The following is a 72,089-nucleotide window of genomic DNA, read 5'->3' as shown; positions in this document are numbered from 1 at the left end:
TCGTTTGGTACGTGCAGATGCTTAATTGTGGGAGTTGTTCTTTTATCATTTAAAAATAAATGTCTTTTACGTTTGAGCATGGTTGGGACTGTTATAGTTGATACCTACATCACAAATAGAAATAACGAAATCATAAATATATGAATACTTATCACAATCATAAAAAAATATAAATGTTCAACAGAGGAAGGGATATTCCAGTTCGCGAAGGACATCTGAAGAGTTCTTCGTCCATTGTAATGCTGTAAATAATATGAAACGTCTGTGTTATAATAAGTCCATGGCCCGATCTGAAAGTCGTCAAGTCGGGAGAAGTTGTGGCCGAAAACATAGGATATGAGCTGAATTTTAAGCATTAAAATACATAAGATTTGCAAAACATTGCGTTTATGTACATAGTTGGCAGTGGGAGGAAAAAGATGTTTATAATGGATGGTTTTAGTGGCTTAATCGAGCGCATGATATTGACAGACTACGGAAGGAACTAATCTAACACAACATGCTATTTGGAGACAAGCATAGCCAAAATCAAGTTGCTTATACATAATGAAGTATATTAAGTGGGAAAAAAAATCTAAAACTATCGCAAGCAATGGAACATAAAAACACAAGCGTAACCAAAATCAAGTTGACTATACATAGGCATGTAATTTGAAAATAGTGCTGTAAATCAGGGTTGTGGTGCAATCATGTCCTAAGTTTTTTTTTGATTGATTGTTTTTTTATCTTTATTCATTGTTGTTTCACTAAAAGAAGGCATATTCAGCAGAGTTTTTGATATATGTGTGCCTCTCAAACTTTTAAAAAATTCCGAATTTATTCCTGTAAAAAAATTAATCCCAATTTTGTGCCTGGGCTCACAAAATTGGGACGCTCCGCTATATCTTATTGCGGAACACAGGTGTTCCGCAATAAAGTAATGCGGATCACCTTAATTATGCCCTTAATTATGCCTTAATGGCATAATTAAGGTGTTCCGCATTACTCTATTGCGGAACACCTGCGTTCCGCAATAGGGCATTGCGGAATGCGTCTTAATTTTATGGTCCAGGTACAAAATTAGGATTAATTTTTTTTTTTTCAGACACAAATTCGGAATTTTTAAAATTTGAGAGGCACACATATATCAAAAAGAGGAATTTGCACAAAACATTTCTTTTTTAAATTTATTTGTTCTCAATACCTCAATTTCAAAAATTTACTTTTTTACTCTATTTTTCTATTGTTTTTAGTTGTACTCTCAGTTAGCAAAATAACATATTTGTATATTTACTCTTCTTTTTTTAAACACATGCATATTTCATTTTTTTTTCTCTCCTCTTTCTTTCTCTTTCTTCTTCTTCTTCTTCGTTTTTTTCTCTCTCCTCTTTTTTTTCTTTCTCTTCTTTTTATCTTTCCTCCTCCTTCTTCTTCATCTTTTTTTGTTTTTCTCTGCAACTTTTTTCTTTTTCTTCTATCTTTTCTCTTTCCCACATTATATAAACGAACTCCAATACAAAGAAGAAAGTTTGTAATTGTGAAAGAATTGAAGATATAATATGATGGGTAGTAGATGATAAACGTCTTTTTTTTTCTTCTTCTTTTTCTTTTTATGTTGTTTTAAATTATTATAGTATCGTTTTCTGGAATTTTTTTCAATTTTTTTTTGAAACAATCGTCATTTATGATATTTTGACCTAGTTTTCAAACGTTTTTTAATTAGTTTTAGAAATCGTTTTTTCGAAACTGTTTTATACCGTTTGAAACCTTTATAAACGGTCTAAAACTGTTTTATTCTGTTTGAAACTGTTATTTTTTAGACTATTTAAATGTTTTCTAAAAACTATTTTAGATTATTTGAGACCTTTGTAAACGGTTTGAAACTGTTTTATACAGTTCGAAAATTTTGTAAACCATTTGAAACTGTTATATACTGTTTGAAATTGTTATTTTTAGAATGTTTGAAAGTGTTTTTTAGAAACTGTTTTAGAGTGGTTGAGAACTTTGTAAACGGTTTGAAACTGTTGTATACTGTTCGAAATCTTTATAAACAATTTAAAACTGTTATTTTTTAGACTGTTTGAAAGTGTTTTTCAGAAACTGTTATAGACTGTTTGAGACCTTTGTAAACGGTTTGAAACTGTTTATTTGAAACTGTTATTTTTGAAACCGTTTGAAACTGCATTTGAAACTGTGTTTGAAACTGTTTGAAACTGTTTTTAATAGATTTTTAATGAGAACAAATAAATTAAAAAAAAAGTTTTCTTTATTTTGAAGAAAGGTATGATCGTTGGATTTGAATTTCAAGTGAAATTTGAAGCGACTCGACTAGGAATTAAAAATTCGAGCGGATTCAAAACTATCAATAAAATTTTAAAAAATTATAATAAAATCGCAAGAATTAATTTCTTGAAATGTTATGAGCTGTAATTAGAATTAGTTTGTTGATTTGTTAATTTTTTTTTTGAAAATAAATTGAAAAAGATGAAGCAAAGAAGAAGAAGAAGAAAAAGAAGAAGAAGAAGAAGAAGAAGAAAACGAAAAGAAGATGAAGAAAAAAAATATACTAGATGTAGAGTAAATATGGAGTATAAAAACAAAATAAAAGAGTAAAAAAGTAAATATAAAACACTATAAGGTAGACAAATAAAGGTGGAGAATCTGTATTAACAAATGCTAATATTTTTATTTTTTAAGTATTTTGCTAATTCTCCCTATCAAAAACCCTGTTCAGCAATGCCAATGTGCTTTTACAAACTAAATTTGCAGATGGTGTTTCAATGCCGCAAAAGCTGGGTTAAATAGCATGAAGGGCAGAACGACGCACGCGAAAGCTGTTACAATTTTTTGAATTTTTAAACTAAATTATTAAAAGGCTTTAGTTGTTAAGGGCATCTCCAATAGTGGGAGCCAAAATTGTGTAAATTTTACACTAAAATCCCACTGTTACAATATTTTATCTCCAATAGTGACTCTATTTTTTTACACTAAAAGAATATTCTCAGCATATTCCTATCTAATATATTAGTTAAACATTTTACACTTACACCCAAGAATTATTTAAAACTTACAATATACATTTATATATATACATTTTTTTGATTATGTTCATTTATTTATTTATAGTAAAATATATTATTTATTTTAATAATTTATTTTCTAAATATGTTTATATATTTTTAAATATATAAAATTACTATATTTATTTTAAAAAATATTTTTAAAATAATTAAAGACATTTAGTATACTCTATTTATTAAAAAACACCAATAATTTATTCAACACTAAAAAACATTAAAACATATTTATTATAAAACATAATATTAAAACATTAAAATTCTATTTGCGGATCTTAATTCCATTGAAGATCCTTAGTTTTGTGCATTTACGGTAGCGGAAAAAAGAAGAATTATGGAAAAAGGAGGTCAACAACACCAACCGCCGCATCCTACACAGGAAAATTTCAGTAGCTATTTTAATAATTTTGGTGGATCAAACTCTGATTTACCAGATTATTAATTTATATGTATTTTTATTAATATTTTGTGTCTTTAGTTTCTATGTTGTTGTGTCTTTTTAATTGTTGAAATGCAAATCTATTTTAAGTTTATGTATCTAATATAAATATGTTTATATATATTTTTTAAATTTATATAATAACTATATTTATTAAAAAAATTAAAAATTTATTAAATAATAAAAAAATTAAAATATACTCCACTTGTAAATTGTTGAATTTATTAATACCGATTGTTTTTTCATATTATATATTTACATTTTTGACTAAATCGGAAAAACTTATTTGGACTATATTGTAGCAAAAACTAACAAATGTTTAATAATAAAATTTATAATAAAAAAAGAAATTAAAAGTAAAATAGAATTACTCTATTTTTATCTCTAATAGTACTCTATTTTAAGGCACACTATTATAGAGTGACTCTACATATAGAGTAAAAAAATGAGGTACACAATAATAGAATTGGATATAGAGTACTATTGGAGAGGATTTTTACTCTATATTGGCAAAATATTGGAATATTGGAGATGGCCTTAAGTTAGAAGTTATGGGGTTGAACTTTAAAAATTACACAACAGAATTATAGAGATACACTTGTCTATCACTACATCAAAAACTATAGCTGCAGAGTTATTTACACAAGCAGGCTTAGGTAAAAAATAAAGCCTCCAGATAATCATCCACATATGCTAAGCAAGGCCAGTGATCAGTTCTAATTCGAACTAAGGCTGAGACCTCAGACACTTCTATTTGGAAGAGAAGATGGAACCTTGGTGGAAGATATATCAATATACAGAACTCACCCAACTTTCTTCTATACCCATTTACCTCATTGTCTTCATCATTAAAATAGGTCAGATGAAGTGGACCTGTGTGTAAATCTGTACCAACACAGTCATCCTTCCATATTATGTGCTTTATGATTCCACCGTCCTTAACCATGTTCACAAGCTGTTCCCCACTCACACAAACAACAAACCGACCCAAATGCTGCTCCGTGGCACGAATCAGACACTCTGCACCAACTTCAACAAGCTTCACCGATCGCGTCCCATTGAGTGCTGCAACACCCTTGCCCCCTTTTAATGGGAATGTCTCCCGCCCGATGTTGGTCGACGCACCACAGGCATCCCAAAGAGCATCAAATAATTCTGAATAATAACCAGCTACTGCATCTTCTGGTATTTCAGATGGGACAATAGCCTTCAGAAACATGTCCTCTATACCTACTGTTATGCTTTGAAGCTGACCACGGATTATTTCACCACTTTCCACATTTGCTTCAATGAAAACATCAACCACACCGGGTGTAGGTTCCCTTGGTTCCAAATCAACCGTCACAGCAGCTCTGTAGTCTTCTTCTTCAGAACCATTTTCCACAGGAACTATATCTGATGGGCCACCAACATGATTTTTCCTGGAGGGTTCACCAAGAAGAAATGGTATATGATATGCTGGAATGGACCCATAAGGTCCTGAGGATGAAAACTTAAGCACAGTCGCGTACAAGGCTGGAAGGGCATCTAGTCCTGATTGATTACCAGAACTCGTTAAGTGATTGAATGCCTCTGATTCAAGCCTCAGACTGCAACATATGCTAACCTTAAGCCCCGGCATGTGCCTAAAATCAGGAATACATGAGAAGTGCTTCCTCAATACCCCTAATATCTCTGCATTCTTTGAATCCATTACACGTAATGGCTCCTGCAATTGATTACTTCTTTCAGTTTCAGAGATAGCCAAATTATCTGGACTAGTGTCTACCTCCTGTAAATCAATCTGAGGTTTGCAATCCGTTATGCTCTCCAAATAAATTGATTTGCTACACCCAGTATCTGAAGGAGACAAAGACAGCGACCATGATTGCTTAACAAGTAATGGTATCATGCGGTCCAGATGAATGCAGGATGAGATGCTCCTTGATTTCTTCAAGTTCTGATAACGTTGAGGAGAATTAACATTGAAGAAAGAGCTGGAATAAGTAGAAGGCAAAATGCCAAGTAGTTGCTCTCCTAAACTCAGAATGCTTTTGAACTTCATCCCTGGCACACAGATCAGCATCCGCAAGTAGATCCTACACAAAGCACAATTATTAAGGAATGTCATAGGCAACGCTTCAGTTCAAGTGATATCTTCTTGCTCAACGTCTGCTTTTGGCAGCTAGCATTCCATAAGGAATTTAACAAATGCATGCACATAGAAGAATATGTAAGAGTTTCTTGTCATCACCTTGCATTGTCTCGAACCTCCAAATCGGGAAAGTATAGACACGTGAAGGCAAAAAGGCGAGATAACTCAAGGAACAATCTAGAGCTATGGTGGTGCATCATCATAGTTCGACAAATGCAAAGAACTTTACTTCCCCGAGACCATGATTTTAGTCCTGTGTCTGGGCCATGTTTCTCAACAAGGAAAACCATAAACTTGGTAAGCAAGTCTAATAACCTCCGAGGAGGTATTGCATTGTTCTCAGCTATCCTGTCAAATATCGGGAAATAATAAACTAACTTATAATCAATTTTGACTTTTGGAAATATATACTGATCAGCCATCTGAAGTAGGCGCTCTCCCAACCAATGATGCTTTTGGCAATATAACATACGATCAATGAGAGAAACAACAACAGGAACCAATCTTAAAAATTCTAATGTCATCCCCACCAGCATTCCCTGCATAAATGAAATACTGAACGTCGGGACAATTGAAGTGAAATAAGAACATAGGGCCATACTGAACTTAAATATATATAAAAAAAATCAAATGTCGCTACAACTGTCGCACTTTAAAACGCCAAAGAACAGATCATGAAAATGATGCACCAATGATTCAGGCTGATATTCTCAGTTCAAAAGGGAAAACATATTCAGGCTGATATTATATTTTATGAGTAACAGCATGAACTAGAATTTGATGGTTCAACTTTGCAGTTTCTCTCTCCCTATTTCTTTGCCTAAGCAAACACTTCTGTTTTACTTTCTTACGGAACAAAAAATAGAACTCTTCTTCTCATGCTGCAGAAATGGTTAACCTCCTCCCTATCTCTCTCTTAGTGTGTTTGTTTGTATTATATAGAGCAAATGTGTTTGTGTATTATATAGAGCAAATGTGTTTGTGTATTATATAGAGCAAATGTGTTTGTGTATTATATAGAGCAAATGTGTTTGTGTATTATATAGAGCAAATTTGTCTGTGTATTATATAGAGCAAATGTGTTTATGTGTATCAGGATAGTTATTTGTCCTTTGACATTTCAATAAATATATAAAGATAGTACCATGAGCTGCAAAAGAATAAATTACACCCTCCAAATAGAGAACTTCAATCAAAGATCCCTGGGATAAAATGACAAATATTCAACTTCGTTATAAATATTCGGAAATGCAATTCTTTTTACAGAGGGACTATTAAGGAAGATAAAATGGAAGAAGGTCAAGGGCTCAGGACTAATATTTAGAAGTAATCTGTGTCTGCTTAAATTTTGAAAAAGATACACATGTCTAATCACCTCAATTAAAGTTTAGCGGCTTTAGCCTTAAAATTGCCAAGCGCATTCATTTTTTTAAAATTATATTTGCTCCTCAACTGCCATAGTTCTGTAGAAAGAAAACTGCTATAGGTCTGTTGGAAAAATAAACTGCTGTAGGTAGCAATAGTATCGTCTGCAAATATATGCTCTATTGTACTTCCCTTGATTACCCTTTCCTCAAAACATATACCTCATTTAACAGTAGAATGTATTAATTTGCATTTTAGACTGATGCTATTCTAGATTAGAGCCTAAGATGGTTGAAATAACTTTTTTTGTTCAAACTTCAAAATTACCACCCAACATATTTAAACTTGCATTCCTAACATCATCTCTATTTTCCAATTGCCTCTATTCATTGGGAGGCTACTATTCAACTCAAACAAGGTGGACTAAGAAGACTGCTATAGTTTTGGTTTAAATTTTAAATAAAGAATACACGTTCCATTGAATACTAATGCCACACATTTGTTGGATTAGATAGCAATTCTTTATGCAATTGAAGAATTCATATCCTTCATTTAATAATTTCTTGGATTCATTTATTAATTTTTGACTTTTTTTTAATTATATCTTATAAATTTATTATGAACTGAATTTCTTTGACTTTGGATTCCAATCCTAGTCCGGGACACGGACATCGGAACCCAAATTTGAATTTTCTTGACTCTAGATGTTCACCCTAACTCTCAACTCTAAATTCCATCTCTAGACATGCGTCCTTGAAATCCTGATTGGACCTAAAATCTCAAACTCCTAACACTCGACCCTAACTATGATTGTGTAAAAAGCAAAACAAACCAAACCAATAATTTTTATTCGATTTACTTTAAAAAAATTCAGTTAGTTTAGATTTTAAAGCAAAAAAAAAAATGGTTCATTTTTTTATATAAACAGAACTTAAAAAATGAATGAAATATTCACAATTTTTTATAGTTTTGGTTCACTTCGATTTTACAAAAAATAAAATTTTAGTTCAGTTTGAATCATATGCACACCATAATCCCTAAACTTTGATCAACTACCCCTAAATTTTAGTTCAGTTTGAATCTTATGGCAGAGGCGCTGGAGCCCCCCCGCCTCTTAGCTTGTTCCCACCTCTCTGCGGATGAGGAGACCTGGCCGGTGTCTCAGGTTCTTCAGGTCCCTCAAGCGCACCTTTCATCACGCTGGTGATACTGATCTCATTTGTTGAACCATCAGTGATTTATGGAATATCAACAAAACATGTGCATTTTTTTATTAGATATTCCACATTATGCATTAGAAAAACAAAGTACTTAAACAGTACCAATTACTATGTACAATGACAGGCCTGGAAATTTTAGATTTAGAAGTTTATAGCAAAAACACCAGTTGCAACACCATAAAAATGGATGTTACATAATTGGAAACATACAATGTGAATTGAACCCAACCATGTATTACAGAGTGTTAAAAAATTAGCATGCTCTTCTAACAGCATTGTTCTAGAATGATTATCTAAATTAGAGGACACATCTATATTTCTTTCCCTGTAAGCATTGCAAAGAAAATAACCTATTCCAAGAAAATAGCCAATCCCTAAATAGCTACAGGTATAATATCACTGCAGAGATGCCCTCTATAACGTACCTCCTGGACTCTCCTATGCTTAAAAAGCATATCTTATGTATAAGAAGCATCATTGGCTTTTAATTTAATTGAGGATGCTAAATAAATTGTACAATAGTTTCTAAAATCTTTCATTCTAAAACCCAATATTATCACCTAACGTGTTCAACGTTGCAGAATTTCATATAATCTCCGTTTCCCATAGTTTCTTCTCTGGACTACACACTTATAGTATATTCAACTCAAACAATGGAGCGACATCTTGCAATGAGTCTCACTATTTTCAGGTAATCTGAACTTCAGAAGAGGGCCAACTCTTTTACCACTACTTAAAGATACATACAAAAACCACAGATTTCCTGCTTTCTAAATAAGCTTTCAATTCCGCAGCACCCACCCTCACTGATATAAAGGAAAGAAAAGGAATGCGATATAACAGAGAAAAAAGTTAATAGTCCAGCTAAAGAAAGTACCTGTAAAGTTCGAAAGATGACAGAATTCATGAGGATTCTAGTGGTGGAAGGATCAGTATCTGAATGAGACGAAGCGCCTATCAAAAATTTATGGAAGGTGCGAAATGCCACAGATGTTTCAGTACTCGAGGGAGGCAACCATTTAAAAGCTGATACGGAAACTAGAGCATCTTCAAACAGCTTAACAATAGACCCAGCACCAGCTGCACCCCCTTCCATACTGGTATCACCACCTTCCACTTTTACAATATTCAGACATATTGAGCAAAAAGCAAGCAAATCAAGCTTCAATACTTTCAAGGCAAGCGGATCAAAAACAGCCAAATAGAATCTGAAACCCATCTCAATAATCGTCTTATATTTCTTACCCTCTTTACTCAACACCAATCTACTTAACAGGCCGAACAACCAATGAAGAGATAGCAATCGAAAAACCAAATAATGCTGCGTTTCCTTGGAAATAAGCATTAATCGCTTAGCGATCTCTCCCTCTTGTCCATCAAACGTGTCAAGAAAATTAGAATACATAACCAAAACAAGATGACAAAGCAAAGGATCAAAAGAGTAAATCAATCCAAAGAACTGAACTTTCAATAAAGACGCCTGCAATCCCATAGCTAAAGCCACTGGCATTATCATTTGCAAGAACTCAATCATCCCACATGGAGTCAAAACCTGAGGGGATTCCAGCAAAAATGCAATAGCCCTCCTCAACTCCTTATAATTAAAACCCGAACCAATCACAATATCGCGAGGCAAATTAAATGGAAGCAATGGCAAAGAAGCATTCAAAAGAGAGACATTCAACTTATACTTAACAATATTAAAAAGAACCATAGTAAACAACAAAAGATAAGACTGAGAAGCATGAGTTCTCTCACTTTGACATAAACTCCACAAATGGCCAGCAACATTTGAAAGCAAACAAGGGTAATCCTTCTCTAACTCACGCAAACACTCGCACCCAATTGCGCGAGTATGCCGATCAGCACCATGATTCGGCCTATGAATAACGGTAAGCAACAGCTCAACTAACCCCTCAGTATATCGTGCCGGAAAAGTGTTAGGAGCGTCGATAGATATGAAAATGGATGTGATTGAGATCATGAACTGCTCTTTGAGCTGCAAAGTGACAGAGATGCCATCGAGAGGGGATTGGATTAAGGATTTGAGGGTTTCTAGGAGGCGGGTTAAGTTAGATTCGGAGGTGAAAAATGACACTGAGAATTCTTCGAGGAAAATAAGGAGAGGGATTTTGAAAGTAAAGTCTTTTTTGAGAAGAAAATAAAGGGAGTGATCAACGAGTGTGCGAGGCGACGATATCCATTTCTGGAGACCGATTCCGCCGTTTTGGAAGTCCTCGATTAAATTCTCCCATTCTTGGGCGGTAGAAGGTGCCTTCAGCGGCGGTGGCTTATCGGTCATTCTTTAGATGACTACTCCTGCTGCTGCCACAAGCATTGGGCAAATAAATAGAGGCAAAAGGTTCAAATATACCCCTGATATTTGGATTATGGAGCAGATCGGTCCCTCGTTCCTTTGTTTTCCCCAATTTCGTCTTTTGTCAAATGCTTGCAAATACAGTCGACCCTCTAATAGTTAATGATGGAGTCTGCCTTCTGAACCGGTGAATGATACCTGCAAAACAGGGTAGAAGCTAACCGAACGGTGGTGGTCCAATTAACTCTCCGATGCTAAAGTCAGTTTAGAGCTTTGAGCAGCGTTTTGAGTGTATATATGTAGTTGTGATTTTAGGCATATCTCATGCTCCTTTTATAGTAGCTGAATATACCTTGTAGAGTCATAGTAGGTAAGTGAATCCTACTTTATAGGGATCGGGCTACTTTGTAGGGATTCACCCTGATTTGTCGTGATCTACCTTATTCAGACATGAGTCCTAATTAGGAACGTCTTCCTAAATAGTCTCGTCTTCCTAAGATAGAGCTTATCTTTCCATGTTTGGAGATTGTGTCCAAATAGGGAGATACAGATATGGCGATCTACCCGAATCCCAGATTAACGCGCTTTGGGCGGATCCTATGGGATTCGGTCTTCGTCGGTATATCGACGAATCTCAAGGGATTCGACGCCTTCTTCATATATTCAGGTCTTTATGGGGAGTCCGGTATCACCCGAGAATGGATCTCCTATGACTCGGCTCCACTGTATTTATTGCAGGATTCGGTATCCATCATTAGCCCCCCGCAAGTGAGCTGAAGTGATTGGTATTCATGCCTTAGTAGATTTTAGCTCTTTTGGAGCTGAGTCTTTTTATATTCTGGGCGAGTCGCTTTATATTATAGGCGAGTCGTTTCGTATATTGGTGAGTTGCATTTCTTCTCTGGTAAGATTCTCTCTATTGCCACGTGTCATCATTTAGTGATTTGATGAATGTTTGTCATTCTGAAACTCTTCGTATTTAAGCTTTTCATATTTCTTTTCCTCTTCTTACTTCTATTTCGAAATTACTCTCATTTCTGCAATTATCTTTTTCTTGTTCTTCGTTTGCTTATTCTATTCTTCATAACTCGTTTCTCCAGATTTTCAGGTATGTTTCTTCTTGTTAGTTGTGTTTTGGGGATGTTGAAGATGCTTTTCTGCTTTCTTTATTTTCTCACAATCGTTGTTCTGGAAAATGTTTTTCTGTCCTTGGTGTTCTTTAATATGTTCTTCAATATGTTCTTCAATATATTCTCTGTTTGATCTTTACTTTGTATTCATGTTTGTGATTTCCTGTTCTAGGATGCCTCTTAGTCGAGTGGAAGATGCATGCACTACTATGGCTATTACCAGATCAGGTCTTCGTAGGATCGAAGTCTTGGATATTTATTTTAAGTATAATTTTCCCTTTAATTATAGGGTAATATTACCTGGTGTCGATATGGCTGCTTCCGATTCTCCTGGTTCGTCTTGTAGGATGATTGTTTTTAAAGAGCAGTTCGCTGCTCGTCTTAGATTTCCCTTAGATCCGTTTTTGGTAGAAGTATGTAGGGATTTAAGAGTTGCCTTGGGGCAACTTTATCCTGATACGATTAAAGTAGTGCTCGCCTTTGCAGAGGCGTGTAGGCTTCGGGGCTATGCCCCTTCTCTTAATGTGTTGTATTACTTTGTAGATTTTAGGAAATGCGATGGTTGTTTCGTATTTGCTCTTGGTAGGAAAGGGCGGTCCCGTATTTATCTTCCTTGTTTGAACAGCCGCTGGCGAAGGCGTTTCTTTATTGTTTATCATAATTTTGCTTTTCTTCATTTTTCAGATGGTTTTTCTTCTCATCAAGTCCGGAGCTGTCCGTCTCCTTTAAGTTTGTCTGAGTCGACACTTGCTTCTGATTTATCATTCCATAGCGTCTTTCAACGTCCTGTCTTAGATGTTTTAGTTAATACTCATCTTCGGCATCGATGGTTTCCTTTGGAGGATCCTCCTCGAGGCCTGACGGATCTTTGCTACTCCTTTCTTCAAGGTATATTTATTTGTTTTTAAGTTTACTTGATGTTTCTTTTTGTAGGATGTCTTCTTCTTCTGACGATTTCCTTTCCGGATTTCAAGTAGATTTGGATGTTCCAATGGCCGGTCCCGAAGCTCACATTGCCGAGCCTATTCCTGGCAACGTCAAAGCTGTAATTCCTGCTGAGGCGGCTATAATTCCTGCCGAGACAGTATTGCCTGCTGGCGATGGAGTTATTGTCATAGACGATGATGATGCGGTTAACAAACCGACGGGTGATGAGGCCGTTACGTCTCCACTTCCCCCTCCAACACCATTAGCTGTTTCGGAAGAGGCCGAGGAGGTGAATTCGGGCGGGTTGTGTCACGACCCAAATTATTGAGCCGAGACCGGCGCTAGGGAATGGGAGTGGTAGCTCCAAAACCCGTAGCAAGCCTAAAACCACTAATAATTTTTCGCATTTAAAAGTATAATATTGTATATAAAACATTTTCAGAAAACTCCTTTAAATAATATATTTATAGATATTAAAATATCATATCAGAGTTTACATTAAAAATCAATCGTTTGAAGTCAACTCACAAATCTGCTACTGACTCCTATTGACTACTGCAGCTCTAGGACCTCATACTTGTGCAAGTCCAACGACTTCTGGCACAATGAATATGGTTTGTCTGATCCGACTTCTACTACCTGCAAACATCAGAGTGAGGGGTCAGTATTTGGGAAAATACTGAGTGAGTTTGCAAGTTACTAACGGTATTATTAAATTATAGCATCACATGCTTAATACGTATGTAAGTTCCATACATAATATCAGCACACAACAAACATTCCTAAGTAACAGGCTCTATCAGAATTCTAATCCTTGATTCGCTAAACTTATATAATCGAATCAACTTGATCCAAATGGTCCAACCCGGGAGTGTTTACACTCGACCACGTCAGTCGCGACCAATCTCTTAATTCCAAAGTGTGAGTCCAACTTACTGGTGGGTCCAACCCACTGGATACGGGGCTCAGGTTACTTAACCGAGTTCACTCTCGTGGGGCTCAGGTTACTTTTTAACCGAGTTCACTCTCGTATCGCACTCTTATCGTATGCGCATTTCGTAATCTCATAGATAATCTAGACACGCTAGACTGACTTACTGATAATCTCATAGCATATTGACACTCAATAGGTATTGACTTCTATTGATCTCATACTAGCTATTCAAATTCAAACAATGAATACAAGAACATGCATATAATCAAACTCATCAAGCAGAATACCTTATATGAACAAATCATATAGATACGATGTATATAATAGTAATATTCCTAAGAAAATGACTTTTATAATAATACGCGAAAGTAAATTGCCACTCACCGTGACCGCTATCCAAATAATAACATCATAAAGATCCCATGAACACGAGCCCCATGCATCGTTTGATCCATTAGTTATTGTAGCTCGTCCGTCTAGTAGCTCGTCAATAAGTCAGTTACTTATCCGAATAATCTGTACGTTTAATTCATAAACGTTGACTTAGTATCAAAATCCTAAGTTATAAACTTAGGTTAACATAATCGTATTTCAAATACGATTCTTAACTTTGATAATCTCTTAATCACACTTCTCTTTTAAATGTCCTAGTTTACGTCTTGATATTCAATCGAATCACGATTGATTACACGACTTGAAATTGTTTGAAATCGAGTTTCTGCGTCGCGTCAGGGCCCAGAAAGCCAAAATCAGGAATCCTCACTCGGCGAAGGACTGCACGTTCGTGCAGTAGAGTACTGCACGTTCGTGCTGTACGCTGCACGATCGTGTGCTGCACGTTCGTGCAGTACGCTGCACGAACGTGTGCTGCACGATCGTGTGCTGCACGTTCGTGCAGTGCGCTGCACGATCGTGTGCTGCACGTTCGTGCAGTGCGCTGCACGATCGTGTGCTGCACGTTCGTGCAGTGCGCTGCACGATCGTGTGCTGCACGTTCGTGCAGTGCGCTGCACGATCGTGTGCTGCACGTTCGTGCAGTGCGCTGCACGATCGTGTGCTGCACGTTCGTGCAGTGCGCTGCACGATCGTGTGCTGCACGTTCGTGCAGTGCGCTGCACGATCGTGTGCTGCACGTTCGTGCAGTGCGCTGCACGATCGTGTGCTGCACGTTCGTGCAGTGCGCTGCACGATCGTGTGCTGCACGTTCGTGCAGTGCGCTGCACGATCGTGTGCTGCACGTTCGTGCAGTGCGCTGCACGATCGTGTGCTGCACGTTCGTGCAGTGTGCTACACGAACGTGTCCTGCACGTTCGTGCAGCAAACGGCTGCCGATGTGCAGCCCCGGGGTTCATTCCCCGGGCCATTTCCGATGTGCTTAAGCGTCCAAAGTCGATTCTAACATGATTTCCATTAATAACCACTTCAAATTTCATCAAAAACACCAATAGAAACGCGATTACGATTCGTTAAAACGAAATAACCCTTATTTATCAATTCTCATAATAAAAACTTCAAGCTTACCTCGATTTGAAGCTTAGCGATGATAGATAATCGAATTCTGAACGAATCGATATAAAGAATGCTCGATTTGGACGAGAAACGGCGAAACGGCGGCGGAACGTATCAATCGTCGAAAGCTTCTATAACTTTCTCGCTTCCTCTGATCATCATCTCACCTTTCCTTATTCATAAGGAAAGTTACTTATATATCATGGTTAATTAACAGCTTTGATCCTTCGTTTCTTTAACTTAAACCAAATCTCTTTTAAACTTTCTAATTTAACCTAACGGTTAAATTATCCTTTTAACTTAATTACTTATGTATTATTTATATTCAAATAAATAATACTAACCTAAAATTATTATTTTCCGTCAATAATCCTTTAATTGCTATTCTCGAGGCTTAATTGGCTAATTTACACTTTAGCCCTTAAACTTCTCAAAAAGTTGCAATTTAGCCCAAAAGCATCCGCGTCCAAATTTCAAAAGGTCTCCGATTGACCCGAAACTTTTACCACATATACTATAAAATATTTCGCGGGCTTTGGCGAAATAATATCCCTTCGGGTCTTATATGGTTAAATTACCATTTTAGTCCCTGTACTTTATTTTGCGACTTTCTTGACATTTTTCTTTTCTAATTCCAATTCCAACTTTAGAATTGGAATATAATATTAAATTCCTCGCAATAATCTTTTTCAAAACCGTCCTGCTAAAATTTTATACTTATCTTAATTTCTCGGAAATCCTTCCGATATCGCTACTCCGGCGATGCAACACTGGACACGTGGTCCAATTAAATACTTAAATATTTTGGGGCATTACATTCTTCCCCCTTATAAAAATTCGTCCTCGAATTTTCATATACTCTTCTTACTTACTTTAATCCCTTTTTACATCTAGAATTGTATTCATAGTAGGAATATCGTGTTCGTCTTTTAATGCTGGTCAGCGTAAGGAATCGTCATTCCAATTTCTGTACTTCTTGCACTTTGATGTCAGTTATCACTGACAACTTCACTTTTGGTTTCATCTCTTTGAACTTTTAGTTCCTTACTACAATCCAATGGCAGTTCGTCTTAATGACGTCTTATTACTAAAGACGATAATCTTTGTCATTCAACATCTCCCTTTTATGACGACATTAGTCGCATTCATATGTATCTACGATTCACCGTTTTTAATTCTTTACTTTTGTAGTCTCCCTTTTATGACGACAAGAGGCAACCGACAAACAAAACCGAACAAATAACATAGACACCGAAGTAAGCCAAAACAATTATATCTCGGGAAGTCAGAGTCACAAGTCAGTATTAAACCGAAGCAAGCCAGATCACAAGAAGGAGAACGCCAAGGACTATATCGGACTCACCAAAGTGGTCATATTCGGATATACCGAAGATAACCACTCTAAGCACTCTGAACAAATCTGTCAGAACGTACTCTGACATTCCAAACAACCCCTGCACAGACAGAGAGAATGAGGTCAGAACCTGTCGGCCCAAATACTAAGAGACAGAGATATGGTATAAAAAGGAAAAGAAAGGTAGGTGAAAAGGTTAATTCTCTTTTTCTCTCAACCTTTAACTTACTTTCACTTCTTATTCTTTCTCTCACTAAACATCTGCTGATTAGACCGTCGGAGTGGTTTGCCGGAATCCCCTTCCGGTATCCTTCTCACGGTTGTGTTGTGCCCTACAGGTACGATCTTGAAGCTTCCACCGGATCTGAGCGTCGCCACCAAGTCACTAGTTATCACTTCATAAGGAGTTTTATCTTCTAAAACAAGAGATGGAATCCTATTTATCAAATAAACTGCATGTGTAACACAATCTGACCAAAAATTTGAAGGCATAAAAGACTGAAACTTAAGAGCTCTAGCAACATTGAGAATATGTTGATGTTTTCTTTCTACTGATAGGAGTATTTTACTCCTATATTTAGGGTCAATTTTACTCGGTTTTCATCATGTGTAGTATTGTTTTTATACATTATTTGGCGTTTTTACGTTTAATAGTGTTTGTTAGTGTTTCAGTGGAAATTAGGTGAAAACCGACTATTTGGGGCAAAATTATGGTGGATTGCGTGTACGAGTAAAAAGCGTAGCTTGCGGACGAAGGAATTGAAGTTCACGAACGAGATTGAGGAAAAAAGGGTTTGTTCCCGTTCGAAACAAAGGTTTCACGAACGGAAACCATGCAGAGTGAGCATGAGTCCCGAACGAAAAAGCCTTGTCCCGTTCGGGACTCAAGAAGGAATCAGATCTCAAAGCTTTCGGTCTACAGTTTTTTCGAATGTGAAAGAGACTTCCGTTCGGGAAAAAAGAAAATTGGGCATGTCACGAACGGAACTATGGCTTCCCGAACGGGAAAGAAGGAAAATACACGTGCAGCAGATTTTGAGTTGGACTGAAATTCCTCCTCCAATTACAATTATAATTCCTATTACAAATTGATTTGTAATACGAATTAGAAGACTCCGGAACTTCTCCTACTATATAAAGACCTTGTACTAGACTCAATTTAATATGTAGAATAATTTAGACTACATTAGTTTTATTTTCATTCTCTTAAAATAGCGTTTTAGCTTCTATTTCTCAGCAGTTTATAAGTAGTTTATTATTAGTTTCTGCAAAGAACGATTGTGAAGATTTCAAGTTTAATCTAGACGATTCTTCCGAAATTGACAACTCCGGTATTTATTGCTCTAATTATGTTTAATTCTTCATCTTCTCCTTTGTTTAATTTAAGCTTAAGCATGTGTAACTAAATCCTTTGTTCGGGGATTGATATGAACACTTAGATTAGTTTTCGAATTGGATTAGGATTTATTAAGTGAGTAAAATTGTGTTTTAATTACTAAGATTAATGCTTGAATTAATTTGATCACTTAATTCATGATTTTGTGTTTAATTAACTAATTGAGAGATTGTTAATTAAATAGACATAGGTAATTAAAAACTTAGAGGAAAACACCGTGAGAGCGGGTTGGAATTTAGGTAGTCGTTGAGTTTGCTTCATAATTACAATTTAGTTATTTAATTCAGTTTTAATATTGTGAGAGCAAGTTAATAATTGATTAGCTAATTAGGTTGTGATTTTATTTGAATCTTTGAGGCTTGAGAGAGCGGGATTCGGTGCATTAGAATAGCTCGATTCATAATAAAATCACTAGATAAATTTTGATCCATTCTTCTACTAGTTTATTTGGAATTATCAATCCTTGAGCTTTTTACCATTATTGTTTAAACTTCGATTTATTTGTTTAATTTCAGATTTTTAGTCTAATTACTTGAGTTAATTCACTTTAGATTATAATTAGTTCACACAAATCCATTTATTTTCCTACTAGCCAATTAAAGAATATTAGAAATTAGTTGTTTAGTTCATTGTTCCTTGTGGGATCGATACTTGGTCTTCCAAGTTATATTACTTGCGCGATATCGTACACTTGCGATTATTTGCCAACAAGTTTTTGGCGCCGTTGCCGGGGAGCAATTGCAATTAAATTAATTAAAATTATCTTATTCTTAGATTGAGTTAGTTCTATTTAATTTTAGTTATTTTTATACTTTGTGATTCTTGGATTTTACGTTGGTTTTCTTGTTTGTGTTTGCGCAGGAGTTTTGGTTAGTGTATGCCTAATACACGACGTGCCAGAAAACCGCTAGAACCGTTTCAGTCAGATTTAACATCCTTCGAAAGAAGTATCCGAAAAACAGCGCGGAAATCCAAAACAATGGAGGACGACCGTAACCCTCCGTTGAATCACGAGGGTATTGTTCCACCACCACTACATGATGGCCTAGCTCTTAATAGGCCAAACGAGAGGGTCGCCCCTCTTCCCGCAAGACGTACCTTGGGTGAATTCTTCTTACCCAACGTAGACAACGCCAACTATGGATGCTTTGCACCTCCTATACTCGCTAACAATTTTGAAATCAAGCCGGGAACGATTCAACTACTTGAGAGTCGTTGCCAATTTTATGGGTTGGAACGCGAGGATCCAAACGCCCATCTTTCAAAATTCACGGAGGTATGCAACACATTCAAAATCCATAATGTGACGGAGGATCAAATCAAGCTTCGTCTTTTTCCTTTCTCTTTGAGGGATAAGGTGAGGAATTGGATTCAATCACTTCCAAGCACCTCAATCACAACATGGAAGCAATTGGCACAAGCTTTTCTCAATAAGTATTTCTCTATGGGTAAGACCGCGAGGATGACCAAGGAAATTATAGATTTTCTCCAATTACATGGTGAATCTCTATACCAAGCTTGGGAACGCTTCAAAGAGCTTCAAAGAAATTGTCCGCATCATCATCTAGGGAGGGAGCATCTTGTCTCTATTTTCTACAATGGTACCAATGAGGCTACACGGGAAACGATTGATGCGGCATCGGGAGGATCACTTATGAAGAAAACTTATGATGAGGCCAATAACTTGCTAGAGGAACTCGCTACAAAGAGTTGTTCTTGGTCAACCGAGCGGTTGAGGCAACCACCTCAAAAGGGTATCATGACCCTCGAGCAAACCCAAGAATTTGAAGCAATGAAAGCGAAGAATGCGACACTTCTAGCACAACTCGAGATGTACAAACAACAAGCAAATCAAAGGAATGCTCAACTTGCGGTAGTTCAAATGGGTTGCGAGACTTGTGATGGGCACGATCATTCGGGAATGGATTGCCCCGTCCTACATCAAAACTCAAATGAGCAAGTCAACTATGTCAATGGGCAAAGGCAAGGCAATGACCCATATTCCAACACCTATAATCCGGGGTGGAGGAATCATCCTAATTTTTCATGGAGGGAAAATGCGGGTCAAGCCAATGCCAACCCAAATATGGGAGGAGCAAATTTTCAAGGAGGAAACCGTGGTCCACAAAACCAAGGCAACTTCAACAACTACCGACCACAACCCCCACCCGGTTTTCAAAATCGGAATACGGATGAGGGAAGCAAGATTGACAAGCTTATTGAGGAAGTTAGAACCGGTTTTAAGAACCAAGCTTCCGTCAATCACCATCTCGAGACTCAAATTTCTCAACTTGCCATCTCGCTTCAAAATAGAGCTCAAGGGGGTTTACCGTCTACGACGGAGTCAAATCCAAGGGAGCAAGTCAAAGCCATTGAACTCCGAAGCGGGAAAGAACTTGATGATCCACATGCAAGTAAAGAGAAAGCGATCGATTCAACAACGGTAACAAATGAGGAGGAAGTAACCGAACTTCCATATGTAAAACCGCCACCTCCTCCTCCATTTGTGCCGAAGGTCCCTTTCCCGGGACGATTGAAGAAGACGCCGGATAACCAAAAATTCCATAAATTTCTGGAAATTTTTAAGAAACTCCAAATCAATATAAGCTTTGCGGATGCTTTGCGTGAGATGCCTCAATACGCGAAGTTCCTCAAAAAAATCATAACGAAGAAAAGGAGTTGGGACGACAAAGGCACAATTTCCCTAACGGAAAATTGTAGCTCACTCATCCTTAGTGACTTGCCCACCAAGCTTAAGGACCCAGGGAGTTTTACAATTCCATGCAAAATAGGCGATTTAAATTCAATTAATTGTCTATGTGATTTAGGGGCAAGTATCAATCTAATGCCTTTGTTTCTTTTCAGGGATATTTTTGGTGATCAAACTTTGAAGCAAACATCAATGATGCTTCAATTGGCGGACCACTCCCTAAAAAAGCCATACGGAGTGGTAGAAGATGTTCTAGTCAAAGTAGACAAATTCATCTTTCCGGTGGATTTTGTCGTACTTGACTATGCGGCGGATAAAACATGCCCTATGATTCTTGGGCGTCCTTTCATGAACACGGGGAGGGCATTGATAGATGTGCACGCCGGACGACTCACTTTGCGTATCGATGATGACAAAGTAGAGTTCGATATGAAAAGGATTATGCGCAACACTTTTGAAGAGGTGGAATGCATGAAATTGGATATGATTGATGGATTCGTGGAAGAACTTTTCCCGGTTTCAAAAGTCATATTCCATTCCGAGGAGACACAAGCAACTTCCGGGGAAGAATATTCCAAAGAAGATGAGCCGAAAGCCGAAAATTTGATTAGAAGAGAGAGCGTGACACCACCTTCTTCTATCTCTCCACCAAAGGTTGAGCTTAAAACGTTACCATCTCACTTACGGTATGCGTTTTTGGGCGACAACATGACTCTTCCCATCATCATCTCAAACAACTTGTCGGAAACACAAGAAGCGAGAGTTGTCAAAGTGGTGAAGCAACATATATTGGCGATCGGTTGGCAAATTTCGGACATCCGAGGAATTAGTCCCTCGGTGGTCATGCACAAGATCCACCTAGAAAATGAGTCAAGAGCATCGGCTCAAAGACAACGGCGTTTGAATCCAAATATGAAGGAGGTCGTGCACAAGGAGATAGTAAAACTTCTCGACACCGGAATTATATACCCCATATCCGATAGTGCATGGGTTAGTCCCATTCAATGCGTTCCAAAGAAAGGGGGGATGACGGTGATTGAGAACGAGAAGGGTGAGCAAATTTCCACTAGGACGGTAACGGGATGGCGTGTTTGTATTGACTACCGCAAGTTGAATACGGAGACGAGGAAGGACCATTTTCCGTTACCATTTATCGATCAAATGTTGGAGCGGGTAGCGGGCCACGCTTATTATTGTTTTCTCGATGGATATTCCGGGTACAATCAAATTCTTATCTTCCCGGATGACCAAGAGAAAACAACTTTCACATGTCCTTATGGAACGTTTGCTTATCGGAGGATGCCTTTTGGTCTTTGTAATGCACCGGCAACATTTCAACGATGTATGACTTCCATCTTCGCCGATATGATTGAAGATATTATGGAAGTCTTCATGGATGATTTTTCGGTATTCGGGGACTCTTTTGAGATGTGCTTAAATAATCTTGAACGAGTGTTGGCCCGGTGTGAGAAGACCAATCTAGTCTTGAATTGGGAGAAGTGCCATTTCATGGTAGAAGAGGGAATTGTCTTGGGACATAAAATCTCCAAGGACGGCATTGAAGTAGATAGAGCAAAAACGGAAATCATCGAGAAATTACCACCACCAACTACCGTAAAGGGAGTTCGTGCCTTTTTAGGGCACGCCGGGTTTTATCGACGATTCATCAAAAATTTCTCTTCCATTGCTCGTCCTTTAACTAATTTGCTTGTTAAAGATATTCCTTATGAATTTACTAATGATTGCCTTGTTGCTTTTTCTAGGTTGAAGGAAGCCCTTATCTCGGCCCCAATTATTTCATCACCCGATTGGACTCTTCCTTTCGAACTCATGTGTGATGCAAGCGATATAGCACTTGGGTGCGTATTGGGGCAACGGAGGGAGAAAAAGCTTCACGTGATATACTATGCGAGCCGAACATTGGCGGGTGCTCAACTCAATTACACCACCACCGAAAAAGAGATGCTTGCGGTGGTGTTCGCATTGGATAAATTTCGGTCGTACTTACTTTGCTCTAAGGTTATCATCTATACGGACCATGCGGCCCTTCGATACCTTTTTGCAAAGCAAGATGCTAAACCGAGACTAATCCGATGGGTGCTTCTTATGCAAGAGTTTGACATCGAAATTCGCGACAAGAAAGGAACGGAGAACGTCGTAGCCGACCACTTGTCAAGGTTAGAGATTCCGGAACCAATTATAAGTGGCGTAGAGATTAATGAAACGTTTCCGGATGAGATGTTGATGGTACTTTCGGAAGTGGAAACGCCATGGTATGCGGATATCGCAAACTATCTATCTTCCGAAATAATGCCACCGGATTTGACTTACCACCAAAGGAAGAAGTTCTTGAGCGATGCCAAACGGTTTCTATGGGAGGAACCGTACCTCTTCAAGGTGTGTGGAGATGGGATTTTGAGGAGATGTGTACCACTACAAGAGATGATGCCTATACTTAGTCAATGCCATTCCTCGGATTATGCGGGTCACTATGGTACATCAAGGACCGCCGCTCGTGTGCTAGAGTGCGGATTCTTTTGGCCTACGCTATTTCGCGATGCAAAAGACTTTGTTAGTCATTGCGATCGATGCCAAAGAGTGGGGAACATATCTAAGAGAGATGAAATGCCGCTTACCAACATTCAAGAGGTGGAACTTTTCGATGTGTGGGGAATAGACTTCATGGGTCCTTTTCCTATGTCGTTTGGAAAGCAATACATATTGGTGTGCGTAGATTACGTTTCAAAATGGGTAGAGGCGGAAGCATTACCCACTAACGATGCCAAAGTAGTGTTGGATTTTCTCAAACGTTTGATGAATCGATACGGGACTCCTAGAGCAATAATAAGCGACGGTGGATCTCACTTTTGCAATAGGCAATTCGATGCCTTGATGCGGAAATATAAAGTCTATCATCGGGTCGCTACTCCGTACCATCCTCAAACAAGCGGGCAAGTTGAAGTTTCTAACCGTGAGCTAAAGAGAATTCTAGAGAAAACGGTTAATAACACAAGGAAAGATTGGTCACTGAAACTAGATGATGCATTATGGGCATATCGTACGGCTTTTAAAACGCCCCTCGGAATGTCTCCATATCGTATGGTTTTTGGGAAAGCATGCCATCTTCCGGTGGAACTTGAACATAGAGCGTATTGGGCCATTAAAAAGCTCAATTTTGACCTTAAAGCGGCGGGGGAGAAACGTATGCTTCAACTCAATGAGTTGGACGAATTTCGGTTAAATGCTTATGAAAACGCCAAGCTTTACAAAGAAAAGACGAAACGATGGCACGACGCTCATATCGTGCCTAAAACTTTTGTGGAGGGCTCTTTTGTCTTGCTCTACAACTCACGCCTCAAATTATTTCCCGGGAAATTAAAATCCCGTTGGAGCGGTCTTTTCAAAATTCGAACGGTGGCAAGTCATGGAGCTTTGGAATTGGAGAATTCTAGTGGTGAAATCTTCAAAGTAAATGGACAACGGTGCAAGCCGTATCTTGGACCTTTGACGGATCAAGTAGTGGAACAAATCACGTTCACCACTCCTACATAAATTCCGGGCCACGGTCTAGCTTTTGACCGAAAATAAAGCGCACTCGAGAGGCAATCTCGAGAGGTTACGTGTTTTGTTTTATTTATTTTATTTTCTTTTTATGCGTATTTAATTTTTATTTGTTTATTTATTTCCGTTTAAATCCGGGGTGTGTTTTTGTGTGTTTATGCAGGTATATACAAGATTTCAGGAGGTTCTCGTTCGTGAAAAACCTTTCTCGTTCGAAACCCAGCCCTCAGCCCCCATTTTTTTTCGAACGTGAATGGCTAATCCCGTTCGGGACTAGGCAAATTTTGCCTTTGTCCCGTTCGGGAAAGCCTATTCCCGTTCGAAAAGCAGCCCTCAGCCCCCATTTTTTTCGAACGTGAATGGCTAATCCCGTTCGAGACTAGGCAAATTTTGCCTTTGTCCTGTACGAGACACACTATTCCCGTTCGAGAAAGAGCCCTCGGCTTCTAACTTTTTCGAACGTGAATGGCTAATCCCGTTCGGGACTAGGCAAATTTTGCCTTTGTCCCGTTCGGGAAAGCCTATTCTCGTTCGGGACTAGGCAAATTTTGCCTTTGTCCCGTTCGGGAAAGGCTATTCCCGTTCGAAAAGCATCAAAAATTTTGAAAAATTTGAATTTTGAATTTTGAATTAAAGTGTAGTAGATTTCTTGGGACTTGTGTTTCTTTTGAGACTTGTGTTTCTTTTGAAACTTGTGTTTCTTTGAGATTTGTGCTTTGCAAAAATTTGAATTTTTCACTTGGATTGATGATTTGGCAAATCCAAACCATTCATTAGTGTTTAAATTTCACTTGGATTGATACATGGTTTCAATCTAAACCGTTAAATCAAATCTAAGTTATTAAATGGAGAGTTTGAATTTAGTGGTGGGAAATCTTGAGATTTGTTATATTTTTCCTATAAATACCTTGCATTTTTCTACTTTTTATTTCACACATATTCTTCTTCTAATATTTTTCTTTTCTTATTCTCCAACTTTTTGCTTAGAAACATTCTCATTCCGCAATCATGGTGCGAAGCAAGAATGCCGAAAATCAACCAATCCGTCGTTCAAGCACGAGAAATCAAGAAGCGGCGAATCCACCCTTACCGGCCGTGGGAAGGGGACGTACTAAATCAACCGCTCCATCCTCATCTCGGGTTAACACCTCGGCGATATTGACTACTCGCTATAACGCACCTTTCCAAATCCATACGGAAGAGGAAGGTGATTTATATTTGAGTATCAAAGAAAGGGAAATGGTAATTCCATTTCAAATCGATTTTGATGATATGGAAAGCCTTGGCATCAAGGATGAGGTGGAGCGCTATTTGGATATTTTGGGGTTATCGGCATTAGCAAAGGTTAGTCATCACTCTTACGATGAAATTACTCGTGAATTCTTCTCTACTCTCAAACCGGTTAGCGGTTCTCCTACATCTATTTCTTTCCGCATCAACAACACTAGCCATACACTTAGTGTTGAAGATTTGGTGGAAATATTTGGAATGAGGGGAACGGGGTTGATAGATTGGGATCAAAATTTTGATCAAGTGGAGATATGGAGAGAATTGACGGATCGTGATGATTATCGGACAAGGGGATCCAAAATTAATGAAATCAAAGACATAGCTATTGTGGTGTTTGTGAAGTGGTTTGGGCACTCGTTTGGCGGGCGTGGTGAATATACGAAGGTGGCCAAGAGTGATCTTTTAGCTTTGAATGCTATTTTGCATCCGGAGATAGAAGCCTACCAAGTCAACACGGCGTATCGTCTTTTGAAGCGATTGAGGGAAGTGCCATCCGAATTATCCAAGATTGGCTATGGTTTCATTATTCGTGCTTTGGCCGAGAAATACAATTGTATGCCTACGGCGTCTACTTTGGCGACTTTTGAGACCATTCTAGCACGGTCTCGTAATATCAACCATTTAGATGTTGCCGGGTTTGTGAAGAAGGGGAGAGTTATTCCCTATAATAGAAGGGTACGATTGGTGGCACGAACACGACGAGAAGAGGTAGCACGGGAAGAAGAAGGAGGAGAAGGAAGAAGAGCGGGGAAGGAACCCGCGGGAACTTCTCAAGCCGGAGAAGCGGCTCATGTTTCCGGGTTTGACCAACGGTTTTCTGAGTTGGTTGAGCAAAACCGGACCGGATGGGAGCAAAACCGGGTTGGTTGGGAAACTAACCAAAAATTACTTGAAGATATCCGACGTGAACAACATGTTGGTCTTGCACAACTACAATGGAGGCAAGATCGAATGCGAGCACGACTTAATCGGCAAGAGGATTTTCTTCGGGGTTATTTTAATGCCGCCGGCGGAGAGCGTTATCCATCACCGGAACCATCACCGGATCCACCGGCCTTTGACTAGAGCGAGATTTGTTTTTCTAAACCCAAACTCTTTTCAATTTTCTATTTTTATTTTATTTCTTAGCTTTGGGGACATAGCTAGAAATAGTGTGAGGAGGGGGGAAGAAAAATTTATTTTTCGTTTGGGTTATTTTTCGGTGATTTATCTTTATTTTCAGTTTTAGTTTATTTTTATTAGGGTGTTATTTTCTTTTTAGTAGATTGTATTAGGTGTTAAATTAGTTTATTTCAAGGTCTTGTATCGCTTTAAATCTTTGTCTTTTAAATATGAAAGTGTTAGTTGATTTGGTGTGTTTCTTAATTAATTTGTCAATCTTAGATTTCCCCGAATCGATGAATGTATGAACGCGATTTCTTAATTCGACAATTGATAAGCGATGCTTGCTTAATGACTTAATAATTCGTTGACATAATCCGATGAAATAAGGGTGAATTCAAAATTTAGACTTGTTCAAATCGTTGAAACATAATTGAATAACTTGATGCGGATTCATGACATGTTGATTGTTTATTTTTATAGTCGTTTTTAAACTTTTGGCATAAGTAGCATAATTTAAGTAGGAATTGAGTTTATGGCATAACACTACACACTTTTGAGAGTTTTGAGCTTAATTTCCTTGTTGTGAGTGTTGATTTCATGTTTTATTCCTAGAACTTGCTCGGTGTCCGTTTAAAGTTACACGATTGAGTTTTCAACAATTAGATGATTATTGCAATTAGGTATAACCTTTCTTTTAGACCACTTAAATAGACTACCCTTTATCCCCTAGATTACACCAATTTGAGCCTTAAACCTTTTTATTGTTTTTACCGTATTTTAACCTTTACCGTTCTATGCTTTACCTCTTTTGTTTACCTTATCGACTTGATATATTATTTGTTATGATTATGATGAATATAGGTGATTAATAACTCAAGATTAGTGAAAAGAGAAAGTGAACTACATTGTGCTTAAAAGATAAAGTTACGCCTTGAAAAAAGATTGAAAAAGAAAAAAAAAAAAAGATAGAAATTTGCAAGCAAAAGCTTCAAAAGAAAAAAAAATCTGAGATTGTAAAAAGCAATAAGAAAAGCGTATTTCAAAAAGAAAAGAAAGTTAAAAGTTCACATAAACGCAAAACCGGAGTTAGATCAACCTAGAAGTTAATAGTAGTAATAAATAGTTTATTAAGTTGATATTTAGCCTTTATTTTGTCCTTTTTACCTACCCTTTACCTTAGCCACATTACAACCCAATAAAAGACCATATGATTTTTGTTGATTACCGAATCAAGTAGCGGAGTCCGGGATTATGAGCAAGCTTATGGTGAGTATTCATGTTTTCAATTGTGAGCTTTCTTTGTTATATACCCTACTTGTTGAAATATTGATGCCATTAGCTTAGTTTTTACTAAATTGTGCTATGATTTGCTTAAGTGGAAAAATTGATTATTTTCCATGTCCCGCAAGTGATAGTGAAGCTTGAAGTGTGATTCAATTTGACCTTGTACTAATGAGTTAGTAACCGTTGTTATATTGAATTATGTCATAGAATTATTATTGTTATTCGATTGCATCATTATTTAGTTGTCGGTTTTAGAAGGTTGTTTTTCATATTATTCATAGGGTCGGGGATTTCTTTTATTGATTTATTGTTAAGTTATATGCTAATGATTTCTAACATATTTTGTAGAGTAAGATTTATTTCTTGCTTGAGGACAAGCAAAGGTTAAGTGTGAGGAGGTTTGATAGGAGTATTTTACTCCTATATTTAGGGTCGATTTTACTCGGTTTTCATCATGTGTAGTATTGTTTTTATACATTATTTGGCGTTTTTACGTTTAATAGTGTTTGTTAGTGTTTCAGTGGAAATTAGGTGAAAACCGACTATTTGGGGCAAAATTATGGTGGATTGCGTGTACGAGTAAAAAGCGTAGCTTGCGGACGAAGGAATTGAAGTTCACGAACGAGATTGAGGAAAAAAGGGTTTGTTCCCGTTCGAAACAAAGGTTTCACGAACGGAAACCATGCAGAGTGAGCATGAGTCCCGAACGAAAAAGCCTTGTCCCGTTCGGGACTCAAGAAGGAATCAGATCTCAAAGCTTTCGGTCTACAGATTTTTCGAACGTGAAAGAGGCTTCCGTTCGGGAAAGAAGAAAATTGGGCATGTCACGAACGGAACTATGGCTTCCCGAACGGGAAAGAAGGAAAATACACGTGCAGCAGATTTTGAGTTGGACTGAAATTCCTCCTCCAATTACAATTATAATTCCTATTACAAATTGATTTGTAATACAAATTAGAAGACTCCGGAACTTCTCCTACTATATAAAGACCTTGTACTAGACTCAATTTAATATGTAGAATAATTTAGACTACATTAGTTTTATTTTCATTCTCTTAAAATAGCGTTTTAGCTTCTATTTCTCAGCAGTTTATAAGTAGTTTATTATTAGTTTCTGCAAAGAACGATTGTGAAGATTTCAAGTTTAATCTAGACGATTCTTCCGAAATTGACAACTCCGGTATTTATTGCTCTAATTATGTTTAATTCTTCATCTTCTTCTTTGTTTAATTTAAGCTTAAGCATGTGTAACTAAATCCTTTGTTCGGGGATTGATATGAACACTTAGATTAGTTTTCGAATTGGATTAGGATTTATTAAGTGAGTAAAATTGTGTTTTAATTACTAAGATTAATGCTTGAATTAATTTGATCACTTAGTTCATGATTTTGTGTTTAATTAACTAATTGAGAGATTGTTAATTAAATAGACATAGGTAATTAAAAACTTAGAGGAAAACACCGTGAGAGCGGGTTGGAATTTAGGTAGTCGTTGAGTTTGCTTCATAATTACAATTTAGTTATTTAATTCAGTTTTAATATTGTGAGAGCAAGTTAATAATTGATTAGCTAATTAGGTTGTGATTTTATTTGAATCTTTGAGGCTTGAGAGAGCGGGATTCGGTGCATTAGAATAGCTCGATTCATAATAAAATCACTAGATAAATTTTGATCCATTCTTCTACTAGTTTATTTGGAATTATCAATCCTTGAGCTTTTTACCATTATTGTTTAAACTTCGATTTATTTGTTTAATTTCAGATTTTTAGTCTAATTACTTGAGTTAATTCACTTTAGATTATAATTAGTTCACACAAATCCATTTATTTTCCTACTAGCCAATTAAAGAATATTAGAAATTAGTTGTTTAGTTCATTGTTCCTTGTGGGATCGATACTTGGTCTTCCAAAGTTATATTACTTGCGCGATATCGTACACTTGCGATTATTTGCCAACATCTACCACATAATTCTGTTCAGGTGTATAAATGCATGATGTTTGATGAATAATTCCTTTTGATTGAAAGAAAACAGGCATATTAAACTCAAGTCCTTTATTAGTCCTAATGCATTTGACTTTAAGTGAGAATTGTGTATCTATAAAAACACAGAAATTCTGAATTATCTGCCTTGCATCAGATTTTGCTTTCATTAAAAACAACCAAGCTTACCTACTTTTGTCATCAACAATTGTTAGAAAGTACCTATGTCCATATAAAGAATGAACCTTAGATGGTCCCCAGATATCTATGTGTATTAATTAAAACAAGAATCAACATTGGATGCACTTAATGGAAATGAATTTTTCTTCTGTTTTGCTAAATGACAAAAGTTGCAATGACTATCAATTGGAATTTTTTATTGATGCATCAATATTCTATAAACATTTTAGTCTAGAATTGGCCAAATGACCTAAACAAAAATGCCATATATTGTTGGCAGTAACAGAAGAATCTAACACTTTATTCACAAAAACCAAATCAGAAACACTAGAAACACTTTCAGCAAAGTTAATAAAAGCATGCTTAGTTTATTGATCTTTATCAAGATGATAAAGACCTTGTACTTGCTTAGCTAATCTTATCATCCTCCAGTTGATAGGATCATGTATAACACAAATATTTTTATGGAGTATAAAGCAATAATCATATTGTGCAGTTAATTTACTTGTAGAAATTAAATTGAAAGAAAAATCAGGAACAAATAACACATCCCTCAAAATAAGATCATCAGAAAATCTAACAACTCCTATATGTGTAACAGCAAGTTTTTGAAAATTAGGCAAAGTGACAAACACATTATACACCAATTTATATGAGGTAAAAGCATCTAAAGAGCATACAACATAATCAGTAGCACCCGAGTCAATTATCCATATTATATTTGCAGGTTTCTTATTAAAAGAACAAGCCACAAAAGACTTAAAATAAGATTTTGCAAACAAATGTGTACCTGTCTCCTGTGTTGAGATAACGCCAACCTTAGAACCAGCCTTAGTAGAGATAGTATTGACTCTTGGTGTAATAGAAGAACCCATGTTGTTTTGATGTAACAAGCTCATTAGTTGCTTATACTGTTCTTGAGTGATAGCAGTAGAAGAATTATGCAAAGCAATACCACCATTATTATTATCATGCTTATCTCTATCATATTATATATTACCAGCATTTGATCCATTCATAGCATACCCTTCATCCATTCTAGCCTTATTTACTTCACTCACTTGTTCTTGATCATAATAACAAGCATTTTCCTGATCATATGGATATACAACTTCTCTAACTTGATTTACAAAAGTCTAAGGCCTATATTTTGACTTGAAACCTGGAGGATACCTATGTTTCTTGAAACAATTATCAACAGAATGTCCACTGACCCCACACTGACTACAAATTGGTTTACCATTATTGGTGCAGCATAAAATCTCTTTTGTCCCCCCTGTCTTCCTTGAGGCCTAAAATTATAACTATTCACAAGAGGTCTATAAATCCTATCACCCTGAAAAGAACCATTCCCTTGAAAATTCTTCTGAAAAGAAGTATTACCTTGTGTAGTAAAAATTACAGATTCATTATTCTTTGTAGCAATAACCCCAACACCCATCTGTCTTTCATGTTGCAAAACTAATGAAAAAGCTTTATTAATTTTTGGCAATGGATCCATCATTAGAGTCTGAGTTTTGACAACAGAAAAACACTCATTTAAACCTTTCAAAAACCTTATTACATAATCTCCTTCTTGATAATCTTTCACTATCTTTAACACATCATAGTGACACTGAGGTATGCAAGAACATACAAGAAGCATTCTTAAGTTCAAATATTCATCCCACAATATTTTTAACCGAGTAAAATAATCAGTAACAAACAAGTCATTCTGTTTAAAGACATAAATCTCTTCTTGTAAATCTGAAACTCTTAAAGCATTACCTTGAGAAAATCAATCATATAGATCCTTCCAGACATCTAATGCATTATCCATCCACAAGATACTTTGAGCAATGGAAGGAGATAAAGATCTCAAAATCCAAGAAAGAACCATATTATTGCAGCGCTCCCAAACATGAAAAATTACATCTTCTTTAGATGGAACAGATATGCTTCCATCCATAAATTTGAGTTTATTCTTTGATAGAAGAAATATTCTCATGGAACGAAACCATGAGTGATAATTCTGGCCATTCATTGATGGAGAAACAAGTATTAAAGAGGGGTTTTCATTTGGATGAAGATAACGGACTTGAAGGATTTTCAAAATCTGTATTCAAAGAATTCATGATTACTTAAAGAAAAATCGTTCAAGATTGAACAAGAACAGAAGAAGAACTTAAATATTTAAGATTGATTTGAGAATGGGTCAAAGAAAGTAAGATTAATTTGATAAAAATCAAAGAACATAAGAACAAGAATCAATAAGAAATTTCTGTTTTCTCTTTGGAGAAGATGAAGTAACCGTTTTTGTTTTTCAGCTAAAGAGCCTAAGCTTTGATACCATATTAGAATTTAGAACAGTTTAAGAGATTGTAAAAATGATCTCATTAAAAAATAATAATGAAGATTACAAACTATTTATACTAAGAACTCTGTTAGTTCATTACATAACGTCTATATTCTTGCTTAGCTGTTAACTTATCTCTAACGGTGGTAACTTAATAGAATCCTAACAGAAACTTTAACTTCTAATCAACCTCTAACTTCCTCTAACTTCTGATAAATGAAGCTTAGCTGGAATTGATGATGTGGCAATCTGCTGCTGATAAATACCTTCAATTTGTTGAGAAGCTTGATATATTTAATAGGCTCAAGATCAAAGTATGCAAAACCATTCATTTCTGCAATGCTTTTAATCTATAATTTATCAAAAAAAAACTAAAGATAAATAAAAAGATGATTCATGCAAGCTAACCATTGTGTTAATTATAATCAGTTTGCCAAATTTTCAATGAGTTATAGGCTAAGAGAACTAAGTAAACATAGCCTCACTGATCGCTCCAATTTCAGGATTGACATATGTTTTATTTACCCGAGATTGAGACCTTACACTTGGTGGAGTATTTAAACAGTTCAAAGACAAAATGACAGTTCTACCTCAGGGCTGTAACATCACTCGTACTAGATACTTTAGGATGCCATAAAACTAAAACCCTAAACTTTTATATGGCGCCCGTTGATTGAAATAAATCCTTAGAGGAGGTGTTCCCCTTCGTTTTCCCGAATTCGGCGTGCTTCATCCCGGGATCCTAAAAAAGGGCCAGATTTCGGAGTGCGCGAATCGGGCAATTTCTAGTTGTAATTTGGGTGGAAACGGACCAATAAATAAGACTCATTAGGCTTTGGGCTTTTTACGAAAACAAACAACTTTTTCTCATTTATATTAGAGAAAAATTAATAAGTACCCAACATAGGCAAACTTATTAAAAAAATTATTGTGGACAAAAAAAAAGTTGACAACATTAATTAATAGATTATAAATTACACAAATAGATTTAGTTAATATAAGAAATACAGTGGATATGTGAGAAAGAAAAGATGTTGAATCTTTTAAAATGCTTAATTATAGTAACTGTTATGGAAAGATGCTGATATGATAAATATAAATCTTTTAGAATCCTTAATTGCTAATAAAATACCATAAAAAACGGAGCTTAAAGGATTCTTTAAATACATGAATTAATTTGAAATAAGAAAAACATCAAACAATTGACAATATATCAAATTTCCAGCAAAAAAAGACATTCAAAAACTCAAACACTTGACAAAACAATAAATTTCAGCAAAAGGAGACATTCATACATTCAAGATTTCAAACGGGTAACTGGTTTTTGGAATTAAAACAAAGATTTTCATATACAATAGACTGAAATTATGTATTATAATTGGTGAATTAAGTGTTTACTAACGATTCGAATCAAAGATGATTCGAAAACATTAGTAATGTAAAACAACCAAAAAAATAATTCATCAGCTTAAAAATTGAGTTATAAGTAGTGAATTACATGCGTATTTGATAGTAATTGAAGAATAAATGATTCATGTAATTGCGTGCATTTTGTTTCCTGAATGATGCAATATTCACGATGATATAAACTGCCATTGTAAGATTTGTAAGTTAACTATTAGTGTACTGATGGTAAACTAAAGGTTAACTAAAATTTATATTAACAGGATTTTTTCAAAAGCTGCATGAATGACAACATTGAAAGTTTTTGTTTACTATGACGGATTATGGGATGAAGATCTAAACTACTCAAATTATAAGATCAAAGGCATTTTAGTTAAAGACGTTGCATATTTTGAAACTTTAAAAGCATTGATTTTCGGTATACTAAAAGTTAATTTTGGAGAAAATGAAATAAACATCAAATATCAGTTGAAACCGAATCAGCAAGCTGTGGACATTGATAATAATGAAAGCCTTCAATTTTATAAATTTATAAATTTTATTATTAAATTGTGGAATAACAGTGTGTAGTTAACGAGTAGGGTTTTAATAGATAAGTAATAGTTTTTGTAAAAATATTCTTTATACATGAAAGTTTTAGTTAACTAATAGTGATATATCAAACAAACAATCACTTTACCCCCTCAACTTGGCACAAAGTATCAAAAACGTGCAAATTAGCAAACCGGATCACTTTTACCCTAAACTTGTTAAAACCGGTACAAAAACACTCCTACGCTGACGTGGCACCTTAAATGGAGAGCGAGTTTCTAATTAACCATTATTCATTATTTCCGGCGAGGAGGAGCTCTTCCTCCTCGCCGAAGAAGAGGAGCTGCTGCTAATCGGAGCATCAGTTCCTTCAAGAACAATCTCTGTTCTTGCCAAGAATAGATCCACGCGATCTGTTTTTGAAGTAAGGAGCATCAGCTCTTCTCGGGCGAGGAGGAGCTGAAAACAATTTTTTTTTCGAAAATGATTTTTTTTTTATTCCGAGGGGTCGATTTTAATTTTTAGTGTATAACTTTTTTTACGGTTTTTAATTTTATAAAATTATTGGTATCTATATAAATTGTAAAAAAATTAAAATTGGAGGGCTAATTTGTCACTTTAAGCTTATTATTGAAGGGGTGAAATTGTTTTTTTCTAAATTATTAGGTATTAATTTAAATTGTTTAAAAAAAATTAGGACCATTATAAACCTTTTTTTATTTAAAACCACTTAAAAAAATCCACCTTGAAAACTAGAGAGTGTATCTCACTCTCTTAAGTGAGAGTGGGGAAGGGGGGTTTTATACCAAATTTGATAAGTTCAGGGTAAAAGGGACCCCATTTTGCTAATTTGGACGTTTTTGATATTTTGCGCCAAGTTCAGGGGGTAAAATGATCCTTTGTTCGTGACATATCAGTTAACTTATAGTAAAAAACAATTTACAAAATTATATCATATATTTTAAATAAAAAGGATAATATAACATTAAAAAGTTTACTAACTATTAATCAAAATGCAATATATATATATATATATATATATATATATATATATATATATATATATATATATATATATATATATATATATATATATATATATATATATATATATATATATATATATATATATATATATATATATATATATATATATATATGATTGAATAACAAATGTTTGCATGTGAAAGAAAAAAGCAAAAAACAAGGTCGGATGAAAACAGTTAAACACCCACATGTAAATCCAAAAAAAAAATTAAAAAATTCCAATGTGTAAAACACAACTAATTTCTGAGAACGCCCTTCAACTTTGGTTTGGGTTCCACCTAGAAGCAGTATACGAAACCTTAATCGGAAGGAAATGAGATGACTTGGTCATACGGTCAACAATCACCCAGATGGAATCGTACCCCTGTCGAGTACGTGGTAAAACAACCACAAAATTCATAGCAATCCGCTCCCACTTCCACTCTGGAATAGGTAGTGGCTGCAGATAGCCAAAAGGTCTCTGATGCTCCAACTTCACCTGCTAGCAAGTCAGACACTTAGAAACATACTCAGCGACATCCTTCTTCATCCCGCTCCACCAGTAGGTACCCTTAAGATCATGGTACATCTTGTTAGAACCCGGATGAACACTATAAGCAGACTTGTGCGCTTCTTCCAGAATCTGGTCCCTCAAACCATCAGAATCTGGAACACATAATCTCGAACCATGTCTCAGAACACCATCCACAAAAGTAAACTCAGAATTTCCATTCAGCTGAACCTCCTCTATAATCTGTTTCAACTGTGGATCCTCAGCTTGTAAAGCTTTGATCCGATCAATCAAAACAGGTTGCACTTGTAACTGTGCCGACAAACAACCAGCCTGAGACAACTGAAAACCATAGCCCGAAGCTATCAAACCGTGCCACTCTCTAACCATGGGTCTACGCCCAATCTCAAAAATATGAGCCAATCTGCCCGAAGACTTGCGACTCAACGCATCGGCTACCACATTAGCCTTACCAGGATGGTACTGAATAGTACAGTCGTAGTCTTTCAGCAATTCTAGCCACCTCCTCTGTCTCAAGTTCAACGCTCTCTGATCAAAGATATACTTCAGACTCTTATGATCAGTGAAAATCTCACAAGTAGCACCATACAAGTAATGCCTCCAAATTTTCAGCGCAAAAACCACAGCTGCCAACTCTAAATCATGAGTAGGGTAATTCACCTCATGATTCTTTAACTGTCTGGAAGCATAGGCAATCACCTGTCCGTGTTGCATCAGAACGCAACCCAAACCAATCCGAGACGCATCACAATACACTGTGAAACCGTCAATGCCAGAATGCAATGCCAAAACCGGAGCTGTAGTCAAAATCTCCTTGAGCTTCTCAAAGCTCGCCTCGCACTTGTCAGTCCACTCAAATTTAACACCCTTCTGTGTCAGTTTAGTCAACGATGCAAATATTCTGGAGAAATCTTGCACGAACCGACGATAGTAGCCAGCTAAACCCAGAAAACTCCTAATCTCAGTAACTAACCTCGGCCTCTGCCAATCCATAACTGCCTCAATCTTCTTCGGATCAACCTTGATCCCATATTTCGACACCACGTGTCCTAGAAAGGTAACCTGATCCAACCAGAACTCACATTTTGAGAACTTAGCATACAACTGATGCTCACGCAACGTCTGTAGTATAGTCCTCAAATGGTAAGCATGCTCCTCCTCACTCCGAGAATAGATCAAAATGTCATCAATGAAGACGATAACAAATTGATCTAAAAACGGCTTGAACACTCTGTTCATCATATCCATAAACGCTGCTGGTGCGTTTGTCAGACCAAAGGACATTACCAGAAACTCAAAATGTCCATAACGAGTCCGAAAAGCAGCCTTAGGCACATCTACATCACGGATCCGAAGTTGATGATACCCAGACCTCAAATCAATCTTGGAAAAACACTTCCCACCCTGCAACTGGTCAAACAAATGATCGATGCGAGGAAGAGGATATCTGTTCTTGACAGTAACCTTGTTCAACTGTCTTTATTCGATACACAGTCGAAAGGAACCGTCTTTCTTTTTCACAAACAGAACTAGAGCACCCCATAGAGAAGTACTCGGTCTGATGAACCCGCTATCCAACAACTCTTGTAACTGGTCCTTCAACTCCTTCAGCTCTGCAGGAGCCATCCGATACGGCGATATCGAAATCGGAGCTGTACGAGAAACCACATCAATGCAAAACTCAATCTCACGGTCAGGTGGTAATCCAGGTAATTCCTCTGGAAACACATCAGTGAACTCATTCACTATCGGAACACTATGCATGTCACCACTATCAGTCTCCAAATCATGAACCACAGCAAGAAAACCCTGGCAACCATTGCCTAACATCCGCTTTGCCTTGATGGCGGAAATCCGATTCTTGGGTGTCTCCGCCTTTTCTCCCTGAAAGGAAAAAGGTAGATCACCTTGAATCCGAAACTCGACTGACTTCCCTCGACAGTCAATAGAAGCAAAGTGGCGTGACAACCAATCTATTCCCAAGATAACTTCAAAAGAAAGAACGTCAAGCACAATCAAATCAGAACATAATTCTCTACCCTGAATAACCACTGGACAAGAAGGATAAACGACGTCCACTACTACACCTTCAGACATAGGTGTAGACACAGCTAGAGGTTCACTCAAAATAGATGGTGCAATACCCAATTTTCCCGCAAAACAAGTAGAAACAAACGAATGGGTTGCACCCGCATCAAATAACACTAACGCACTAGTAAAAGAAATCGGAATGGTACCTTGCACCACATCATTTGATGCACGCGCATCCTGAGGAGTAAGTGCAAACACTCTGGCCTGACCCTGCGGCTGCTGATGCGAACTCTGCCCAGTACCATAACTGTTGGAACCTCTACCACCGTTACCACGGCCACTAAAACCCCTGCCACCAGAACCTCGGCCCCGCTGGCCACCAAAAGATGCTGCAGGTTGAGAGTATCCTACAGACTGTGTGAACGCAGGTCTCTGCTGCTGGTAAGACGACTGCGCCACACTGGAGTTAGACATCTGCTGCCCAGATGTCGGACAATCCCTGGAGAAATGACCCGGCTGGCCACAAGAGAAACAACCTCTAGGAGCTAACTGACACTGACCATAGTGCATGCGTCTGCAATTCTGGCAAAACAGAATGTTTGATCCACCATTGTACCCGCGTCCTGAACCACGGTTACTCCCACTGCTACTAGAACTGTACGGAGCACTCCTAGTACTATGCCTCCCCTTGTTATGCGTATGACGACTCCCCCTATTGGCCTGAGAAGAGCCACTGTAGTAGTTTCCACTACCATGCTGCGCTGGGGCCTGTTGCCCCCCACTAGGAAGATCATTCTTTCCCTTCTGATTCTGGAAAGGGTCAGAGATCGTCCCAAACTGAATCAACGAATTCTCCATCCGTCGAGCACTATCCACTACTCGAGCAAACTCCATGTCTGCCCCTATCAGCAAAGGAAGAAATTCCGAGCCTAAACCCCTAATATAGCGGTCGTTCACTCGCCCTCAATCACCCTGTAGATCTGTAGCAAACCGCCCCAAACTGACAAACTCTGTAGTGTAGTCTGTCACTGATCTATCCCCTTTCTTCAGATTTAGCAGCTTTTCTCTGAAATTCTCAGTAACAGAGAAAGGTAGATAGTAACCTCTGAACCTGTTCACAAAATCAGCCTAAGACAATGTAGCCATCTCTGGCCTGATGTTATCGCAAAACCAGTCCTTAGCTGGACCCTTTAGCGACATCTCCACAAGCATTACTGATTGACGATCAGTAGCTTGAATTCTCTGACTATTGTACTCAAACTCTTTCAAAAAATCAAGAGCATCCCCAGTACCATCAAAAGAAGTCGGATTCAACTTCGTGTAGGTCATCACCATCTCTCTGTCTGTCGGAATGTGACCGGCACCAGCAAGTCCACCCATACCAGCTACAGCACCAGCCTGAGGTTGCTGTTGCTGCGCTAACTGACTTAGTACAGTACACTGATTCTGCAGAAGAGCCTGGTTGTTCTGCATCTCGACAATCCCAACCAAGAAAGTAGCAAAGTCGAACGCCTGCATATTCGGTGCCTGTTGCACCCCTGGTGCCTGCTGCACATTCGGTGCCTGCTGCACATTCAGTGCCTGCTGCACATTCGGTGCCTGAACACCTGCTGCACCACGTCCTCTAGCTCCACCTCTACCAGCACCAGCACCAGCTCCTCTGCCTCTACCTCTATCTCTGCCAGCACCTCTACCTCTACCACGTCCAGCATTGGCCGGAACTGGTGGTACGTTCTGATCGACTTCCATGGAAATCGCATCATCAGCCTCAGCTTCTTGCTCTGCCGCAGCACGAGCACGAGAACGAACAACGTTGTCCATATCCTAAAGATTGAACAATAACAATTTAAATAATACGCAATTCATACCCAAGTATGAAACAAAACAAGTAACAATTAGGATTTCCCGAGAAATCAACAACAATAAAGTATTTACCCAAGTGAAATAAAATTAACATTTAACAGCATCAAATAAACATGTAATGACTGACTCGACGCAATCCTATTGGTGTTGGCAGAATATTTTAAAAATCAAAAGATGACGTTTTTAAAGACATGACATAATCCTATAGTAGTTCCTAAGACACAACTTTACTTAACTGAGTAAACACATAGCATGCAAATGGCCTTGGTTTGAAACCTAGCTCTGATACCAAGTTTGTCACGACCCATTTTCATGAATCGCAACCGGCGCTAGGGTATGGGTAATGTAGTACCAAAACCCGTGGCTAGCCTTTCAATTAACATACAAACATATAAACCTGCAGAAAACCAATGCTCGGGGGCAACCGAGACTTCAGCCTAAATCTAGCAGTTATAATATTCAGCAATTAAAAAAACATGCTTTCCAATAATAGTATTAATTCGGCTTAACATAAATAATTCTGAATAATAATATATCATGCCAAAGCAATAATAATCCAGTCGGACCAATCCGACAACAACTAAAATAAAATAAAGACGTCTAGTCAACTACTGCGGTCTAAGAATGAAATAATTGATAGTTCTACTAAAATAAATGGAACCTCCGAAGAAAAGTAAATGCGAAGATCACCAGACTCTCTCAGATCATAACCCTGGGAAAAATTGGAAAAACAACGGGGTCATATATACTGAGATGAGTTTATACAACTATCTACATTTATTAAGTGGAAAACCGGTGCGCACGCAGTCCTAATGATGCCCATTAGGTAGCATGTTCCAACTAAGAGCCATAATATAAAAGCAGTTCGAAATATACGTACAGTATATATATTTAATATTTAAAATAACAATTTACTTAATAAAGCGGTAAATAGTAAGTACAAACTCACTGCTTGCTAATCCACGTGATAACCGGCAAGCAACTAATCCTGTTTTGCCTCTGGAGCACGAACAACAGACGGGTCTAGACAAATGAAATAATTATTAAAAACAGACCCTAACTCTAGAGAGTACTAGACACCACATAGGACTAGCACAACTAACACGTCGGAATTTAAATAATCCAAAGCAACACAAAAATACCCAAAAGGTAATAAAGCCCAATTAAAACAAGTCTATTGAGTTCTCACTTTAAAATCCAATTTATAAATATTATTTAATAAACTTTAAATAATAATTAATTTCCAAATAGTGGGTTAACCGAGTTATCATTAACTACCAAGCTAACCTCACTTGTCGGGTGACCCAGGTCTAACCCGACTCAAAACGTTTATCAATATAAACACGAGTTTATATTTCTAAAATAATTCAATAAAATAATAATCCAATTTAAAAGCGGAACTCAATAACTTCAATTCCAAGTAACCCAAGTTACATCCCAAAAATCTAACCATTTTAAGTTTATAAAAGTTTAGGGACTAAACTGTACTTTAGCCAATTAGGGACTAAACTGTACATTAGCCAATTTGATATCCGAAATCAATTTAATTGCTTTTGTTTATAATTAAAACAAAATATAACGTTACTAATTAAAAATCCACTTAATTAGGTTATAGAATAAGTTCAGGGGCTAAATTGCAATTTAGCCAATTTCATGCCAAATTGATATTCTTAACTAAATAGAATTATCCGAATAATTATATTAACTCAATTTATAATTAATTATCGTTTTCAATATTTAATTTATAAATCAAAATAAAATCCAAGTTATTAGTTTAAGTTTAACATTAAGGATTTGTTTGGTTCAAACAAAACAATTATGTGATCAAAAAGGACATTTGTCCATCATCTCCATTTCAAAGGAGTATTCCCCGCCCAAGCCTACTCTTCAACCATAACTCCATTTTTCAACAAGGCATTAGGTACAATTTCAATCCAAGCTTATATTTAACAACTTTATTCAAACAATATCATGAGATTAAGGTTTCCGAGATACACAAATCGACCCAAACAAAATCAAGAACTAATCGGCATAACCATGGTGAATTCAACAAGAACCATACGACAATTCAATACCACGGCATGACATAACCCAACCAATTTTGTTAACCCATTAAACAAGGATGCTAATTAATCAACGTTAAAAGATCACAACCATAGCCTAAGACATAAAGAAAAGCATCGGCAGCAACATATAACCCAAGAACTAGTTAAAGCATTTCTAAAACGGAAATCGTACGGCGAATGGAACGAGATCGATAGCGTACCGTTCAACGAAAACGAGATAGGGGGACGTAGAGAATCGAGGCTACAATCTCTGGGATCAAACGATTCTGATTTCGACCAAGAAACGAATGAGAACGATCAAAATTACGTAATGTCGTTCGAACGTGAAAACTGAATTCAACGAGTTAAAGAAACTTACCGGGACAGCCACTTTGAATGATGATTGCAGCAGCGTTTCTTAGTGAAAATGGAAGTTTAAGATGTCTAGGGTTTGTTTGTAGTGTGGAGAATAGATTAGGGTTGAGTTTTTAGTATTTAAGTAGGTCGATTAGGTTAGAACGATTGACGAAAGTACCCCTACGGAAGGATGGGCTGGTCTCGAACGAGACCAGCTGATAACAGCCTTGGTCTCGTTTGAGAATTGTAATTCTCGAACGAGACCGGCCTTATTTGGCACAGGTCTCGTTCGAGACCTGTGTAGGGCCGAAAAATAATATTATTTGGCCCATGGGCCAAACCCCCATGGGCCAACCAAACCCACATAGGGCTAAAACCAAACCCAAATAAAATCCTACACGCAAACCAAACGATCCACGATACCGAGTACGACTCAAATTATTTCCGCAATTCAATAATAAAATTTTAAAAATTCCCGGGATATTACATTCTCCCCAACTAATTAAAAATTCGTCCTCGAATTTAACACGACAAACAATTAATACCAGAATAATACGTACATAGATAACAACCATTTAATCACATAAAAATAAAGCATCGTACCTCACGGAAAAACAAAAGGATAGCGATTCCGCATATCCGACTCGGTCTACCAAGTACATTCTTCAACAGAATGATTGCGCCCGAGGACTTTGACCATCAGAATCTCCTTGTTCCGCAACTTACACACCTGCGTGTCAACAATCTCAACTGGCTGTTCCTCATAGGACAGCTCCTGGTCAATCTCAACACTCTGAGGCACAATCACGTGCGAAGGATCAGAAATGCACTTTCTCAACATAGAAACGTGAAACATAGGATGTACTAACGACATGTCTGGCGGCAGAACCAGACGATAAGCCACAACTCCAATCCTCTCTGAAATCTCATAAGGACCAATATAACTCGGTGCCAACTTTCCCTTGACACCAAACGAACCACGCCTTTCATAGGCGAAACCCAAAGAAACACGAATAGTTAACTTTAACTAATGGACAAAAAGGTAATTTATATTATGTAGTCTAGTTAATTATATAAACTTTTCCCACAAATAGTTAACTAATTGTTAATCATCAGGAATCATATAGTTATCCATAATTTATTAAAAGATTATTCAGAGCTAAAAAAAAATCAATAGAACAAATAAACCTAATTCATACACAATTGATTCAGAGTAAAAAAGAATCCTAAATCACTACCAGCTAACCTTTAGTTTCCATATAGTTATATAAATTACTTCATGCCTAATTTTCTTCTAAAAATTAGGCCATGCGATGCATACAAATTCATAATTTCAAAAGGAAAAAACCACAAAACAAATTAATAACACAACATAAAGTTTACACATAGTTAACCATTGGTAAACTACATCTACTAAAAAATGTTATTAACATCATAAAGTCATTTTAGATAAACCTAACAATAATATGTACTAACATTTAATAACACACCGATAATTTAAAAAAAGATTTAATATTGAAATAAAATAAGTTAACTATTAGTTAACCATCATCAGACAGCATATAGTATCCCTTTAATTATTTCAAGTTAACTATTAGATAACCATCATATAACATCTAGTATCTTTAATTATTTCAAGTTAACTGTTTGTTAATCATCAGACAGCATATAGTATCCCTAATTGATGCATAATTGGTGAATTATGTAACTAATGGACAAAAAGGTAATTTACATTATATAGTCTAATTAATTATATAAACTTTCCCCTAACATAGTCGTTGACCACTTGGAACCATATATTTATACATAATTTATACTTAATTTTCATTTTCTGTTGGATCCTTATTTCTTTTCATTATGTTTTATCTTATTGAATTTTTGACTTTCTTTTTAATTAATTATAATGGCAACAAATGGATATAGAATATTTTTTTTGAAAGATGCTGCCACTACCACATAAGTCACTTTCAGCAACACTAGGTAAGTGTTGCTATATATGTAAAAACCATTGCCTTAGGCCTATTGTAACGCTTTTCAATCAGCTACATTTGCGGCCGCTGCAGTAGGCTTTGATAGCTACTGCAGCAATTTTTTTAAACTATTGTAATAGAAAAAAAATCGCTGCAATTAATAACAAAAGCAACGGTTTGAAACATCTATTGTAACAGTTTGGTAATGCATTTTTGGCAACATTTATTTTTTTAAGGCAACGGTTTGTACAGTACTTTAGGCAACATTTATTTTTATAAGACAGCGATTTTTATAATATTATAGGCAACATTTGTTTTTGTAAGGCAACAATTTGATATTACTTTAAGCAACACTTATATGTACTGATGTAATGGTTTGGCTAAACTTGAAGCAACGATTTATATAGAATACGCAACAATTTATATTTAAAGAACAAGAATTAAAAACGGAAACTATTTCGCTAAATTTAAAAACAGAAAACATTCACTAAAAATGGATAACATAAAATATTTACTAAAGTTAGAAGACAGAAATATTCATAGAATTCAAAGTCTAAAAATATTCCATCCAATACATCACAAAAAGAAAATGTATTCATCAAACATAACGATTATATTACAAAACATAACTAGTACTTAACTAGAGGAGCTCTCAATCAAAATTGAGCGCTTTCAGAATCCGAATTTTCACTTGGTTCAACTACTATATGATTCACTTGAGACATAACACTTTCAAATAACGCCTTATACCCAGCCATCTCCTTGTCAAATTGATCTTTCAGTTCTTTCCTTATCTTGTCCGTGATAGATTGCCCAAGCTCTTCGGGTATAATTATTGAAGAACTGCATCCTACTCCGTTCTTCAAATTGGTTCTTGTAACCCCTCTTCCATACAGAAATGCACGACCGGGAGGCCTCTCACCTATAACAGTGGAAAAAGAATCATTTTCACTGTTTAGGAGCTCCTGCAATTTGGACTGCAGCCAAATAAGACAGAATATAGTATCAGAAATATGACAAACTAACAACCAGATCTTGGACTATAATGCTACAGACAACTACAAAGACTTGCATTTACACAAAACAGAACATAAAAACACAAGACTTGAATTTACACAAAATGGAAAACATTCACTAAAAAGGACAAATAACCTCATCATAAGGACATTCTATATACATTCCACAAGATGTATAATTTTCTTAAGAACACATGAGAAACAGATTATGTATATAAAGTTATATTTCCAAAAGGCTGAACAAATAAAAAGGACAAATAACCTCATCATAAGGACATTTTACTATTGTCTCTCATATTTCATTTCCTATTGCACATTCCCTTTTTTTTTCTAAGGGATGATTACTAATTACATAAATAACGACATTCTATACAACCAAATTTCTTTTAGGCAATTTAACAAAAACGTTCTTTACTTTAAAAACGTACCCACGTCAAATCAATAGCAAAGGTCCCCATTCTAACATCATTGATCAAATCAGTACCCTTAATACTAAAATGTTTCTTTTTCCCTCTCTCTGATGCATTTAGCCTAGCACAAATATTTGAAAAGTAGAAGCGAAATTGAATCTTACAATTTTGCTAGTTGTATCTTCCCTTGATTCCTTGTATGAACGGCCCGCTTTTCTCTTGCGCGTGGCAATGAACATTTCCGCCAAAGTCGGATCAGCCTTATCCTCCTTTTCATCTTGCTGCAACATGGAATTATAAAACCGTTGGTGAAAATCATGTCATAGTTTGAAATTAAATCAAATCAATTAAATTAAATTCTTACCAATTTTTTTCTTATTCTAGCAAATTTTTTTGGCCCTGCAGTATGCATATCCTTCTGTTGGTTCCGATTTTCAACATTTATCTCACTAATGCGCTGTAAAAAGACAAGATGGAGATGACAAATTCAAGATCAGAAAAGATAAGGGGAATATGAGGCATGAAAGCTGATTATTTAATAGAAAATCTTGAGAAAAGAATAATATTAATAAGATAAATAAAAATACCTTTACAAAATCAGTATTCCAATAGTTGAGAAGAGCTTTAAATTGCGTCTCCGGTACTCGGGATGGACGAGATGCAAGTCTTGATTTATCGGTCTTGAACTTATAATAATGGTTCTTCTTTAATCTGCATTTATAAACTCTCCAGTTATCCCCGATAGTTTTCAAAACCCATCTAAAACTATTGGTTGAAAATGAACATTTAAAACTATTGGTTTTCTTTCTTCCATTCTCCTTGAGTGTACCTTACTCAATGTAGTAGGTCCTCTAGTTCTTTTCTCTTTGGGCTCTTTTCCTAAATGGAACAGGCAGAAGATGCAGACAGGGTCAAGAGATTATCACAGTAACACTTGAACAATTTAATCTTAGGTTATCCTGAATTACTCAACTTCCAAAATCTACTTAACAATTACAATTTTAACTGAATGATGAAAAATATAATTCATAAAGCCATTTTGAGTTAAATCAACATTTTACCACACCACAAGTGCATACAGCCATAGACAAACATCAACATCACATTTAGCAGAGAATTTTTTGTTCCAATTGAACAAAGCCAAGAGTTGAAAACAAAAGAAGAAAATTAACTCTAATTTAAACCACTAATTAGCTAACACTAACAATGATAACCATAATCTGTTTCGAATTAATGAGATTAACTAAGAAGCAGGATTAGTGAAGAGTAATCATTGTTAAGCAAAATTTGAAGAAATAGTTAGAAGCTAATGAACTGAATTTACAATACTATTCAGTAAGTACATTTTGTGAAATCAAATTACAGATATGGTCACATCTTCTTTTTTCAAAACTTCCACTTCATAATTGAGCAATTTTATTTTATGTTAGTAGTGGGAACTTTGAATATAAATTTATACAAAAAACTAATTAACAAACAACTAATAATGATAACACCAATATTATCCTAATGAGTTGGCCTCATAATCAGCGTTATCATATCAAAACTTGCTTTTTCAGAATTCAGCAAATTCCACAGCAACACTTTGAAATTATACATTGGCAACTCAAGAATAAAGTTCAAGAAGTAACTAAGAATCTTTGATACCTGAACTTGTCTCTTCATTCGGTTGTACTTCAATATTCTCATCAAGATGTTCGGTTTCTTCTTGCTCCTCTGTATCCTTTTCGAGATGTTCTTGTTCTCTTTGCTTTTCGCTAATAATAGCATCATCGACTAAATCCTCTTCAATTGCATGAGCTGCTCCCGTGGATTTCACTTCGCCGATTTTTTCTTTAGTTCTTTTTTCCTTTGAAGTCCTAGATTTTGAATAAGAATGAGTAAATCTCTGGCAGTATATTTTTTTTGTTGACCTCACTTCAACAATATTTTTCTTTCCATTTTTCCTTCTCTTAAAATGTTTCAAGTTATCTAGATGAAAACCAGACCTGCATTTCACAAAGAAAATAACTACACTTATAACTCAAACTTAACTAAGAGCATTCACAAAGAAACTAACCAAACTAAGAGCATTCACCCTAATTAAACCCTGATTACATCCACAATCATAAGAATTTATTTCACAAACAGTAAACCCTAATTACATTGAAGATTAAAGAAGAATCAGTAAATTATACAAACCTTAAAGAAGACATTTGAAGAGATCAGTAAACCTAGAAGAGAAAGAGATGTTAGCAATGAAAATAAAAATAAAATTGAAAGAGAAACAGATGTTACCTTTGGCGATGAATTAGAGATTGAAAGAGAAACAGATGTTACCTTTGGTGATGGCGATGAAGATGACGATGGCTATGGAAGAGAAGCTCAATCGCTGAATTTGAAAGAGAAGCTCAATCGTTATGAACTGATATTCGCACCTAAAAGTTAAGCTAATAAATTACGGAAAAATGCGATTAGAGTGATTTTACCTGTAACAGCGGCAAAAAACAAATTCTAGAAACCCTAAATCCAATATAAGCAGAGAGAAACCTAATTGCAAAGCTGAGATCGGGGATGACGATGAAGGATGAAGGATAGTTTTGGAGATCGGGGATGACGAACAGAAGCTATAGCTCGTTCTCAATTTGAAATGTAAAATTGAAAGAGAAGCCTGATGAAATTGAAAGAGAAGCCCGATGAAAGAGATGCAGTCTTTAGATGGTGTTTAATCAATTTGAGTAATTTTGTTTTTTATGTTTAAAATTGAAGGATGAAATTTGAAATTTAAATAGAAAAGTCAATACTACCACCTTTAATATTAAGGACATTTAATTGTATTATAATATTTAATTTTTTTTACTGAACTCATAAATTAATACCTGCTGATAATACTCAAATCAATTATACACTAAGCTATTGAATATAATATTGAAAATCAATTTGATCCGAAACTGCATCATTTTATTAATTAGAATTATGAGTAATTAGTACATATTGAAAAATAAAAGATGTTTAAATGAAATGAATTTCTATAATTTTGTTATGGTCTTATCAAGTTATTTACTGATTTTAAACTTTTACTGTAATTTTGAGTTGTTTATTGTTTATTAAGACTTATAATATAGTTAAAAATGTAATTTGATATGATGTAATAAAAGGCAGCAGTTTAAAAGTGTTGCTAGATTCAGTCCAACTGTTGCATTTGCTTATGCTAATGCAGCAGTTACCTATATCTGTTACCTTATGTTGCAAATTCGTGATTTTTGTTAATTTCTTTACAACAGTTTTTAACTGTAACCTTTCTGTTGCCTTATACATACTATTGCAACAGTATTGAAAGTGTTGCCTTGCATGTGTTGCTGAAAGTGACTTATGTGGTAGTGTGCATCTTTGCACCTCTTCTAAAAGTGTAAGTATTATTATTCATTCAGTTTAATACTATTTTGTTTATTTCTAAAATTTGTTGCAGCTCAGCTTAGCCAAATTCCCAGGTTAATTGGGTTGATCAAGGCTATATAATTTTTAATTTTTTGTATCAATTAGTTTTGTAATCAGATTGTTTAAGGTAAGCGTTTTGATAGCCTGAAGTTGGCTAGAAAAGGTATTTTTGAAAGGTTAAGTTTAACTAGGAATTTTGTTAGCTCGATAATTTATCGGTTATTCAGACAACGTTTTGAGTTGAGATTAATTACAACCATAGAAAAAGTGATTTCAGAAATTAATTATCGTTTTATCCCGATAATTAATTTATTTTAGCTTATTTGGATAGCTAATTAAATAACATTCGAAAAATGTTATTTAACTTACGGAAAATGTTATCATATCCTCAATTCATTTGAAAACAGAAAATTAAAACCCTACTCGCTTGGCTCTTTTTGGGGCTGTTCTGCAGTCCTAAAAACAGCTCAGGGAGGGGAGTTTGGGTGTGTTATTAGCCCCCCTGCGCGTATCTGATGAAGTTCGACACCTAACGGAACTTTTAGACAATGTTGTAGACAATAAGAATGTTCAATTAGTTTGGAAATCGAACTGTTTTTAGTAAGCGTTTTGATATACCGAAGTTGGCCAGAAAAAGGATTTTTGAAAAGTTAAGTTTAACTAGGAATCTTGTTAGCTCGATAATTTATCGATTATTAAGACAACATTTTGAGTTGAGATTAATTATAACCATAGGAAAGGTGATTTAATAAATTAATTATCGATTTATCCCGATAATTAATTTATTTTAGCTAATATAGATAGCTAATTAAATAGCATTCGTAAAATGTTATTTAACGTACGTAAAATGTTATCATATATTCATTTCATTTGAGAACAAAAAATTAAAACCCTGTTCGCTTTGCTGGTTTTGCGGCTATTGTGCATTCCCAAAAACAGCTCAGAGAGGTCAGTTTGGGTGCGTTTTTTGCCCCCCTGCGCGTACCAGATGAAGTTCGAACCTCAACAGAACTTTTAGACGGTGTTGCAGACCATAAGAATGTTCAATTAGTTTGGTAATCGGATAGTTTTAAGTAAGCGTTTTTATAGACCGAAGTTGGCTAGAAAAGGGATTTTAGAAAAGTTGAGTTAAACTAGGAATTTTGTTAGCTCGATAATTTATAGGTTATTCGGACAACGTTTTGAGTTGAGATTAAATATAATCATAGAAAAAGTGATTTAATAAATTAATTATCGTTTTATCCCGATAATTAATTTATTTTAGCTAATTTGGATAGCTAATTAAAAAACATTCGGAAAATGTTATTTAACGTACGGAAAATGTTATCATATCTTCATTTCAATTGAAAACAGAAATTAAAACCCTGCTCGCTTGGCTGTTTTTGGGGTTGCTATACAATCTCAAAAACAGCTCAAGGAGGGGAGTTTGGGTGCGTTTTTTGCCGCCCTGCGCTTACCAGATGAAGTTCGAACCTCAATTGAACTTTTAGACGGTTTGCAGACAATAAGAATGTTAAATTAGTTTGGTAATCAGACTGTTTCAAGTAAGCATTTTGATAGACCGAAGTTGGCCAGAAAAGGGATTTTTAAAAAGTTGAGTTTAACAAGGAATTTTGTTAGCTCGATAATTTATCGGTTATTCAGACAACGTTTTGATTATTGATTAAATTATAACCATAGGAAAAGTGATTTAATAAATTAATTATCATTTTATCCCGATAATTAATTTATTTTATCTAATTTGGATAGCTAATTAAATAACATTCGGAAAATGTTATTTAACGTACGGAAAATGTTATCATATCTTTATTTCATTTGAAAACAGAAAATTAAAACCCTGTTTGCTTTGCCGTTTTTGGGGCCGTTCTGCATTCTAAAAAACAGCTCAGGAAATGGAGTTTGATTGCGTTTTTTGACCTCCTGCGCATGCTGGATGAAGTTCAAACCTAGATAGAAGTTTTATACGGTGTTGCAGACAATAAGAATGTTCAAACAGTTTGGTAATCATATTGTTTTAAGTAAGCGTTTTGATAGCCCGAAGTTGGCTAGAAAAGGTATTTTTGAAAAGTTGAGTTTAACTAGGAATTTTGTTAGCTCTATAATTTATCGGTTATTCAGACAAGGTTTTGAGTTGAGATTAATTACAACCATAGAAAAAGTGATTTCATAAATTAATTATCGTTTTATCCCGATAATTAGTTTATTTTAGCTAATTTGGATAGCTACTTAAATAACATTCGAAAAATGTTATTTAACGTACGAATTTTTTTTCATATCCTCATTTCATTTGAAAACAGAAAATTAAAACCCTTCTCGCTTGGCTGTTTTGTAGTCCCAAAAATAGCTCAGGGAGGGGAATTTAGGTGCGTTATTTGCCCCCTACGCGTACTGGATGAAGTTCGAACATAAACAGAACTTTTGGACAGTGTTGCAGACAATAAGAATGTTCAATTAGTTGGGTAATCAGACTGTTTTCAATAAGCATTTTGATATACCGAAGGTTGCCAAAAAAGGGATTTTTGAAAAGTTAAGTTTAACTAGGAATTTTGTTACCTCGATAATTTATCAGTTATTAAGACAACGTTTTGAGTTGAGATTAATTATAAACATAGGAAAAGTGATTTATTAAATTAATTATCGTTTTATCCCGATAATTACTTTATTTTAGCTAATATGGATAGCTAATTAAATAACCATTACAAAAAATTTGGCTTCTTGTGACGAATAAAATTTATCATGTTAAGCCCAAAATTTGTCACAACAACGTTATTGTGACTACTTTGTGACAAATTTTGTTGGTCACAACAAACAAGTCACAATAAGTCAATTTTATAGTTTGTCACCATAAATTTTCTATTGTAATAAAATTGTTTTGTCACATTCATATTTATTGTGACGAAAATGTATATCACAAGTAATCTAATGTTGTCAAAATTTGTCGTAATATACATCGACTTCTAGTGACAAAACGCTAATAACATGACAAAAAGATATTTATCACAATTCATATAAATTTGTCACTACATACACTGAGTTATTAGTGACAAAAAAATTATATGGTGACAAAACCATATTTATCACAATTAATATACATTTGTCACCACATACGCCGAGTTATTAGTGACAAAAAGATTGTGAAGTGACAAAAAAATATTTATCATAAGTAATTAATCATAAAGTGACGAAATTGATTGACATAATAATTAATTAGTTGTGATAAATTTAAGAAAAGTTGAGTTTGACTAGAAATTTTGTTAGCTCGATAAATTATCGGTTATTCGGACAACGTTTCTAGTTGGAATTATTGAAAATTATATAAAAGTTATTTGATAAATAAATTATCGTTTTATCCCGTTTTTGGGGCTTTTCTGCATTCCCCAAAACAGCTCAGGGAGGGGAGTTTGGGTGCTTTTTTTGACCCTATAAGCGTACCAGATGAAGTTGGAACCTCAATGGAAGTATTAGAGGGTGTTGAAGACAATAAGAATGTTCAATTAGTTTGTTAATCAGACCGTTTTATGTAAGCATTTTGATAGCCCGAAGTAGGCTAGAAAAGGGATTTTTGAAAAGTTGAGTTTAACTAGGAATTTTGTTAGGTCGATAAGTTATCTGTTATTGGGACAACATATCTAGTTGGGATATTTAAAATCATAGAAAAGTTATTTGATAAATAAATTATCGTTTAATCCCGTTTTTGGGATTTTTGTGCATTCCACAAAACAGCTCAGGGAGGGGAGTTTGGGTGCGTTTTTAACCCTATAAGCGTACAGGATGAAGTTGGAACCTGAACAAAAGATTTAGACAGTGTTACAGGCAATATGAATATTCAATTAGTTTGTTAATCAGACCGTTTTATGTAAGCATTTTGATAGCCCGAAGTAGGCTAGAAAATGGATTTTTGAATAGTTGAGTTTAACTAGAAATTTTGTTAGCTCGATAAGTTATCTGTTATTGGGACAACATTTCTAGTTGGGATTATTTAAAATCATAGAAAAGTTATTTGATAAATAAATTATCGTTTTATCCCGTTTTTGGGGTTTTTGTGCATTCCCCAAAACAGTTAAGGGAGGAGAGTTTGGGTGCGTTTTTTGACCCTATAAGCGTACCGGATGAAGTTGGAACCTGAACAAAAGATCTAGACAGTGTTACAGACAATATGAATATTCAATTAGTTTGTTAATTAGACAATTTTATGTAAGCATTTTGATAGCCCGAAGTAGGCTAGAAAAGGGATTTTTGAAAAGTTCAGTTTGACTAGGAATTTTGTTAGCTCGATAAATTATCGGTAATTCGGACAACGTTTCTAGTTGGGATTATTTAAAATCATATAAAAGTTATTTGATAAATTAATTATCCTTTTATCCTGTTTTTGGGGCTTTTCTGCATTCCCCAAAACAGCTAAGGGAGGGGAGTTTGGGTATGTGTTTTGACCCCCTACGCGTACCGGACGAAGTTGGAACCTCAACGGAAGTTTTATAGTGTGTTGAAGACAATAAGAATGTTCAATTAGTTTGGTAATCAGACTGTGTTAAGTAAGCGCTTTGATAGCCCGAAGTAGGCTAGAAAATGAATTTTTAAAAAGTTGAGTTTAACTAGGAATTCTGTTAGCTCGATAAGTTATCGGTTATTCAGACAACGTTTCTAGTTGGGATTAATTAAAATAATAGAAGAGTTATTTGATAAATGAATTATCATTTTATCCCACTTTTGGGGCTTTTCTGCATTCCCCAAAACAGCTCAGGGAGTGGAGTTTGGGTGCTTTTTTTAACCTTATAAGCGTACCGGATGAAGTTGGAACCTGAACAAAAGATTTAGACAGTGTTACAGAAAATATGAATATTCAATTAGTTTGTTAATCAGACCGTTTTATATAAGCGTTTTGATAGCCCGAAGTAGGCTAGAAAAGGGATTTTTGAAAAGTTGAGTTTAACTAGGAATTTTGTTAGCTCGATAAATTATCGGTTATTCAGACAACGTTTCTAGTTGGGACTATTGAAAATCATATAAAAGTTATTTGATTAATAAATTATCGTTTTATCCCGTTTTTGAGGTTTTTGTGCATTCCCCAAAACAGCTCAGGGAGGGGAGTTTGGGTGCTTTTTTTGACCCTATAAGCGTACCGGATGAAGTTGGAACCTCAACGGAAGTTTTAGAGGGTGTTGAAGACAATAAGAATGTTCAATTAGTTTGTTAATCAGACCTTTTTATGTAAGCATTTTGATAGCCCGAAGTAGGCTAAAAAAGGGATTTTTGAAAAGTTGAGTTTAACTATGAATTTTGTTAGGTTGATAAGTTATCTGTTATTGGGACAACATATCTAGTTGGGATTATTTAAAATCATAGAAAAGTTATTTGATAAATAAATTATTGTATAATCCCGTTTTTGGGATTTTTGTGCATTCCACAAAACAGCTCAGGGAGGGGAGTTTGGGTGCGTTTTTTTAACCCTATAAGCGTACAGGATGAAGTTGGAACCTGAACAAAAGATTTAGACAGTGTTACAGGCAATATGAATATTCAATTAGTTTGTTAATCAGACCGTTTTATGTAAGCATTTTGATAGCCCGAAGTAGGCTAGAAAATGGATTTTTGAATAGTTGAGTTTAACTAGAAATTTTGTTAGCTCGATAAGTTATCTGTTATTGGGACAACATTTCTAGTTGGTATTATTTAAAATCATAGAAAAGTTATTTGATAAATAAATTATCGTTTTATCCCGTTTTTGGGGTTTTTGTGCATTCCCCAAAACAGTTAAGGGAGGAGAGTTTGGGTGCGTTTTTTGACCCTATAAGCGTACCGGATGAAGTTGGAACCTGAACAAAAGATCTAGACAGTGTTACAGACAATATGAATATTCAATTAGTTTGTTAATTAGAACATTTTATGTAAGCATTTTGATACCCGAAGTAGGCTAGAAAAGGGATTTTTGAAAAGTTCAGTTTGACTAGGAATTTCGTTAGCTCGATAAATTATCGGTTATTCGGACAACGTTTCTAGTTGGGATTATTGAAAATCATATAAAAGTTATTTGATAAATTAATTATCCTTTTATCCTGTTTTTGGGGCTTTTCTGCATTCCCCAAAACAGTTGAGGGAGGGGAGTTTGGGTATGTGTTTTGACCCCCTACGCGTACCGGACGAAGTTGGAACCTCAACGGAAGTTTTATAGTGAGTTGAAGACAATAAGAATGTTCAATTAGTTTGGTAATTAGACTGTGTTAAGTAAGCGCTTTGATAGCCCGAAGTAGGCTAGAAAATGAATTTTTAAAAGTTGAGTTTAACTAGGAATTCTGTTAGCTCGATAAGTTATAGGTTATTCAGACAACGTTTCTAGTTGGGATTAATTAAAATAATAGAAGAGTTATTTGATAAATGAATTATCATTTTATCCCATTTTTGGGGCTTTTCTGCATTCCCCAAAACAGCTCAGGGAGGGGAGTTTGGGTGCTTTTTTTAACCTTATAAGCGTACCGGATGAAGTTGGAACCTGAACAAAAGATTTAGAAAGTGTTACAGAAAATATGAATATTCAATTAGTTTGTTAATCAGACCGTTTTATATAAGCGTTTTGATAGCCCGAAGTAGGCTAGAAAAGGGATTTTTGAAAAGTTGAGTTTAACTAGGAATTTTGTTAGCTCGATAAATTATCGGTTATTCAGACAACGTTTCTAGTTGGGACTATTGAAAATCATATAAAAGTTATTTGATAAATAAATTATCGTTTTATCCCGTTTTTGGGGTTTTTGTGCATTCCCAAAACAGCTCAGAGAGGGGAGTTTGGGTGTGTTTTTTAACCCTATAAGCGTACCGGATGAAGTTGGAACCTGAACAAACGATTTAGACAGCGTTACAGACAATATGAATATTCAATTAGTTTGTTAATCAGACCGTTTTATGTAAGCATTTTGATAGCCCGAAGTAGGCTAGAAAAGGGATTTTTAAAAAGTTGAGTTTGACTAGGAATTTTGTTAGCTCGATAAATTATCGGTTATTCGGACAACGTTTCTAGTTGGAATTATTGAAAATCATATAAAAGTTATTTGATAAATAAATTATCGTTTTATCCCGTTTTTGGGGTTTTTGTGCATTCCCCAAAACAGCTCAGGGAGGGGAGTTTGGGTGCTTTTTTTGACCCTATAAGCATACCGGATGAAGTTGGAACCTCAACGGAAGTTTTAGAGGGTGTTGAAGACAATAATAATGTTCAATTAGTTTGTTAATCAGACCGTTTTATGTAAGCATTTTGATAGCCCGAAGTAGTCTAAAAAAGGGATTTTTGAAAAGTTGAGTTTAACTAGGAATTTTGTTAGGTTAATAAGTTATCTGTTATTGGGACAACATATCTAGTTGGGATTATTTAAAATCATAGAAAAGTTATTTGATAAATAAATTATCGTTTAATCCCGTTTTTGGGATTTTTGTGCATTCCCCAAAACAGCCCAGGGAGGGGAGTTTGGGTGCGTTTTTTAACCCTATAAGCGTACCGGATGAAGTTGGAACCTGAACAAAAACTTTAGACAGTGTTACAGGCAATATGAATATTCAATTAGTTTGTTAATCAGACCGTTGTATGTAAGCATTTTGATAGCCCGAAGTAGGGTAGAAAATGGATTTTTGAAAAGTTGAGTTTAAATAGAAATTTTGTTAGCTCGATAAGTTATCTGTTATTGGGACAACATTTCTAGTTGGTATTATTTAAAATCATAGAAAAGTTATTTGATAAATAAATTATCGTTTTATCCCGTTTTTGGGGTTTTTGTGCATTCCCCAAAACAGTTAAGGGAGGAGAGTTTGGGTGCGTTTTTTGACCCTATAAGCGTACCGGATGAAGTTGGAACCTGAACAAAAGATCTAGACAGTGTTACAGACAATATAAATATTCAATTAGTTTGTTAATTAGAACATTTTATGTAAGCATTTTGATACCCGAAGTAGGCTAGAAAAGGGATTTTTGAAAAGTTCAGTTTGACTAGGAATTTTGTTAGCTCGATAAATTATCGGTTATTCGGACAACGTTTCTAGTTGGGATTATTGAAAATCATATAAAAGTTATTTGATAAATTAATTATCGTTTTATCCTGTTTTTGGGGCTTTTCTGCATTCCCCAAAACAGTTGAGGGAGGGGAGTTTGGGTATGTGTTTTGACCCCCTACGCGTACCTGACGAAGTTGGAACCTCAACGGAAGTTTTATAGTGAGTTGAAGACAATAAGAATGTTCAATTAGTTTGGTAATCAGACTGTGTTAAGTAAGCGCTTTGATAGCCCGAAGTAGGCTAGAAAATGAATTTTTAAAAAGTTGAGTTTAACTAGGAATTCTGTTAGCTCGATAAGTTATCGGTTATTCAGACAACGTTTCTAGTTGGGATTAATTAAAATAATAGAAGAGTTATTTGATAAATGAATTATCATTTTATCCCATTTTTGGGGCTTTTCTGCATTCCCCAAAACAGCTCAGGGAGGGGAGTTTGGGTGCTTTTTTTAACCTTATAAGCGTACCGGATGAAGTTGGAACCTGAACAAAAGATTTAGACAGTGTTACAGAAAATATGAATATTCAATTAGTTTGTTAATCAGACCGTTTTATATAAGCGTTTTGATAGCCCGAAGTAGGCTAGAAAAGGGATTTTTGAAAAGTTGAGTTTAACTAGGAATTTTGTTAGCTCGATAAATTATCGGTTATTCAGACAACGTTTCTAGTTGGGACTATTGAAAATCATATAAAAGTTATTTGATAAATAAATTATCGTTTTATCCCGTTTTTGGGGTTTTTGTGCATTCCCCAAAACAGCTCAGGGAGGGGAGTTTGGGTGTGTTTTTTAGCCCTATAAGCGTACCGGATGAAGTTGGAACCTGAACAAACGATTTAGACAGCGTTACAGACAATATGAATATTCAATTAGTTTGTTAATCAGACCGTTTTATGTAAGCATTTTGATAGCCCGAAGTAGGCTAGAAAAGGGATTTTTAAAAAGTTGAGTTTGACTAGGAATTTTGTTAGCTCGATAAATTATCGGTTATTCGGACAACGTTTCTAGTTGGAATTATTGAAAATCATATAAAAGTTATTTGATAAATAAATTATCGTTTTATCCCGTTTTTGGGGTTTTTGTGCATTCCCCAAAACAGCTCAGGGAGGGGAGTTTGGGTGCTTTTTTTGACCCTATAAGCATACCGGATGAAGTTGGAACCTCAACGGAAGTTTTAGAGGGTGTTGAAGACAATAATAATGTTCAATTAGTTTGTTAATCAGACCGTTTTATGTAAGCATTTTGATAGCCCGAAGTAGTCTAAAAAAGGGATTTTTGAAAAGTTGAGTTTAACTAGGAATTTTGTTAGGTTAATAAGTTATCTGTTATTGGGACAACATATCTAGTTGGGATTATTTAAAATCATAGAAAAGTTATTTGATAAATAAATTATCGTTTAATCCCGTTTTTGGGATTTTTGTGCATTCCCCAAAACAGCCCAGGGAGGGGAGTTTGGGTGCGTTTTTTAACCCTATAAGCGTACCGGATGAAGTTGGAACCTGAACAAAAAATTTAGACAGTGTTACAGGCAATATGAATATTCAATTAGTTTGTTAATCAGACCGTTGTATGTAAGCATTTTGATAGCCCGAAGTAGGGTAGAAAATGGATTTTTGAAAAGTTGAGTTTAACTAGAAATTTTGTTAGCTCGATAAGTTATCTGTTATTGGGACAACATTTCTAGTTGGGATGATTTAAAATCATAGAAAAGTTATTTGATAAACAAATTATCGTTTTATCCCGTTTTTGGAGTTTTTGTGCAGTCCCCAAAACAGCTCAGGGAGGGGAATTTGGGTGCGTTTTTTGACCCTATAAGCGTACCGGATGAAGTTGGAACATGAAAAAAAGATCTAGAGAGTGTTACAGACAATATGAATATTCAATTAGTTTGTTAATTAGACCGTTTTATGTAAGCATTTTGATAGCCCGAAGTAGGCTAGAAAAGGGATTTTTGAAAAGTTGAGTTTGACTAGGAATTTTGTTAGCTCGATAAATTATCGGTTATTCGGACAACGATTCTAGTTAGGATTATTGAAAATCATATAAAAGTTATTTGATAAATTAATTATCGTTTTATCCTGTTTTTGGGGCTTTTCTGCATTCCCCAAAACAGCTCAGGGAGGGGAGTTTGGGTATGTGTTTTGACCCCCTACGCGTACCGGACGAAGTTGGAACCTCAACGGAAGTTTTATAGGGTGTTGAAGACAATAAGAATGTTCAATTAGTTTGGTAATCAGACTGTGTTAAGTAAGCGCTTTGATAGCCCGAAGTAGGCTAGAAAATGAATTTTTAAAAAGTTGAGTTTAACTAGGAATTCTGTTAGCTCGATAAGTTATCGGTTATTCAGACAACGTTTCTAGTTGGTATTAATTAAAATAATAGAAGAGTTATTTGATAAATGAATTATCATTTTATCCCATTTTTGGGGCTCTTCTGCATTCCCCAAAACAGCTCAGGGAGGGGAGTTTGGGTGCTTTTTTTAACCTTATAAGCGTACCGGATGATGTTGGAACCTGAACAAAAGATTTAGACAGTGTTACAGAAAATATGAATATTCAATTAGTTTGTTAATCAGACCGTTTTATATAAGCGTTTTGATAGCCCTAAGTAGGCTAGAAAAGGGATTTTTGAAAAGTTGAGTTTAACTAGGAATTTTGTTAGCTCGATAAATTATCGGTTATTCAGACAACGTTTCTAGTTGGGACTATTGAAAATCATATAAAAGTTATTTGATAAATAAATTATCGTTTTATCCCGTTTTTGGGGTTTTTGTGCATTCCCCAAAACAGCTCAGGGAGGGGAGTTTGGGTGTGTTTTTTAACCCAATAAGCGTACCGGATGAAGTTGGAACCTGAACAAACGATTTAGACAGCGTTACAGACAATATGAATATTCAATTAGTTTGTTAATCAGACCGTTTTGTGTAAGCATTTTGATAGCCCGAAGTAGGCTAGAAAAGGGATTTTTTAAAAGTTGAGTTTGACTAGGAATTTTGTTAGCTCGATAAATTATCGGTTATTCGGACAACGTTTCTAGTTGGAATTATTGAAAATCATATAAAAGTTATTTGATAAATAAATTATCGTTTTATCCCGTTTTTGGGGTTTTTGTGCATTCCCCAAAACAGCTCAGGGAGGGGAGTTTGGGTGCTTTTTTTGACCCTATAAGCGTACCGGATGAAGTTGGAACCTCAACGGAAGTTTTAGAGGGTGTTGAAGACAATAAGAATGTTCAATTAGTTTGTTAATCAGACCGTTTTATGTAAGCATTTTGATAGCCCGAAGTAGGCTAAAAAAGAGATTTTTGAAAAGTTGAGTTTAACTAGGAATTTTGTTAGGTTGATAAGTTATCTGTTATTGGGACAACATATCTAGTTGGGATTATTTAAAATCATAGAAAAGTTATTTGATAAATAAATTATCGTTTAATCCCGTTTTTGGGATTTTTGTGCATTCCCCAAAACAGCACAGGGAGGGGAGTTTGGGTGCGTTTTTTAACCCTATAAGCGTACCGGATGAAGTTGGAACCTGAAAAAAAGATTTAGACAGTGTTACAGGCAATATGAATATTCAATTAGATTGTTAATCAGACCGTTGTATGTAAGCATTTTGATAGCCCGAAGTAGGGTAGAAAATGGATTTTTGAAAAGTTGAGTTTAACTAGAAATTTTGTTAGCTCGATAAGTTATCTGTTATTGGGACAACATTTCTAGTTGGGATGATTTAAAATCATAGAAAAGTTATTTGATAAATAAATTATCGTTTTATCCCGTTTTTGGAGTTTTTGTGCAGTCCCCAAAACAGCTCAGGGAGGGGAATTTGGGTGCGTTTTTTGACCCTATAAGCGTACCGGATGAAGTTGGAACATGAAAAAAGATCTAGAGAGTGTTACAGACAATATGAATATTCAATTATTTTGTTAATTAGACCGTTTTATGTAAGCATTTTGATAGCCCGAAGTAGGCTAGAAAAGGGATTTTTGAAAAGTTGAGTTTGACTAGGAATTTTGTTAGCTCGATAAATTATCGGTTATTCGGACAACGTTTCTAGTTAGGATTATTGAAAATCATATAAAAGTTATTTGATAAATTAATTATCGTTTTATCCTGTTTTTGGGGCTTTTCTGCATTCCCCAAAACAGCTCAGGGAGGGGAGTTTGGGTATGTGTTTTGACCCCCTACGCGTACCGGACGAAGTTGGAACCCAAACGGAAGTTTTATAGGGTGTTGAAGACAATAAGAATGTTCAATTAGTTTGGTAATCAGACCGTGTTAAGTAAGCGCTTTGATAGCCCGAAGTAGGCTAGAAAATGAATTTTTAAAAAGTTGACTTTAACTAGGAATTCTGTTAGCTCGATAAGTTATCGGTTATTCAGACAACGTTTCTAGTTGGGATTAATTAAAATAATATAAGAGTTATTTGATAAATGAATTATCATTTTATCCCATTTTTGGGGCTCTTCTGCATTCCCCAAAACAGCTCAGGGAGGGGAGTTTGGGTGCTTTTTTTAACCTTATAAGCGTACCGGATGAAGTTGGAACCTGAACAAAAGATTTAGACAGTGTTACAGAAAATATGAATATTCAATTAGTTTGTTAATCAGACCGTTTTATATAAGCGTTTTGATAGCCCGAAGTAGGCTAGAAAAGGGATTTTTGAAAAGTTGAGTTTAACTAGGAATTTTGTTAGCTCGATAAATTATCGGTTATTCAGACAACGTTTCTAGTTGGGACTATTGAAAATCATATAAAAGTTATTTGATAAATAAATTATCGTTTTATCTCGTTTTTGGGGTTTTTGTGCATTCCCCAAAACAGCTCAGGTAGGGGAGTTTGGGTGTGTTTTTTAACCCTATAAGCGTACCGGATGAAGTTGGAACCTGAACAAACGATTTAGACAGCGTTACAGACAATATGAATATTCAATTAGTTTGTTAATCAGACCGTTTTATAAAGCATTTTGATAGCCCGAAGTAGGCTAGAAAAGGGATTTTTGAAAAGTTGAGTTTGACTAGGAACTTTGTTAGCTCGATAAATTATCGGTTATTCGGACAACGTTTCTAGTTGGAATTATTGAAAATCATATAAAAGTTATTTGATAAATAAATTATCGTTTTATCCCGTTTTTGGGGTTTTTGTGCATTCCCCAAAACAGCTCAGGGAGGGGAGTTTGGGTGTGTTTTTTAACCCAATAAGCGTACCGGATGAAGTTGGAACCTGAACAAACGATTTAGACAGCGTTACAGAAAATATGAATATTCAATTAGTTTGTTAATCAGACCGTTTTATGTAAGCATTTTGATAGCCCGAAGTAGGCTAGAAAAGGGATTTTTAAAAAGTTGAGTTTGACTAGGAATTTTGTTAGCTCGATAAATTATCGGTTATTCGGACAACGTTTCTAGTTGGAATTATTGAAAATCATATAAAAGTTATTTGATAAATAAATTATCGTTTTATCCCGTTTTTGGGGTTTTTGTGCATTCCCCAAAACAGCTCAGGGAGGGGAGTTTGGGTGCTTTTTTTGACCCTATAAGCGTACCGGATGAAGTTGGAACCTCAACGGAAGTTTTAGAGGGTGTTGAAGACAATAAGAATGTTCAATTAGTTTGTTAATCAGACCGTTTTATGTAAGCATTTTGATAGCCCGAAGTAGGCTAAAAAAGAGATTTTTGAAAAGTTGAGTTTAACTAGGAATTTTGTTAGGTTGATAAGTTATCTGTTATTGGGACAACATATCTAGTTGGGATTATTTAAAATCATAGAAAAGTTATTTGATAAATAAATTATCGTTTAATCCCGTTTTTGGGATTTTTGTGCATTCCCCAAAACAGCACAGGGAGGGGAGTTTGGGTGCGTTTTTTAACCCTATAAGCGTACCGTATGAAGTTGGAACCTGAACAAAAGATTTAGACAGTGTTACAGGCAATATGAATATTCAATTAGTTTGTTAATCAGACCGTTGTATGTAAGCATTTTGATAGCCCGAAGTAGGGTAGAAAATGGATTTTTGAAAAGTTGAGTTTAACTAGAAATTTTGTTAGCTCGATAAGTTATCTGTTATTGGGACAACATTTCTAGTTGGGATTATTTAAAATCATAGAAAAGTTATTTGATAAATAAATTATCGTTTTATCCCGTTTTTGGAGTTTTTGTGCATTCCCCAAAACAGCTCAGGGAGGGGAATTTGGATGCGTTTTTTGACCCTATAAGCGTACCGGATGAAGTTGGAACATGAAAAAAAGATCTAGAGAGTGTTACAGACAATATGAATATTCAATTAGTTTGTTAATTAGACCGTTTTATGTAAGCATTTTGATAGCCCGAAGTAGGCAAGAAAAGGGATTTTTGAAAAGTTGAGTTTGACTAGGAATTTTGTTAGCTCGATAAATTATCGGTTATTCGGACAACGTTTCTAGTTGGAATTATTGAAAATCATATAAAAGTTATTTGATAAATAAATTATCGTTTTATCCCGTTTTTGGGGTTTTTGTGCATTCCCCAAAACAGCTCAGGGAGTTTAGTTTGGGTGCTTTTTTTGACCCTATAAGCATACCGGATGAAGTTGGAATCTCAACAGAAGTTTTAGAGGGTGTTGAAGACAATAAGAATGTTCAATTAGTTTGTTAATCAAACCGTTTTATGTAAGCATTTTGATAGCCCGAAGTAGTCTAAAAAAGGGATTTTTGAAAAGTTGAGTTTAACTAGGAATTTTGTTAGGTTAATAAGTTATCTGTTATTGGGACAACATATCTAGTTGGGATTATTTAAAATCATAGAAAAGTTATTTGATAAATAAATTATCGTTTAATCCCGTTTTTGGGATTTTTGTGCATTCCCCAAAACAGCCCAGGGAGTGGAGTTTGGGTGCGTTTTTTAACCCTATAAGCGTACCGGATGAAGTTGGAACCTGAACAAAAAATTTAGACAGTGTTACAGGCAATATGAATATTCAATTAGTTTGTTAATCAGACCGTTGTATGTAAGCATTTTGATAGCCCGAAGTAGGGTAGAAAATGGATTTTTGAAAAGTTGAGTTTAACTAGAAATTTTGTTAGCTCGATAAGTTATCTGTTATTGGGACAACATTTCTAGTTGGGATGATTTAAAATCATAGAAAAGTTATTTGATAAACAAATTATCGTTTTATCCCGTTTTTGGAGTTTTTGTGCAGTCCCCAAAACAGCTCAGGGAGGGGAATTTGGGTGCGTTTTTTGACCCTATAAGCGTACCGGATGAAGTTGGAACATGAAAAAAAGATCTAGAGAGTGTTACAGACAATATGAATATTCAATTAGTTTGTTAATTAGACCGTTTTATGTAAGCATTTTGATAGCCCGAAGTAGGCTAGAAAAGGGATTTTTGAAAAGTTGAGTTTGACTAGGAATTTTGTTAGCTCGATAAATTATCGGTTATTCGGACAACGATTCTAGTTAGGATTATTGAAAATCATATAAAAGTTATTTGATAAATTAATTATCGTTTTATCCTGTTTTTGGGGCTTTTCTGCATTCCCCAAAACAGCTCAGGGAGGGGAGTTTGGGTATGTGTTTTGACCCCCTACGCGTACCGGACGAAGTTGGAACCTCAACGGAAGTTTTATAGGGTGTTGAAGACAATAAGAATGTTCAATTAGTTTGGTAATCAGACTGTGTTAAGTAAGCGCTTTGATAGCCCGAAGTAGGCTAGAAAATGAATTTTTAAAAAGTTGAGTTTAACTAGGAATTCTGTTAGCTCGATAAGTTATCGGTTATTCAGACAACGTTTCTAGTTGGTATTAATTAAAATAATAGAAGAGTTATTTGATAAATGAATTATCATTTTATCCCATTTTTGGGGCTCTTCTGCATTCCCCAAAACAGCTCAGGGAGGGGAGTTTGGGTGCTTTTTTTAACCTTATAAGCGTACCGGATGATGTTGGAACCTGAACAAAAGATTTAGACAGTGTTACAGAAAATATGAATATTCAATTAGTTTGTTAATCAGACCGTTTTATATAAGCGTTTTGATAGCCCTAAGTAGGCTAGAAAAGGGATTTTTGAAAAGTTGAGTTTAACTAGGAATTTTGTTAGCTCGATAAATTATCGGTTATTCAGACAACGTTTCTAGTTGGGACTATTGAAAATCATATAAAAGTTATTTGATAAATAAATTATCGTTTTATCCCGTTTTTGGGGTTTTTGTGCATTCCCCAAAACAGCTCAGGGAGGGGAGTTTGGGTGTGTTTTTTAACCCAATAAGCGTACCGGATGAAGTTGGAACCTGAACAAACGATTTAGACAGCGTTACAGACAATATGAATATTCAATTAGTTTGTTAATCAGACCGTTTTGTGTAAGCATTTTGATAGCCCGAAGTAGGCTAGAAAAGGGATTTTTTAAAAGTTGAGTTTGACTAGGAATTTTGTTAGCTCGATAAATTATCGGTTATTCGGACAACGTTTCTAGTTGGAATTATTGAAAATCATATAAAAGTTATTTGATAAATAAATTATCGTTTTATCCCGTTTTTGGGGTTTTTGTGCATTCCCCAAAACAGCTCAGGGAGGGGAGTTTGGGTGCTTTTTTTGACCCTATAAGCGTACCGGATGAAGTTGGAACCTCAACGGAAGTTTTAGAGGGTGTTGAAGACAATAAGAATGTTCAATTAGTTTGTTAATCAGACCGTTTTATGTAAGCATTTTGATAGCCCGAAGTAGGCTAAAAAAGAGATTTTTGAAAAGTTGAGTTTAACTAGGAATTTTGTTAGGTTGATAAGTTATCTGTTATTGGGACAACATATCTAGTTGGGATTATTTAAAATCATAGAAAAGTTATTTGATAAATAAATTATCGTTTAATCCCGTTTTTGGGATTTTTGTGCATTCCCCAAAACAGCCCAGGGAGGGGAGTTTGGGTGCGTTTTTTAACCCTATAAGCGTACCGGATGAAGTTGGAACCTGAACAAAAAATTTAGACAGTGTTACAGGCAATATGAATATTCAATTAGTTTGTTAATCAGACCGTTGTATGTAAGCATTTTGATAGCCCGAAGTAGGGTAGAAAATGGATTTTTGAAAAGTTGAGTTTAACTAGAAATTTTGTTAGCTCGATAAGTTATCTGTTATTGGGACAACATTTCTAGTTGGGATGATTTAAAATCATAGAAAAGTTATTTGATAAATAAATTATCGTTTTATCCCGTTTTTGGAGTTTTTGTGCAGTCCCCAAAACAGCTCAGGGAGGGGAATTTGGGTGCGTTTTTTGACCCTATAAGCGTACCGGATGAAGTTGGAACATGAAAAAAGATCTAGAGAGTGTTACAGACAATATGAATATTCAATTAGTTTGTTAATTAGACCGTTTTATGTAAGCATTTTGATAGCCCGAAGTAGGCTAGAAAAGGGATTTTTGAAAAGTTGAGTTTGACTAGGAATTTTGTTAGCTCGATAAATTATCGGTTATTCGGACAACGTTTCTAGTTAGGATTATTGAAAATCATATAAAAGTTATTTGATAAATTAATTATCGTTTTATCCTGTTTTTGGGGCTTTTCTGCATTCCCCAAAACAGCTCAGGGAGGGGAGTTTGGGTATGTGTTTTGACCCCCTACGCGTACCGGACGAAGTTGGAACCTCAACGGAAGTTTTATAGGGTGTTGAAGACAATAAGAATGTTCAATTAGTTTGGTAATCAGACCGTGTTAAGTAAGCGCTTTGATAGCCCGAAGTAGGCTAGAAAATGAATTTTTAAAAAGTTGAGTTTAACTAGGAATTCTGTTAGCTCGATAAGTTATCGGTTATTCAGACAACGTTTCTAGTTGGGATTAATTAAAATAATAGAAGAGTTATTTGATAAATGAATTATCATTTTATCCCATTTTTGGGGCTCTTCTGCATTCCCCAAAACAGCTCAGGGAGGGGAGTTTGGGTGCTTTTTTTAACCTTATAAGCGTACCGGATGAAGTTGGAACCTGAACAAAAGATTTAGACAGTGTTACAGAAAATATGAATATTCAATTAGTTTGTTAATCAGACCGTTTTATATAAGCGTTTTGATAGCCCGAAGTAGGCCAGAAAAGGGATTTTTGAAAAGTTGAGTTTAACTAGGAATTTTGTTAGCTCGATAAATTATCGGTTATTCAGACAACGTTTCTAGTTGGGACTATTGAAAATCATATAAAAGTTATTTGATAAATAAATTATCGTTTTATCTCGTTTTTGGGGTTTTTGTGCATTCCCCAAAACAGCTCAGGTAGGGGAGTTTGGGTGTGTTTTTTAACCCTATAAGCGTACCGGATGAAGTTGGAACCTGAACAAACGATTTAGACAGCGTTACAGACAATATGAATATTCAATTAGTTTGTTAATCAGACCGTTTTATAAAGTATTTTGATAGCCCGAAGTAGGCTAGAAAAGGGATTTTTGAAAAGTTGAGTTTGACTAGGAACTTTGTTAGCTCGATAAATTATCGGTTATTCGGACAACGTTTCTAGTTGGAATTATTGAAAATCATATAAAAGTTATTTGATAAATAAATTATCGTTTTATCCCGTTTTTGGGGTTTTTGTGCATTCCCCAAAACAGCTCAGGGAGGGGAGTTTGGGTGTGTTTTTTAACCCAATAAGCGTACCGGATGAAGTTGGAACCTGAAAAAACGATTTAGACAGCGTTACAGACAATATGAATATTCAATTAGTTTGTTAATCAGACCGTTTTATGTAAGCATTTTGATAGCCCGAAGTAGGCTAGAAAAGGGATTTTTAAAAAGTTGAGTTTGACTAGGAATTTTGTTAGCTCGATAAATTATCGGTTATTCGGACAACGTTTCTAGTTGGAATTATTGAAAATCATATAAAAGTTATTTGATAAATAAATTATCGTTTTATCCCGTTTTTGGGGTTTTTGTGCATTCCCCAAAACAGCTCAGGGAGGGGAGTTTGGGTGCGTTTTTTGACCCTATAAGCGTACCGGATGAAGTTGGAACCTCAACGGAAGTTTTAGAGGGTGTTGAAGACAATAAGAATGTTCAATTAGTTTGTTAATCAGACCGTTTTATGTAAGCATTTTGATAGCCCGAAGTAGGCTAAAAAAGAGATTTTTGAAAAGTTGAGTTTAACTAGGAATTTTGTTAGGTTGATAAGTTATCTGTTATTGGGACAACATATCTAGTTGGGATTATTTAAAATCATAGAAAAGTTATTTGATAAATAAATTATCGTTTAATCCCGTTTTTGGGATTTTTGTGCATTCCCCAAAACAGCCCAGGGAGGGGAGTTTGGGTGCGTTTTTTAACCCTATAAGCGTACCGGATGAAGTTGGAACCTGAACAAAAGATTTAGACAGTGTTACAGGCAATATGAATATTCAATTAGTTTGTTAATCAGACCGTTGTATGTAAGCATTTTGATAGCCCGAAGTAGGGTAGAAAATGGATTTTTGAAAAGTTGAGTTTAACTAGAAATTTTGTTAGCTCGATAAGTTATCTGTTATTGGGACAACATTTCTAGTTGGGATGATTTAAAATCATAGAAAAGTTATTTGATAAATAAATTATCGTTTTATCCCGTTTTTGGAGTTTTTGTGCAGTCCCCAAAACAGCTCAGGGAGGGGAATTTGGGTGCGTTTTTTGACCCTATAAGCGTACCGGATGAAGTTGGAACATGAAAAAAGATCTAGAGAGTGTTACAGACAATATGAATATTCAATTAGTTTGTTAATTAGACCGTTTTATGTAAGCATTTTGATAGCCCGAAGTAGGCTAGAAAAGGGATTTTTGAAAAGTTGAGTTTGACTAGGAATTTTGTTAGCTCGATAAATTATCGGTTATTCGGACAACGTTTCTAGTTAGGATTATTGAAAATCATATAAAAGTTATTTGATAAATTAATTATCGTTTTATCCTGTTTTTGGGGCTTTTCTGCATTCCCCAAAACAGCTCAGGGAGGGGAGTTTGGGTATGTGTTTTGACCCCCTACGCGTACCGGACGAAGTTGGAACCTCAACGGAAGTTTTATAGGGTGTTGAAGACAATAAGAATGTTCAATTAGTTTGGTAATCAGACCGTGTTAAGTAAGCGCTTTGATAGCCCGAAGTAGGCTAGAAAATGAATTTTTAAAAAGTTGAGTTTAACTAGGAATTCTGTTAGCTCGATAAGTTATCGGTTATTCAGACAACGTTTCTAGTTGGGATTAATTAAAATAATAGAAGAGTTATTTGATAAATGAATTATCATTTTATCCCATTTTTGGGGCTCTTCTGCATTCCCCAAAACAGCTCAGGGAGGGGAGTTTGGGTGCTTTTTTTAACCTTATAAGCGTACCGGATGAAGTTGGAACCTGAACAAAAGATTTAGACAGTGTTACAGAAAATATGAATATTCAATTAGTTTGTTAATCAGACCGTTTTATATAAGCGTTTTGATAGCCCGAAGTAGGCCAGAAAAGGGATTTTTGAAAAGTTGAGTTTAACTAGGAATTTTGTTAGCTCGATAAATTATCGGTTATTCAGACAACGTTTCTAGTTGGGACTATTGAAAATCATATAAAAGTTATTTGATAAATAAATTATCGTTTTATCTCGTTTTTGGGGTTTTTGTGCATTCCCCAAAACAGCTCAGGTAGGGGAGTTTGGGTGTGTTTTTTAACCCTATAAGCGTACCGGATGAAGTTGGAACCTGAACAAACGATTTAGACAGCGTTACAGACAATATGAATATTCAATTATTTTGTTAATCAGACCGTTTTATAAAGCATTTTGATAGCCCGAAGTAGGCTAGAAAAGGGATTTTTGAAAAGTTGAGTTTGACTAGGAACTTTGTTAGCTCGATAAATTATCGGTTATTCGGACTACGTTTCTAGTTGGAATTATTGAAAATCATATAAAAGTTATTTGATAAATAAATTATCGTTTTATCCCGTTTTTGGGGTTTTTGTGCATTCCCCAAAACAGCTCAGGGAGGGGAGTTTGGGTGTGTTTTTTAACCCAATAAGCGTACCGGATGAAGTTGGAACCTGAAAAAACGATTTAGACAGCGTTACAGACAATATGAATATTCAATTAGTTTGTTAATCAGACCGTTTTATGTAAGCATTTTGATAGCCCGAAGTAGGCTAGAAAAGGGATTTTTAAAAAGTTGAGTTTGACTAGGAATTTTGTTAGCTCGATAAATTATCGGTTATTCGGACAACGTTTCTAGTTGGAATTATTGAAAATCATATAAAAGTTATTTGATAAATAAATTATCGTTTTATCCCGTTTTTGGGGTTTTTGTGCATTCCCCAAAACAGCTCAGGGAGGGGAGTTTGGGTGCTTTTTTTGACCCTATAAGCGTACCGGATGAAGTTGGAACCTCAACGGAAGTTTTAGAGGGTGTTGAAGACAATAAGAATGTTCAATTAGTTTGTTAATCAGACCGTTTTATGTAAGCATTTTGATAGCCCGAAGTAGGCTAAAAAAGAGATTTTTGAAAAGTTGAGTTTAACTAGGAATTTTGTTAGGTCGATAAGTTATCTGTTATTGGGACAACATATCTAGTTGGGATTATTTAAAATCATAGAAAAGTTATTTGATAAATAAATTATCGTTTAATCCCGTTTTTGGGATTTTTGTGCATTCCCCAAAACAGCCCAGGGAGGGGAGTTTGGGTGCGTTTTTTAACCCTATAAGCGTACCGGATGAAGTTGGAACCTGAACAAAAGATTTAGACAGTGTTACAGGCAATATGAATATTCAATTAGTTTGTTAATCAGACCGTTGTATGTAAGCATTTTGATAGCCCGAAGTAGGGTAGAAAATGGATTTTTGAAAAGTTGAGTTTAACTAGAAATTTTGTTAGCTCGATAAGTTATCTGTTATTGGGACAACATTTCTAGTTGGGATGATTTAAAATCATAGAAAAGTTATTTGATAAATAAATTATCGTTTTATCCCGTTTTTGGAGTTTTTGTGCAGTCCCCAAAACAGCTCAGGGAGGGGAATTTGGGTGCGTTTTTTGACCCTATAAGCGTACCGGATGAAGTTGGAACATGAAAAAAGATCTAGAGAGTGTTACAGACAATATGAATATTCAATTAGTTTGTTAATTAGACCGTTTTATGTAAGCATTTTGATAGCCCGAAGTAGGCTAGAAAAGGGATTTTTGAAAAGTTGAGTTTGACTAGGAATTTTGTTAGCTCGATAAATTATCGGTTATTCGGACAACGTTTCTAGTTAGGATTATTGAAAATCATATAAAAGTTATTTGATAAATTAATTATCGTTTTATCCTGTTTTTGGGGCTTTTCTGCATTCCCCAAAACAGCTCAGGGAGGGGAGTTTGGGTATGTGTTTTGACCCCCTACGCGTACCGGACGAAGTTGGAACCTCAACGGAAGTTTTATAGGGTGTTGAAGACAATAAGAATGTTCAATTAGTTTGGTAATCAGACCGTGTTAAGTAAGCGCTTTGATAGCCCGAAGTAGGCTAGAAAATGAATTTTTAAAAAGTTGAGTTTAACTAGGAATTCTGTTAGCTCGATAAGTTATCGGTTATTCAGACAACGTTTCTAGTTGGGATTAATTAAAATAATAGAAGAGTTATTTGATAAATGAATTATCATTTTATCCCATTTTTGGGGCTCTTCTGCATTCCCCAAAACAGCTCAGGGAGGGGAGTTTGGGTGCTTTTTTTAACCTTATAAGCGTACCGGATGAAGTTGGAACCTCAACGGAAGTTTTAGAGGGTGTTGAAGACAATAAGAATGTTCAATTAGTTTGTTAATCAGACCGTTTTATGTAAACATTTTGATAGCCCGAAGTAGGCTAAAAAAGGGATTTTTGAAAAGTTGAGTTTAACTAGGAATTTTCTTAGCTCGATAAATTATCGGTTATTCGGACAACGTTTCTAGTTGGGATTATTGAAAATCATATAAAAGTTATTTAATAAATTAATTATCGTTTTATCAGGTTTTTTAGGCTTTTCTGCATTCCCCAAAACAGCTCAGGGAGGGGAGTTTGGGTGCTTTTTTTGACCCTATAAGCGTACCGGATGAAGTTGGAACCTCAACGAAAGTTTTAGAGGGTGTTGAAGACAATAAGAATGTTCAATTAGTTTGTTAATCAGACCGTTTTATGTAAGCATTTTGATAGCCCGAAGTAGGCTAGAAAAGGGATTTTTGAAAAGTTGAGTTTAATTAGGAATTTTGTTAGGTCGATAAGTTATCTTTTATTGGGACATCATATCTAGTTGGGATTATTTAAAATCATAGAAAAGTTATTTGATA

The 72,089-nt window shown here is 35.5% G+C and overlaps 3 protein-coding genes and 1 non-coding gene across 4 annotated transcripts; all 4 read right to left on the bottom strand.

Moving 5' to 3' along the window:
* Positions 1-4,032: 4,032 nt before the first annotated feature.
* Positions 4,033-10,537, bottom strand: LOC126660395 (uncharacterized). The gene is made up of 3 exons (XM_050353870.1): positions 9,092-10,537; positions 5,729-6,168; positions 4,033-5,573 (listed from the first exon to the last, which is right to left on the bottom strand). Exons 1-3 carry the CDS (start codon positions 10,514-10,516, stop codon positions 4,148-4,150), a joined length of 3,291 nt encoding a protein of 1,096 aa, XP_050209827.1. The 5' UTR covers positions 10,517-10,537; the 3' UTR covers positions 4,033-4,147.
* Positions 10,538-19,240: 8,703 nt separating this feature from the next.
* Positions 19,241-19,347, bottom strand: LOC126662416 (small nucleolar RNA R71). The gene has a single exon (XR_007635791.1). It is a non-coding gene; the product is annotated as a small nucleolar RNA R71 (small nucleolar RNA).
* Positions 19,348-29,895: 10,548 nt separating this feature from the next.
* On the bottom strand, positions 29,896-33,821 carry LOC126660517 (uncharacterized). Its single transcript, XM_050354075.1, has 9 exons — positions 33,724-33,821; positions 33,521-33,542; positions 32,492-32,575; positions 31,692-31,985; positions 31,131-31,505; positions 30,917-30,981; positions 30,288-30,871; positions 30,114-30,188; positions 29,896-29,975 (listed from the first exon to the last, which is right to left on the bottom strand). The coding sequence occupies exons 1-9, from the start codon at positions 33,819-33,821 to the stop codon at positions 29,896-29,898; spliced, it is 1,677 nt and encodes a 558-aa protein (XP_050210032.1).
* A 10,673-nt stretch (positions 33,822-44,494) lies between these two features.
* Positions 44,495-45,700, bottom strand: LOC130014916 (uncharacterized). The gene is made up of 2 exons (XM_056103968.1): positions 45,575-45,700; positions 44,495-44,961 (listed from the first exon to the last, which is right to left on the bottom strand). Exons 1-2 carry the CDS (start codon positions 45,698-45,700, stop codon positions 44,641-44,643), a joined length of 447 nt encoding a protein of 148 aa, XP_055959943.1. The 3' UTR covers positions 44,495-44,640.
* Positions 45,701-72,089: the final 26,389 nt, after the last annotated feature.

Source organism: Mercurialis annua, linkage group LG8, assembly GCF_937616625.2.
Source record: "Mercurialis annua linkage group LG8, ddMerAnnu1.2, whole genome shotgun sequence".
NCBI lineage: Eukaryota > Viridiplantae > Streptophyta > Magnoliopsida > Malpighiales > Euphorbiaceae > Mercurialis > Mercurialis annua.
Note: the sequence above shows the minus strand (reverse complement) of the source record. Positions and strands in the feature narration are given on the sequence as shown.

Excerpts from the sequence above, each read along its gene's own strand:
- LOC130014916 (XM_056103968.1), bottom strand. The coding sequence starts at position 45,700 with ATGTTGCAGCAAGATGAAAAGGAGGATAAGGCTGATCCGACTTTGGCG. Across the intron at positions 44,962-45,574 it reads AAGATACAACTAGCAAAATT|TCCAAATTGCAGGAGCTCCT; the intron begins GTAAGATTCAAT and ends ATTTGGCTGCAG.
- LOC126660517 (XM_050354075.1), bottom strand. The coding sequence starts at position 33,821 with ATGGCAGTTTATATCATCGTGAATATTGCATCATTCAGGAAACAAAAT. Across the intron at positions 30,872-30,916 it reads AAGGCTAGAATGGATGAAGG|AGATAAGCATGATAATAATA; the intron begins GTATGCTATGAA and ends ATAATATGATAG. Across the intron at positions 30,189-30,287 it reads ATTAGCTAAGCAAGTACAAG|TGTTAGATTCTTCTGTTACT; the intron begins GTCTTTATCATC and ends TTGTGAATAAAG.
- LOC126660395 (XM_050353870.1), bottom strand. The coding sequence starts at position 10,516 with ATGACCGATAAGCCACCGCCGCTGAAGGCACCTTCTACCGCCCAAGAA. Across the intron at positions 6,169-9,091 it reads TCATCTTTCGAACTTTACAG|GGAATGCTGGTGGGGATGAC; the intron begins GTACTTTCTTTA and ends TCATTTATGCAG. Across the intron at positions 5,574-5,728 it reads GAGGTTCGAGACAATGCAAG|GATCTACTTGCGGATGCTGA; the intron begins GTGATGACAAGA and ends TGCTTTGTGTAG.